Here is a 72089-nt window from a genome sequence, read left to right on the forward strand (position 1 = left end):
ACTGCCTCATCTAACAAGTGCCTCAGTAAGTTAAAATTCACCCTACCTGAGGTAGCTGCACAATTCTCACTACCCATGTGCAGAATGACTTTGTATCTCCCAAATCTGCCAGTGAAATCCACAAGCTATTTGTATCTCAAATCAAGTCAAGGAAGGGTACCAGGAGACCTGCATGGTTAAACAGGGAACTGCTGGGCAAACTCAAGTGGAAGAAGAGGGTGTACAGATCATGGAAGGAGGGGCTGGCCACTTGGGAGGAATATAAGTCTGTTGTCAGAGGATGTAGGGAGGCAACTAGGAAAGCTAAGGCCTCCTTGGAATTAAACCTTGCAAGAGAGGTCAAGAACAACAGAAAGGGCTTCTTCAAATACATTGCAGGTAAAGCCAACACTAGAGGCAATGTAGGCCCACTGATGAATGAGGTGGGGGCCCTGGAGACAGAGGATAAAAAGAAGGCGGAGTTACTGAATGCCTTCTTTGCCTCTGTCTATACTGCTGGAGGCTGTCCTGAGGAGCCCCGGACCCCTGTGGCCCCAGAAGAAGTCAGGATAGAGGAGGAATCTGTCTTGGTAGATGAGGGCTGGGTCAGAGACCAATTAAGCAACCTGGACGTCCATAAATCCATGGGCCCTGATGGGATGCACCCGCGGGTGCTGAGGGAGCTGGCGGAAGTCATTGCTAGGCCACTCTCCATCATCTTTGCTAAGTCGTGGGCAACGGGAGAGGTGCCTGAGGACTGGAGGAAAGCGAATGTCACTCCAGTCTTCAAAAAGGGCAAGAAGGAGGACCCGGGTAACTATAGACCAGTCAGCCTCACCTCCATCCCTGGAAAGGTGATGGAACAACTTGTTCTTGATGCTGTCTCTAGGCACATCAAGGATAGGGGGATCATTAGGGGCACTCAGCATGGCTTCACCAAGGGGAAGTCATGCTTAACCAACTTGATAGCCTTTTATGAGGACGTAACCCAGTGGATAGATGATGGTAAAGCTGTGGATGTGGTCTATCTCGATTTCAGTAAAGCGTTTGACACGGTCTCCCACAGCATCCTCGCAGCTAAACTGGGGAAGTGTGGTCTGGACGATCAGGTAGTGAGGTGGATTGTGAACTGGCTGAAGGAAAGAAGCCAGAGAGTGGTGGTCAATGGGACAGAGTCCAGTTGGAGGCCTGTGTCTAGCGGAGTCCCGCAAGGGTCGGTACTGGGACCAGTACTATTGAATATATTCATTAATGACTTGGATGAGGGATTAGAGTGCGCTGTCAGCAAGTTCGCTGATGACACATAACTGGGAGGAGTGGCTGATGTGCCGGAAGGCTGCTCAGCCATTCAGAGAGACCTGGACAGGCTGGAGAGTTGGGCAGGGAGAAATTTAATGAAATATAACAAGGGCAAGTGTAGAGTCCTGCATCTGGGCAAGAACAACCCCATGTATGAGTACAAGCTGGGGACAGAGCTGTTGGAGAGCAGTGCAGGGGAAAGGGACCTGGGGGTCCTAGTGGACAACAGGATGACCATGAGCCAGCAGTGTGCCCTTGTGGCCAAGAAGGCCAATGGCATCCTGGGGTGTATTAGAAGGGGTGTGGTCAGCAGGTCGAGAGAGGTTCTCCTCCCCCTCTACTCTGCCCTGGTGAGGCCGCATCTGGAGTATTGTGTCCAGTTCTGGGCCCCTCAGTTCAAGAAGGACAGGGAACTGCTAGAGAGAGTCCAGCGCAGAGCCACGAAGATGATTAAGGGAGTGGAACATCTCCCTTATGAGGAGAGGCTGAGGGAGCTGGGTCTCTTTAGCTTAGAGAAGAGGAGACTGAGGGGTGACCTCCTTAATGTTTATAAATATGTAAAGGGCAAGTGTCATGAGGATGGAGCCAGGCTCTTCTCAGTGACATCCCTTGACAGGACAAGGGGCAATGGGTGCAAGCTGGAACACAGGAGGTTCCACATAAATATGAGGAAAAACTTCTTTACAGTGAGGGTGACCGAACACTGGAACAGGCTGCCCAGAGAGGCTGTGGAGTCTCCTTCTCTGGAGACATTCAAAACCCGCCTGGACGCGTTCCTGTGTGATATGGTCTAGGCAATCCTGCTCCAGCAGGGGGATTGGACTAGATGATCTTTCAAGGTCCCTTCCAATCCCTAACATTCTGTGATTCTGTGATTCTGTGATTCTGTGATCTCATGAAAGGCTGTTCCTTTGCTGTGCTGGGCATGGATGTTGCTCTTCAGTGTTGCCCTGGAGCAGATTAGCAGAAACATTTAGTGTGTCTCTACTGTGCATCTTTCATTTCTTCAGTCTTTTTGTTGTAGCTGAGATGTCCTCAGCGATGCATGGATGGATCTGTGTTCTATGGGACAGAAGTTTTGCTCTTGCGATTTATCTATCCTAAACCAGTGCCAATCATTACAGTCTCAAGGCTACTTCTGCAAGGACTAATGACTTGGCCTTTGGTCTCATAAATACACTTGCTCACTGGAACTAAGTTATTATCCCATAAAACCTTTCATCCCATTAATGAAGAGAGCATGAAGCATGTCAAATAAACAGTAATTGGTATAAGAAAGCTGGATACTGCAGCCTGGCCTGATAGGAAATGTTCCAGCCTACTTTATTTTCATCAGAACTATCATCGTAACAAATATTTATGGATAGGTGGGATTTTCCTACTGTTTCTAAGGCTGAAGAGTAGGCAACTGTTTTCAAGTAGTTATTCAGCATGGGCAGTGGGATGGCTTTCTCAAAGGGGTATAGAAACATCCTTTGCTTGGGACTGAAGAGAAAGTCATGAAAACAACAGCATGTTTGTTTTTTTTCTGGCTCATTTATTCCTTACAGTTCTTCTGTGCTTTTATGAAGGCAAGGTGAATTTAAATGGAAAGCAGCAGAGAGATCCACTGAGAGAAAAATAAAAGAATCTGAATCCATTACAGGCAAGTGGAATAATTGATGATATGAATCTGAAGAGCAAGTGCATGTGAGGCTTAACGTCATCTTGTCTTATTTTTGGGATAGTCATTTTCAATTGCCAACACTTGAGTGTGGCTGGGAGAGGGTACAATAATGCAGCAATGGAGCCTGCTGCCTCTGCTTATCAGGAGAGACAGCTGCCAAAGGCTCAACATTGAGGAGTCCTTCAGAGGGCTGAAAGTGGACCCAGCTACCCCAGTGCTTGCTGCTCTGCTTCTGAACTTACAGGTTATTTTTCACTGAGGTCAAGTCTGTGGAGAAAGGCTTGGATCTTCTCAGGGTGGTGGGTGCTCATTTGAACTTCTTCCATGTACTGAAAACCAAAAGGAATGTTTCTTGACAAGAGGATGGGAAAAGCCAAATTATTCTCTTAAGTTTCTGATTTAGAGCCCTATGCCAGTACCAACTGCCAACATCCTAGTGCTCATCTTCCCTCGTACCCACAGCTGCTTCATGCATGTCAGTGACACCCTGTGCTTGCCTCTGCCTGCCGCTCTCCAGCACGCTGCCCATCAGTGTCCATCAGTAGCTATTTACATATAGCAGGAAAGTTACTCCTACAAGTATGACCATGGGATCAGATCTGTACACTGGATGTATTAAAATTTGTGTAATTATAGTACTTCTGCAGAAGGTCTGGTCCCCTGTCCTGAGCTGTTTAGATGCTTCAAGGGTAATGCCAGTGATTTCGCTGTAGTGGAAAAGTACAAGAGCAACAATATCAGAACTATTCCCAGTGACAAAGAAAGAGCTGTGTTTCATTGTGAAATTTTCTGTTGCAGATCATAAAACACAAGTGAAGAAATGCTTTCTGAAGTGATCATTCACTTTTTACTGCTTATTTTTAATATTAAGAATCTTTCTGGCCATGCTTAATAGTGGTGATTGATGTGCTATTCCATGCAATGGGATAAGCTGACAGCGGCGGCAGCAGCGAAAGCGGCAGCAGCGAAAGCGGCGGCAGCGACTTGAGGTTAGTGCGGGGGCGAGGGCGACATCGGGCTTAACCGGGCGGTTTTTCGTACTCGGGGCCCCCCCTGAGCCCCCCGCGAGCATCAGCCCCGAGCTGCTTCCCTCTGACCCCGGACCCGGACCCGGAGGTTCCCGGCAATGAATCAGGAGAGGAGGGGGCGTAGCCGGAGGCACCGCGGGCGATTTAAACGCTCCACCCCCTGTTATCGTTGATAAAGAGCCCCCTGGAGGGCAGGGACTAGTCCCAGTCTCCCAGAGGGGAGAGACTCAGCAGTGCCTGGGTGAGTCAGCAGTGACTGAGTGTGTCCCAGGGTAGGAGAGGCTGCAGTTGTTTGCAGCTCGTTGGGGAGGGCACTGAATCCCTCCCAGTGCACAAGGCGAGGAAGGTGCCAAGGAGCTGTGAACCAGGGGTGCCACCAACAGGTATTTCCCAGTTCAGTGGAAGAACAATGGTATCTACCCGGTGGAAGAAGACCAAAATGGATGTGGGAACCCAGACAGAGCTCCCACGGAAGGAGGCGATGGTGCAGGTTGCGGCCTGCAGGGAATGCTACAGCGTCTCTGTGGTGTCCGGGCGCTGTGTGCGCTGTGAGCAAGTAGAAGATCTGCTTGGCCGAGCGGCACAGCTGCAAAGCCAGGTTGAAAGGCTTCAAGCCGAAGTAGAAAGGCTTAGGAGCATTCGGGAGGCTGAAATGGAGATAGACTGGTGGAGCCAGGCTCTGCCCTCCCTGCAACAAAAATGGGAGCACCTGCCGGAGAGCTCCCAGGATCAAGGGACCCCTGTACTCTGCCCCTCTCAGGTGGAAAACAATAACCTAGAGGAGAAGAGTGAGTGGAGACAAGTCTATGGCCGTGGCAAAAGGCGAGTGCCCTCCTTGCCTACCTTGCCTCCACAGGTGCCTCTGAGCAATAGATATGAAGCCCTAGTGGAATACAGCCGGTCCAATGGGGATGTGGTGGAGAGGCAACCTATATCAGAGGTCCCACCACAGTCAGAAAAACCTGACGGGCGTATAGCTACCTCCTCCACAAGGAAGAAGAGAAGAGTTTTAGTGGTTGGAGACTCCTTTCTAAAGGGATCTGAGGGCCCAATATGCAGAGCTGACCCCCATCACAGGGAGGTCTGCAGCCTGCCTGGAGCCCGAATCAGGGATATCACCAGGAAACTCCCCAACCTGGTGAAGGCCACAGACTACTACCCCCTGCTGATCTTCCAGACAGGTGGGGAAGAAGCTGCATCCCGTAGTCTGAGGGGGATGAAGAAAGACTACAAGGCCCTAGGACGGTTGGTGAAAGAGTCTGGGGCACAAGTTGTTTTCTCCTCCCTCCTTCCATTTTCAGGTGATGACATGGGATGGAACAGTAGGATTCTCTCTATTAACGCCTGGCTACGAGACTGGTGCTACAGGCAGGGCTTTGGGTTCTTTGATAATGGCTGGTTTTATAAGACAACAGGCGTGACAGTGATACATGGGAAAGGTTTATGTCGTAGGGGCAAAAGGGTTCTGGGACAGGAATTAGCAGGGCTCATTCGGAGAGCTTTAAACTAGATTCGAAGGGGGATGGGGTGGTAGCTGGGCTTGCACCACTGGGGCAATGCTCTAGTGTTGAGGTAGACCAGGAGGCCCCCCATCCCCCTGGGGTGAAATCAGGGGGTGAATCTGGGATGAAATCGGTGTGCCCAGCTCGCTCCCTCAAATGCCTGTACACCAATGCACGCAGCATGGGGAATAAGCAGGAGGAGTTAGAAATCCGTGTTCGGTCGGGGGGCTGTGATCTAGTGGCAATTACAGAGACTTGGTGGGACGCCTCGCATGACTGGAATGTGGTCATGGATGGCTATGTCCTGTTCAGGAAAGACAGGCCGCTAAGGAGAGGTGGTGGAGTTGCTCTTTATGTGAGTGAGCTGCTAGAATGTATTGAGTTCTGTCCAGAGGCAGATCAGGAGCGAGTTGAGAGTTTGTGGGTGCGAATTAAGGGGCAGGCTGGCAGGAGTGATACTGTTGTGGGTGTCTATTACAGGCCACCGGATCAGGATGAGGACGGTGATGAGGCCTTCTACAGGCAGCTGAGAGCAGTCTCGCAATTACAGGGCCTGGTTGTTGTGGGGGATTTCAACTACCCTGATATTTGCTGGGAGGCCTACTCAGCCAGCCATCCCCAGTCCAGGAGGTTCCTCCAGTGCGTTGATGATAACTTTCTGATGCAAATGGTGGATGAGCCAACTAGGAGAGGAGCGCTGCTGGATCTGATCCTCACTAACAAGGAGGGTCTGGTTGAAGAGGTGAAGGTTGAGGGCAGCCTTGGTTGTAGCGACCATGAGATGGTAGAGTTCAGGATCTCATGTGGCAGGAACAGAATAGCTAGCAGAATCACAACCCTGGACTTCAGGAGGGCCAACTTTGGCCTTTTCAAGCAATTGCTAGGGGAAATCCCATGGGACAGGGTACTAGAAGGTAAGGGGGCCCAAGATAGTTGGTTAGCTTTCAAGGACTGCTTCTTCCGAGCTCAAGATCAGAGCATCCCAACAGGTAGGAAGTCAAGGAAAGGTACCAGGAGACCTGCATGGTTGAACAGGGAACTGCTGGGCAAACTCAAGTGGAAGAAGAAGGTGTACAGATCGTGGAAGGAGGGGCTGGCCACTTGGGAGGAGTATAAGTCTGTTGTCAGAGGATGTAGGGAGGCAACTAGGAAAGCTAAGGCCTCCTTGGAATTAAACCTTGCAAGAGAGGTCAAGGACAACAGAAAGGGCTTCTTCAAATACATTGCAGGTAAAGCCAACACTAGAGGCAATGTAGGCCCACTGATGAATGAGGTGGGGGTCCTGGAGACAGAGGATAAAAAGAAGGCGGAGTTACTGAATGCCTTCTTTACCTCTGTCTATACTGTTGGAGGCTGTCCTGAGGAGCCCCGGACCCCTGTGGCCCCAGAAGAAGTCAGGATAGAGGAGGAATCTGTCTTGGTAGATGAGGGCTGGGTCAGGGACCAATTAAGCAACCTGGACGTCCATAAATCCATGGGCCCTGATGGGATGCACCCGCGGGTGCTGAGGGAGCTGGCGGAAGTCATTGCTAGGCCACTCTCCATCATCTTTGCTAAGTCGTGGGCAACGGGAGAGGTGCCTGAGGACTGGAGGAAAGCGAATGTCACTCCAGTCTTCAAAAAGGGCAGGAAGGAGGACCCGGGTAACTATAGACCAGTCAGCCTCACCTCCATCCCTGGAAAGGTGATGGAGAAACTTGTTCTTGGTGCTGTCTCTAGGCACATCAAGGATAGGGGGATCATTAGAGGCACTCAGCATGGCTTCACCAACGGGAAGTCTTGCTCAACCAACTTGATAGCCTTTTATGAGGATGTTACCCGGTGGATAGATGATGGTAAAGCTGTGGATGTGGTCTATCTCGATTTCAGTAAAGCGTTTGACACGGTCTCCCACAGCATCCTCGCAGCTAAACTGGGGAAGTGTGGTCTGGATGATCGGGTAGTGAGGTGGATTGTGAACTGGCTGAAGGAAAGAAGCCAGAGAGTAGTGGTCAGCGGGACAGAGTCCAGTTGGAGGTCTGTGTCTAGCGGAGTCCCGCAAGGGTCGGTTCTGGGACCAGTTCTATTCAATATATTCATTAATGACTTGGATGAGGGATTAGAGTGCGCTGTCAGCAAGTTCGCTGATGACACCAAACTGGGAGGAGTGGCTGACACAACGGAAGGCTGCGCAGCCATTCAGAGAGACCTGGACAGGCTGGAGAGTTGGGTGGGGAGAAATTTAATGAAATATAACAAGGGCAAGTGTAGAGTCCTGCATCTGGGCAAGAACAACCCCATGTACCAGTACAAGTTGGGGACAGAGCTGTTGGAGACCAGCGTAGGGGAAAGGGACCTGGGGGTCCTAGTGGACAACAGGATGACCATGAGCCAGCAGTGTGCCCTTGTGGCCAAGAAGGCCAATGGCATCCTGGGGTGTATTAGAAGGGGTGTGGCCAGCAGGTCGAGAGAGGTTCTCCTCCCCCTCTACTCTGCCCTGGTGAGGCCGTATCTGGAGTATTGTGTCCAGTTCTGGGCCCCTCAGTTCAAGAAGGACAGGGAACTGCTAGAGAGAGTCCAGCGCAGAGCCACGAAGATGATTAAGGGAGTGGAACATCTCCCTTATGAGGAGAGGCTGAGGGAGCTGGGTCTCTTTAGCTTAGAGAAGAGGAGACTGAGGGGTGACCTCATTAATGTTTATAAATATGTAAAGGGCAAGTGTCAAGAGGATGGAGCCAGGCTCTTCTCAGTGACATCCCTTGACAGGACAAGGGGCAATGGGTGCAAGCTGGAGCACAGGAGGTTCCACTTAAATTTGAGGAAAAACTTCTTTCTGGTGAGGGTGACTGAACACTGGAACAGGCTGCCCAGAGAGGTTGTGGAGTCTCCTTCTCTGGAGACATTCAAAACCCGCCTGGACGCGTTCCTGTGTGATATGGTCTAGGCAATCCTGCCCTGGCAGGGGGATTGGACTAGATGATCTTTCGAGGTCCCTTCCAATCCCTAACATTCTGTGATTCTGTGTGATTCTGTGATTCTGTGAAGCTGCAACAGATTCGAGGACTTAGTGTGAGCTGAAAAATGAAGGAAAAGAGCTGAGCCAACCGGTACTTTTCAAATCCACCTTATGATAATACCTGGCTCTCTTACTTCTCAGAGGACTCAGTCCCATTTTTCTATCTTGAGGGACAAAGAAAACTCCAGTCCTATTGACTGTTAGTGTGGATCGGCCAAAACTGCAAAGAAAGAATAATTGTGTAAGTATCCACGGGAGAGCAAGAGCAGCTCTCATTCTGCATCTTAATGGCAGTGTAAAATGACCAGCACTTCTGCAGCAGATTACAGGGTCACATTTCCCACTACCGTGGAGAGTGCAGAAGGCAGAATGCATAACTGCAGATACCACAGTGCTGTCTTCTCTGCTTCTCAAAATACTTCTCCTGTGGTTAAATAAAACTCTAAGGTGCTTTGGTTGTGCTATTCCTATTTGCATTCATTGCCTTTTTTTTTTTTTTAATAGCAATGAAATACACTGAGCTGCAAATGCTGTTACTCGCTACATTCTTTCTCATTCCCAGAGTTATATGTTCATTTCCATCTTGTAAAAATAACCTGTTTATTCCATTTCTAAGTCCTGCATGAGATGGTTCTTATTTTCCCTGTGCTGGCTCCCTGTAGTTTTATCACATCTGACTGCCCACCTACGTGCTTTGTCTCAGCTATGGAGTTTTCCTTCTCCATAAAACTGCAGAGCAATTCTCTCCAGCAGCAGAGAAATGATGGTCAGTGCAAAAGCCTCTTTGTGTTGAATTAATTGCAAACCTCACTATTAATTTCAGAGAAAGCAATATAGTGCCCTAACTTGTCCTGGATGATTTGGGGGATCATTTCTTTCTCCGGTTGTCTCCAGTCAGCCAAAATAGACGATCATATGCTCTGTACTCACACCTCCACACACCTTATGCATCTCACTTCACCACTCTTGCTCCCCACACTCTCTGCAGGCTTCACCAGGCTGGCCCATCTGCTGAGGAGGCTGCAGGCTGCGTCTGCCACAGCAGAGCCCAGTTTAATTTCAGCACTAATCAGCGTGGTCACCGTTGCCATAGGGGACAGACAAAGAATGGTGGACTTCAGTTGTAACAAAGCAGACTGAGGATGGGTGTAAAGAAAAATACACCTTCCAGTAAAACAAGATAGTGAAACCCTGGGATATGTCGTTAAGGGTATGGTGGAATTTTTTATGGGTTGGACAAGTGTGCCTCAGGCCCGCTGTGGCCATAGGTGATGCTGTCTTGCAGCTGAAGGGTGGGCTGGCTGCCCCCACTTAGCCAGCTCCCTGCTTTTCCATAGCTGTACAATTGTTTGGTTTCCAAAGGAACTGTCATTATACCAATACCCTTATTATCATTACTTTATTATTTTCCATTCAGGGACTGCAAAATTGAATTACTAAGCATCCCCTAACTCCACCACTCTTCACACAGCTCTGCTCTCTTCTGAATCCATCCTGAACCATCTACTCTCAGACACGTGCAGATGGATCCCTGGAGCATCTGCAGGACACATTTATGACTAATTATCATCTGGAAGGTTACAAACAGAGCAGCAGCATAAATGTGACCTGCCTTCTGCATTTATAGCTAACACAAGACTAAGAAACATCTCTAGCAGACCGGAAGGCTTTCCAGCCCCACAAAGCTTCCCCAAGGTGGATTATTTACTATCTAGACCCTATCAGAGAAATGAGAGCTTATCCAACAGTCTTTCTTATGTCCACTTCTTATCCATTCTTCTTTAATCCATAAGAGTCTCAATTGGGATTGATCAAAATACTGAATGAGAAGCTAGCCAGCACAGAGGATTTATTTTTGACCTATTTTATGACCTATTTTTTTCATTCGTACACTGCTAGAAAATTGCATGCTTGGCTTTGACACCCTGTATGTGACACATGCAGAAATGTTTCCTGACCAGTGTGTGCCAAAACCTTTCAGTCCCTGGGCTGTCAGATACCATGTTCACTCTGGTTATTTGCTATTCACAGCGCAGGACTCACCCACACAAAGCAGACAAAGTGGCGCTGTTTCTCTATGACTTGCACGACAGTCTTGTGAAGATGAGGGTCCTTCCACAGGACCTGTGAGGACCCTCCCTACTAACCTCACCAGGAGCTGCACGAATAGAGGACTGTCACCCAGTCCCGCAGTGACTGCACAGCAGCCTTGGTTTGGACAGTTAGAGGCACCAAAGGGATTATGAGCCTCAGCCTGAATGAAGTCAGGAAAACCAGACGTGTAACTCTTAGGATTCCTTTGAAAACCTCATCTATTTTTAGTAAAATTTGTGGAAGTATTTCTGTTATTTGACTGAAGTATTTTAATTTCTATTCTGTTTGGAATAACAAGATATTTTTTTCCTAGCCCATCACTGAATGCAGCCTATTCAAGCTAGTGTGCAAGTCTCTTCACCTCATACTGGAGTTGGGGTCCACTGATGGAGTTGCACAACATACAGCTGAGAAAGCTGCAGAGGTATTGTGACCCTCTAATCTAGTTTTATATTTCAGCAATTTATGAATATATCTAGCAAAAGAAGCGCACCATTTCTACTGCTGTCCAGTTGCTACTGAAATACAGTTCTGAGGGCAATATTACTGGCAATCTATTCTGGGTGCATTCTAAGTTAAGTACAACAATTGTTAAGATAGCAGTTACATCCGCTTATTATAAACTGCGTATTTCTTCCTGAGCAATAAATAAAGAAAAAAAAATCTTTTAATTCTTTGGCAAGGAAAAGAAATTTATCTGTGAAAGCCAACCCATAAACAAAGCTTTGTCGTCATTGTCAAGGTCTCACACAGGATGAAGGCATAAAGTCCCAGCAATACATCTTCGCGGTGGGCAGCTGGCTGTTAATGCAACTCAACACATTTACTTTTCTATGATACACCTTTTTATGCTGCTCTGGCAGAGACTGAAAATACAAGCTTAATTTTGGCTTCAGGTGGATACAGAGATTCAACCTGGATGTTTAGCTGAAATGTCCTCTTTGGTCTGGAAACTGCTGCTATCGTGAGTAGAGACAATAATGTAACGAGATAAATGAATTTCTGTTGTTTCATGGGACTTCTCTAAACAGCAGAGGTGTCTGTGGTTCCTGGTGCAGGACGTACACATTGCTTACTACACGGTGCTTCGCCCTGTGCCTGCTTCAGTCGAGAGCTACACTTCTTGCTCGCTGTTTACTTCTCCCAATTGCAATGAAGTAATCCAGATGGAAATCACTTGTTTGGCTCTCTGGGAACAAAACTCAATCTTCTTGGGAAGTTTCCATCCATCAGTCTGTAGGCCTGGCACAAATTTAGAAGTATAGAGGAATTTCTTGCATTGTAACTTTCTAATAACCTTTTCCAAAACTCAGAGGTTGAATCTGGCCTGAGCTTTAGAAAATATCCAGGCTAGAGCTCATTATGTAAAAACTGTTTTGCTTCCCTCTAAAACAACATGAAAAAAAAGAAGAAAAAGCTGAAGTTTCTGTTCTACAAACAGCTCAGCACTTCTGAGCGCTAGCTCAGTGGCTTCGCTCCAAGACCTCTGTTGCCTCCTACCTTCCTACCTGGAAGGCCTTGAGACTGCACATCCAGAAACTGTTTGGGGCAATTTTATGAACAAAAATGTTATGGAAATCTTAGGTCATAATTTTTTTAAAAAAATAATTCAAACCGCAAACTGTGCAAGGATTTGCAACTGCAAAATGAAACACATTTTAGAGATGGCTGTATTCACGAGAAGCAAAACGTATAGGAAATATATGATCCCTCTTCAAAAGGAATCCTATTTTTTTCCCACATCTCATGAAGTCATTGATTCTTCAGGACTTCCCAAATGAATCCAGAGTAAAAACGGTGCGTCGCAATAGGGTTTGACACTATTTTTGCCACAGTCAAAGCGAAAGCTCCCATTTTAAGCAGTAAAACCCTGGAGGGAATGCACCAGCCAAGAGAGATTAAACATTCTTTGTATTGTGTAACAAAAAGCGTTGTAAGGTTGATTACAAGAAAAGCTTTCCAAAGTGACAGCATTGGGTCCCTTCTTCTTTTTTTCCCCCCTTAAGCTGTTACACAGTTATAAATAGAAATACCATTTCAGCAAAGTGCATGGTCATTCAGTGTTCCGAAGCTGGGGAAGACATACATTCATTTTTCATGGACAGAGAGCTTACCATTTCGGTCCCTGGGGGTGAGTTGTGGAGCTGAATCTCTCGCAGAAGGCTATGCTGCTGGATTGTAAATGGGAAAATTTATCTTTAAAATATTGTTTTGAGATTGGCCAGGTTTATGTCTAACTCTCTAGTCTCTCCAGGAGGCAGTTTCATTAATGTCACAGCAATTTGATAGGGGTTATGCGACTTGTGAAGAGTGTCTGTTTATTTGTGGCTTTTATTGGATTTTTTGCAACACGCCTAGTTTAAAGTCAGAACTTCCGCGCTATAATCCCAAATTTACTCACTGCAATGTGAGAATCTTTCAGACATCTCCTGGCAGATAGAGTTAGTCAAAGCTCTGCTAAGGTCTGATAAATCCTTCCGTCCAAGCAGACAGCTTGTCAGCGGGCACCACCTTGTTCACCTGGGACAGAGCAGAGAGATTGGATACTGTCCTCATGTTAGAACATTTAGCATGGTGGAAAAGTGTGGAGATGAACGGCACAGATTGCTCTTTCCTTTTCTCTTCATTCTACGTCAAGAAATTCAGTGAGATTTACTTTTGTTTATCTGGGGAATTCAAAGCAAAAGTCAGAAAATGTGAACTAAAACAGTAGTCTGCCCTTTTGAAATGAAATACGTGACCTACAATTCCCCTGCATCACCCGCACACCTCGGGTTAATGCAGTTCTGCATTTACCCAATTAGGAACAGAATGGGGCGACAAACAAGATCTCATCAAGCTGATCAAGAAGGAGATATTTGATCTGAATTTACTTAACGGAAAACCATTCTAAGTGATACCAAAACTTTCCTGCTTTTGTGATAACTCTGTTTTCTGTGAGCAAACCCATCCTGATTGATAGAAATTTCCCAGCTATCTTTTGCAGGAATAATTGAGTCATGATAATGCACTCCCTTGAAGAGAAACTCGGAAGATTAGGCATGCTTGCTATGGAAAGATCAACCATGCTTGTTTTGGAAAGGAAGGGTCATGATAAAAATGATGACTGCTTTATCTAAGGCATAACAGCAATCTTTAATTGTGTTTTTATACAAGAATGGGAAGGTATTTATTAAAAAAATAACAAGTTCAAATGCATAAAAGGGAAAGAAAATTTAGTAAGATTTGAGACTATTGTATGAATAACAAGAATAAACAGAAGTGACAAAGATGGCACTGAACATCCCCAAGTCTCAGACTAGAGTTCAAATGTTCTCAGATTGAAAGAAATGAAAAACAAACCTCTCTGTGTGCAAATGCCACAAAAACCATTCAATGCCCCAAACCTGTGGGCTTTTTGTACTCTTTTCTTTTTGGATGTGTTGAGCACTATCCAATAAATCCTTGTTTACTTGAGGAGCAAATGGTTTCAACTGAATTGAAACTGAATTTTCAAAAATCCCCACAACAATTTCAAGGAATCTAGCCTCATACCCGTCCATTAAAAAAAATCAAAGTAAGCTTCCCTTAAGTGTTTTTTTAATAAATGCTTTTGGTATTTCTGCTCTTCTTACTGGGAAGTTTGGAAAAGACATTTATTTGGGATTTTGATGAATAACTGCAGGTATGTGCTGCAAGTAATAGTCTTTTTGCTGTTTGAATGTTACTTCTCAGCAGTAAGGTGCCACGTAAGGGACAATCTTCCAGCAGGCTGTGTACGTACAACAACTCCTAGCTTCCTTGACACCTTAACTTTCTCTCCAGGAGCAGAATCTACCTATCTGCAAATGCACAGTATCTCAGTCCAGACCTTACATAAAACAACTACATTCACTGACAGAAAAGTGAAGAGGCCAACTGGTTCATCCTTCTGCTCCAAAGCAACCACTAGTGATCCTGAAGTTTCTTCAGCCTTTTTGTTAACAGGGCCAGCTAGTTTGAAATCGCACATCTAAGCACTGTACCTCTCCTATTTGAATCACCACCCTCTTTTTTCCTGATGTAACCAGAGTTTTAGTTGTTCTTACATTAGTACACAGACATCAAGGATGCTTGATGTTTTACACCCTTCTTGTTCCTATTAGGGACAAATCTATCCCACCAGTTTTTAGGTTCTTGCTGAGTCCACCATCATTTTTCGCTGCCTGTCGACTTTCTTGTGTTCCTTGTTATTGTACTTCATTATTGCTAACCCCTTCACTAGAGCAGCAATAGGCAAAGATTTCTTCCACTTGTTTATGAAGTGCACTTCAGCTTCAATCATCAGCTCAGGATACCTCACCTTATGATCAAGGAGTTCAAAGTTACCCTCTGCAGCCATGCGCTTATCAAGGGTGCGTCTATCTGTGCCTGAATCTTGTCTCTTGCCAGGAAAGAGCATGAGAACATCGCCTGAATCCCCAGCCTGGTTGCATGTGAAGGTGTCCCCTGACAGTACCCGTGGCGTTGATGCTGATGAAGAGCTCGAGGCAGTGTTAGTTTCTGGACTAAACACAGCAGCTGTTCATTGCAGTGTCGGAGCGGGGTCCTGGGAGGGAGCACATCTCTTGGAGTGTAGAGTCCAACAGGCAGATATGTCACTCTTGTCCTTGCAAGGAGTTTCTGTTCCCTCCCTGGAAACCATCCCAGGGATTGGGAATTGCAGTCTTTGGGCTACAAAACCTTTCCTTCAATGCCCATAGCACAGAAAGTGCATGGGAGTCTTTGAGAAACTCTTTCTTTGGGCTTGTTTGTATCTGGGCCAAAGCTGAGCAAAGCTCCAAAGCAAATTCCAAAACAATGTATGAGATTTTAATTAATGTGTCAGCCCTTGCATCTCCTCAGGAACAACTGGGCAGACACAGTTGAAACACAGTTTTATGTCTCTTGCTCATTCTATTTAAATTTAGTGTAATTTCAATTTTGATTGTGGTTGGGAGCAGTTATTTCCCCAAATCATACTGTTGCATCACAATGATTTTTAAGGCTGAGTCTCTGACCTAATTCTTCATGCAGGGCAGCTGGTACAAAGACTTCTATTGATTTCAGTTGTGTAAGGTCAGGCTCTTCCCTCAGTCTATCTTGACTCCTGTGAAAAAACACTTAAATATCCTCCTTGAGAGTAGGAGATGTGTTTCAGTTCGGTCTCTTCCTGGCTGCGGTGCTGTGTTTCTTGGGTGAGGTAGGGGCAAGCACAGCTGAACCCACTCAGGGCCAAACCCTGCCTTGCTGGAAGGGAAGGGAGGGAGCACAAGAGCAATATTGAACTCATGTGGGGCTTATAAAGAAGGAAGTCAAGTCAGTCAGCTGTTGTAGTGATCTCATAAAGGGTTCTTATCAAGAGGTAGTAGGTAAACTTATTATTTAAGGTTATATAGGTGTACTTTAAGGAAGGAAAGTGGATAGAAGGTTAGCTCATTGCCATGTGCCCTGCTATGAGCACTCTGACAAGTTGGCTGTGATGGCTGGGTGAAGCAAACCAGCCCCTACAATGTGCTATGAAGCTTTTTTTCTGACCTATTACCTTCATGTTGTTAACCTTTGCTGCTAGTGACTGCCTGTATGCTTCTGAGAGCTGCTATGTGGGCTTGGCAGGTACAGCAGACTGAATGCTTGTGCATTGCGGTTTGTGTTGTCCCATCCGTGCTATGGCAAACTGTGTTTACAGAAGAAAACTTTTTGATTTTTTTTTTTCATAAATATCACTTTCCTGGCTTACTACTAATTGAAAAAGGGATTTGTGCTTGAAGATTTCTATCATCGGTTCTCTGCAGAGGAATCCAAGCTGCATGCTCGCTGGATAACTGCCAAGGTATTTATCTGTTTCTCATTGGAGCTTTGGCAGGGTTTCCTTTTTGATATTCCAGTGGGGCAAATAACACCTGTAATTCTCTTTCAGCCCAGCACAGTCTATCAGTAGCATATTTTTGCAGGTTTTCCTTACTGGTGCAAACAATACCGGATACCCTGTGGAGCTGGTGTGGGTCCAGGATAGGATCCCTGGGGTGCTTTTAAAATGCCCCACTGAGAATCTTTACTTTATGTGATTGCAACACCCTGCTGGGTCTCTGTTGCAGTGTAATTCTGCAAGCTTCTGCTTTGAAGGCTGTGGTAGTTCACGGAGTACTCCTTCCCATGCACTTGTTCTTAACCATGTGGCACACCTCTGGCCGTGAGCTGTGCTTGGAGTTCATCGGGCTGAAAAATAAGCTGCCAGAAGTCACGATCACTTTTAAATCCCCGTGTTTAATCTGTTGCCCTGCTCAGCTCAGCACACAACTAAAGAAACAGCCAGAGAGCAGAGTGCGGGTGTCTGGGGGCGTGCGGCAGGAGAGGGTGTAGAGGGAGGAGCTGTTTCAAAGCCAGGCTGCCAGCGAAAGAAAGTCTCAGAAAATTGTAGCTTAGCTGAAGTGGATTTAGCTCTAAGTAAATGGAAAGCAAAGTAGGGTTTTGTTTTTTTTTTTTTAAGTTCTGCTCTGAACCTTTGGAGAGTGTAGGCACTTGACACATAATAGCGAGGGAGCAAGAGGAGGCTCTAGGCTTGCAGGAAGGTTGGCAGCCATCTCTCCTATGACACAGGTGTTAGCGATGTGCTTGTACTGGTGCAGGTTGGCCAGCCTTCCTCCTGCACAGCCCTTAGTACTTGCCATTATTTGTCTTAGAGCACACAATGTATTGTGGTGCACTGAGGGGCTGGTGTCCCCATGTTGCAATTTAGTGTTTCTTTTAGATAGATGAAGATTTTAGCTGTGAATACATATATAGGGTATAGTTGTGAAAAATTAAATACTGAATGTTCAATTTCAGGCACAGGTGTGCTGGATTTTTCTGAAGACCCTTAGAGATTTAACCTATAGCTACCCTATTAAACTGTTTAAAATTTTTTGACTCAGATTGCCCCTCTTTTCTCTTATGGCAGAGTCATGAACTCGTATGGTTGTGGTTTTTATGTTGTCCCAGTGTTTGGGTGCAGGCTGTGTCCAGAGGATGGAAAATCTGTGAGTAGGCGAGAGCTTTGTGTAAAACTGCCTTCAGTGAGGTCTGGGCTATTTGTCTAACTGTGTAGCACCTCCTCACCTTTGTCAGGGGCCAAATGCAGGAGGGCTTTCCGTGGAGGAAGGGATACCCTGTGCTGTTGCTCCCTATGGGGAGAACATGGAGAGAACATGGAGAATTACTGTCCAGATTTGGGAGGTCTGGATGTGTCTCCAGATGCACCAACCTTTCCAGCTTCTCTGGTCACAAACTCGCTTTGACAGCCTCTATTGCCGCCCAAATCATGCAATGATTCAGCATTTGCTTTCTCTGGTATTTTCCTGGGGAAACACATTTTCTTTAGCAGTGCTGGTTATGATGGGAGGAGGCATAAATGTAATGGTCTGTGTATGCTGACACTTAATGACAGCTCAGTCGAGCAAAACTACCAAACAGGCCGTTGTTCACGTAAGCATAATCCAATCGTGCTGTCAGATAACGTGTCCTCAAGATCACCCAAATACCTGTCGCCTTGAAAGTGACTTTACTGAGGCTCAGATCCCTCATCCTCACTGTTTCTAAAGTTAGCTTGATAGATTTTTATCACACTTGCCTGTGAGTGAGGATTTCCATAAATTTGCCTGGAGGATTGTTTGGTCTTATTTGTCATGAGACATGTTATCATCGTCTTCTTGGTGAAATCCTAGATAGCAACAGTATGACAAGAAATGAAGCACTTCTGATGGAAAACTGTTTGAACGGTCTTGTATTGTTATTGAATCTTTAAACAGAATAAGGTTTTTCTTTTAATGACTGCATAAAAAGAAGTGTAGATAAACATGTTTGTTTTGGGGTCAGCTTGAGTTGATTGAGCTGGAATATTTGGGTTGTTCTGTCATGAGTGCTGTGTGACTGCTCTGAACATCTGGAGTTGCTGTTATCAGAGACTGGCCAATGTATAGAAACTAAAATTAAGGCACTGCTCTGTTGTACCTGTACAGAGTCATTACTGTGTGTTAATCTTCCAAAGAGCTTTTCAGTGGAAAAGCCAGATTCAGCTCCCTGTTCTGCTTGATTCATACATGCCCATACCCTGCGAGCTGGAGACGTGCATGTCTGCAGCCGCAGCATGGGAGCTGTGCAGCACGCAGCCCTGCCTGTGGCTACGGGGCCTGGTGTCAGTTCCCAGCCTCACATTAAATGTGCTTTGTCCCCTGGGGCTGTGAGTGCTAGAGGGAAGTGTGTCATCTTGTACATAATTAAGATAAGGTTGAAAGTATTTTAATATAGGTTTAATGAGGAAAAAAAATCCATTTATTTAAATACCTAAGGTTTTTTTTTTTTTCCTCCAAATATTTAGGGACTGTAGATGATGTGTTTCGATTTTCATAAGACTGGATAACTCAGGGGGCCTTCAGAGAGCAGTTAGGTTTTAGATGTAACTTCTCCCCTATGGTGCAAGCAGTGATAGCAAGCTTTTAACATGACAGTGGTTCCTCAAGGGCTCAGGGTCTTTAAATAAGAGTATTGATAAACTTTATCAATAAAGAGCAAGCATGTCTAGGAAGAGCTTAGGGTAGAACAGTTTCATGTTCTTCGCTCTGTGTCTCTAATTTACTTTGAATCTGGCCTCAGCTGATGTGTGTTCTGTACACTAAATAAAACAATCTAAATGGTTATATGTGCGATGAATGTACAAAGACTCACTGCTATATGTAAAACAGGATGGTACTAATACTGTGCTGAGATATAGACTTTGGAATGTAGGTGCTATACCTACAATTGTGTACAAGAAAACTATAACACAAGATGCCTGACATGAGATAAAGTGCAGGACACTATATCTTATCTTTGAATTCTCATACTTACTGAACATATTTCAGACAAGTCAGTTCTCAATTTTTTTATTCAATATGGAAAATTTCCCTCACTGATTTTTCTTAAATTATTCAGTTGATGTGGACATCCAAGATAGCCTCAGCATATACCAGCTATGTTTCATGTAGGGAATACACTTTGGCTAGGATTAGTCCATTTCTCAGCAAAACATTTGTGGTACCAAATCCTATATGTACCCATTTTCTTTGTGTTTTTGACCTCTATAAGTTTTCCTGTATGTCTGCAGCCTCGGTCCATACTGACAGAAAACCCTAGAGAATTCAGATAAGCTGATCTCTGTAAGGGTCTGAGGCGTAGCAGAATGCTAGAAGGATTTATGGCACACAGAGCTATTACATGTCCTGCTGAATTCAGAGCTTGCTCTTGGGAATCTAGCTAGGAGATAGGCTGTAAATTAATTCCAGCCATGACATATAATAAACCTATGCAGAGTGCCAGGGCTTTACCTTCCCTGAGTGGCCTACCTTAGTTGCTTTTGAGAGAGACCATGTATAAGAGAAAGCATTGCCTCCTCCCCTGCAGTGCAACCCGACCCTGAGCCTTTCTACTAGACTGTGCGCTCTGGAGTCCTGTGGCTCTGCAAGAAAGGAAGAATAAGCTATTAGCTTATTTATTAAATATGCTTTAATCCATTTTACCTTAAACATAAACCACTATTTTAATGTTCAGGTAACAGTTATTGAAAATGTTGTTTCCATTCCAATGCTTTTAGTAAACATGGATAAAGAAAATGAGATAGAGAATGAGTACGGTTACAGAATCACAGAATCACAGAATGTTAGGGATTGGAAGGGACCTCGAAAGATCATCTAGTCCAATCCCCCTGCCGGGGCAGGATTGCCTAGACCATATCACACAGGAACGCGTCCAGGCGGGTTTTGAGTGTTTCCAGAGAAGGAGACTCCACAGCCTCTCTGGGCAGCCTGTTCCAGTGTTCGGTCACCCTCACCGTAAAGAAGTTTTTCCTCATATTTAAGTGGAACCTCCTGTGTTCCAGCTTGCACCCATTGCCCCTTGTCCTGTCAAGGGATGTCACTGAGAAGAGCCTGGCTCCATCCTCTTGACACTTGCCCTTTACATATTTATAAACATTAATGAGGTCACCCCTCAGTCTCCTCTAAGCTAAAGAGACCCAGCTCCCTCAGCCTCTCCCCATAAGGGAGATGTTCCACCCCCTTAATCATCTTCGTGGCTCTGCGCTGGACTCTCTCTAGCAGTTCCCTGTCCTTCTTGAACTGAGGGGCCCAGAACTGGACACAATATTCCAGATGTGGCCTCACCAGGGCAGAGTAGAGGGGGAGGAGAACCTCTCTTGGTTATTTGCAAGCAGAACTCTCCCTGCTTCAGTTGTACTTAAAGATTGAGCTCTTATTTCAGATGGCTTTTGTCTTATTCTGCAAGAAAGAACTCTTAAATTATTACAATCCTTGTCATCACAGTTGAAGGATCTCTGAGCTAGGAATGGCAATATAAAATGAGGTGAAATATGCTACATACTATGAAAATGTGCGTGTTGTATGTTTTTAATTAAAGTGGGTGACATTCATTATTTGCAGATGTGGTGAAAGCATTTCATATTGCTAAGTGCTGAGATGGGAGGATTTTTTATTTTTAACTTCTGTTTTGTAACCTGTTTTTTCTTTTTTTCCGTATTATTTGCAGTAGAAATAGGCCAGCTGCACAGCAAACACACAGCTCTCTAACAAACCAGTACAGAACAAGCACAGGGGTTGTAGTTCTGACCGCAGGTGCAGATGAAATCAGAGTAACCGAAGTGTCACTGCCAAGGTAGAATTAACATTCCAGTTAACTGCAAGATGAGAAAACCCGTCTCCAAAGTCACTGCAGCAGTAAACCCGGACACCTGCGGGTGGCATTATTGGCCTTCTCTTCCCTTTGCTGTGCTGGGCAAGAAAGCAATTATCAAACCGCAGAAGCAAGTATTGGGACAAATGGAAATGAGTGATGCATAGAAGTTCAGTTTCTGACAAGTTTCTTTCTTCCCAACATGAGGATTTGGCAGAGAAAAAGACTGCTTATGACTACTCTCTACTTCAGCTTCTGCCTGGTTATTAATGGCTGCATGAGCTGGCATGGCGGGCTGGAAGGTGCTCGTGTAAGCTACTTGCACTAGCAAAAAGCAGTGAAATACCCATATTAATAAAGAATACACCCAGGTGTCTACCTCTCTCTCTGGCCTCCTTAATTCCCTGCTCTTTTGGGTGCCTGTTAGCAGGACTCCTCTCGCCCCCTTCCACCACTGTGAGGGGGTCCCCCAGGACTCTCTTCCACCTACTCCTCTCTTTGACTCAGACCTTAAGTCTGGGTAACACCATTTGCAAGCATAAATTCTGCTCCATCTCTCAGCTGATGTCTCCCACTATCTGACCCATGTTCAAGAGAACATCCAGGTTTCTCTGACACCTTTTCACAGCTGTCTAGCTGCTGGCTGTAGCTCCATGTAGCTACTGACAGATTAATCTCTACTCCCGTCCTGCTGTTTCTTTACTAGATGAGTATGGACAAAGTCTGATCTATTAGGTTGAAGGATTGTTCCTGACTGAGACTTTTCTGCAGATGCTTTTATTTATTTGATCAATGTATAAATCTTACAGATTCCTGCTGCAAAACACTTTTTTTTTTTTCCACATTAATATATATAAACAAGGCCTGAAATGCAAACTTCAGTTGTGTCCACTTTCAATTCCTGCAGCAACCGTTTTTCTCGTCTTGGTCTTCCTTCATCGTAGCCATTGGGAAGCCTCTAGAAAGGCATTTTCCTTAGCCTGTCCCCTCAACCATGTCGCCAGCTCTCTTTATATCCCTCCACTGCTTCCCCCTTCCAAGTCACACCAGGAATAAGCAGGCTGTTCTCATTTACAGGACTGCTCATGGCCTCTTCTATCTTACTTTCCTACCCGCTACCCTTTTTACTGCTCTTGAATCACCAGCTCTCACCTGGGCCCTGCTAAAACTCATAATAGCGCAGCTACTAAACACTGAGAGAGGTACTGTGAAGGTTTTCCTACACTCAGTGGGAGCTCTCTATAACCAAAGCCACCTCCCAACCTTTTCTCTAGCTCCTACATAAAAGTTTTCTTACTGCAACGGGTGGGCAGCTGACGTGCTGAGGGTTCCCTGTCCCACAGATCTGCACGGACATCCTTCCCCCGTCTGTCTGCGTTATGGGCCCTGTCTGTTCCACAATAGGGTTTAGTACTTGTCTCGCCACACTATTTTTATGTCCTCTCTTTATTTGTCACTTTGAAGAATGGGGTTCTGGTTCAGATATAAGGTTTTCAGGCACTGCAGTAATACAGATAATTAACTGTAGCTGTGTATGTCTGATACCATGTGTAGATGGTAGCTTTCGTTTTACCGATGTGTTCCTTAACACACTGCTGTGGCCAGAGTCTGCTCTTTGCTTTGTGTATGTGACCTACCAATTTTGGCGATAGCAAGGGATTGTTAGAAGAATATTGCAGTCTTGTTGCTGTTATTTTGCTATCAAGGCAACTTATGGTGTGGTGAGATAATAAAAGTAGATGGGTTTTAGCTCTGTTTACGACAACTGCATTTAAGAGTAACTCAAAAAGTTGGCACTGCTGACAAAAGGCATTAAAAAAGAAAGAAATCATGTTTGATTGTTTGTGAAGGGGAATGTGATTTCATCTCTTTTGTTGACATTAAACTTGGAAAAAAGTATAGGGTCTTTTGCCAGTGACTAAAACTACCATGTAATTATTTTTTTTTGGCAGACTATTTTTTTTTTAAGTTGATCTTCAGATCTTAGATTGGTATTTAAGAGGGAGAAGGGAGAATTCTGAAAACAGCATTATATGCCCTACCAGGGGGATATTGCAAGGTTTCGCTTTGATAAACCAAAAGAGATAGCAATCTCAGCAAAAATTTCTCAGCTGTGTAATAAATTCCCTCTTTTTTTTTTCCTTAAATGCTTAAGGCTGAATTCGACTTTATTACCAAAATAGGATGAAGTTAAATCCTCACCCAGAGCCCATTGACATCTATGGATATTTCCAGAGGCCACAAGGGTCTTTGAAAGACTCTTACGCGAGGATTTGTTCCATCAAAGCTTGAGACACTTAACTGAGGTGCTTGAACTTGTGGCGTACTTAACCTGTGCTCCATATAGATAATGAGATGTTGGTTTCAGCAGGCAATTGATGTCCTGCGTGGGCTGAATTGTCCTCTGGAGATGCCTGTCACTGTTCATCGATTCACTCTCTTTGGTGATTATGCTCTTTTGGTCCCTGAAGTTAGGTGGGATGAATGTGAAATACCCAGACTGATAGCACTGGGTACCAGTGGGGTACTGCTTCAGAGTAGTGGCCTGATTTCGGCTGGGATGGAGCTGATTTTTCTTCTTAGTATCTAGAACAGTGCTGTGTTTTGGATTCAGTATGGGATTTGGTGTAAGAATGTTGATAAAATACTGATGTTTTTAGTTATTGCTAAGAAATCAAGGACTTTTCAGCTTCCCATGTTTTGCTAGCGTGCAGGTGCACAAGAAGTTGGGAGGGAGCACAGCCAGAGCAACGGCCAATGGAATATTCCATATCATGCAACGTCATGCTCAGTGTATAGATGAGGGTTGGCCAGGAAGCTCGCTGTCTTCTGGGGTTGTGGTTTCAGGATTTTCTCTCCTCTGGGATCATTAGCTGGGAACAGCTGGGCATTGGTCAGTGAGTGGTGAGCAGTTGCACTGTGCATCACTTGTTTGTGTACTCTATTACTATTATTATCATTATTACTTTTATTTTATTTCAGTTATTAAATTGTTTTTATCTCAACCTATGAGTCTCCTTTCCTTTACCCCTCCAATTCCCTCCCCCATCCCCCAGGGCAGGGGACGGTGAGCAAGCAGCTGTGTGGGGTTTGGCAGCCGGCTGGTGAAAACCACGACAAGTAGTTGGACATTTAACCCATAAAGGCTTTTAAAGCAATGAAGCTTCTGCTAATGTGGACACTACAAACTAGGTTTGGTGTGGGCATGGATGTTGCAGGCTTCCTTGTATCTTCTTGCCTACATGTTTGAGTCAGCATTTGAAAAGAAACTCTTGGGAAGTCTCTCCATCCACTCATATGTCTCAGTTCAGACCCTTCCTTTTAACACCCACACCCCCTACAACTGGCACATGCCTTGTGATTATCTTGAGGGAAGAACAGAATTGGGTTGTATCAATACGTTAACTTCCCTTTTATTTTTTTGGCACCTGAACACACAGTTTTGAGTTCCTGTGATAACTCTGTGTAGGCTTTCCAATACCATACCATTACCACTTTCTCCACTATCCAGCAAAGAGCAATGTCTCACACCAACTAGAAGCATTGCATCTCAATGGCTGGGGGAAATCAGTCTTGAACATCTCATATACGTGTTGCCTTCTGAGCTTGAAATACCTCCTGCTTTGGAGCAGGTAAGCAAAGGCTGCATTACTGCTTCCCTGCAGTTGCTTTGACAAACCTTTACATTTTCTTTCCTATGTTTCAAGGTTGGAAAAAATCAGCTCTGAAGTATAAATCAAAGCCTTAAGCTCACAGCCTTAGGAAAGAAAGACGCTATAATAAACAAAGTTGTGTGAAATGAAGGATTGTGAGAGACTCAGAGGTCTGTCTTTCCTGCTATAGAACCTTCTTTACTCCTGTGACTCTTACATGGATTCTCTACTCCTCCATTTTTCCTCATTGCTTCAATGCTTCATATCTTTCCTTAAGTCTCTTCCTCTCAGGCTTGGGCTCAATTCATCATTGTCCTTGTGTTGTCTTCACAGCAATGATTTCTCATTTTGATTTATTTAGTACTTTGCAAACCTTTGCATTAGAACAAAATAACGAAGTAACTGCAAGGTGATGATAAATGGGGTTATTTTTCTTCAGGGGCCTGATTCTCATCTTGGTAAACTGACATTGCTTTATGGCAATGAATGCTGTCATTGCTGTCTTCCATTTTCCAAATCCACAAGTAGCAGCGCTTGGGGGATGCTAGATGGAGTAAATCTGCTGGACAACAGCTCTGTGCTTTGCATGAACCCTGGTTCCAGAGCACAGAGGCAAACTTATCAAGCTGTTAGGAGAAATATGAAGTCATGTTGTACTATGAAGATATTGCACAAGCCTCTTCTGGAACCTACGGTCTGGGGCGTGGACTTTCCTAAAATGATGCAGAAACAGCCAGTGGTGCTGGTAGCAAAATAATAATGTGATTTCATGTCCTAGATAAACCCTGCAGCAAATCCCTGCAATTGACGTAAATCTTGCCTGCACAGGTGCCAAGGCCCTGAGACAGAATCCACGAGGCTGTCAGGTCTCTGCCCATGTCTGGAAGGTGCTCGCTGTAAACGCTCTGCTGTCCATTTTGTGGGTGAGATTTAATGGCTGAGTGTCTGTGGTGTTACATAAATGTAGTCTTGTAAGACTAAATCTCTTAATTTCCTTTACCAGAGGCTTGCCATCTCCTGTTTTGGAGTCCTATATTCTTTGGAAGATAAAATTTATCAGGAAGATAGAATCCACAAAATACTGTGTGGTCCTAATTCCCAGAGATAGAAGTTATAACTGGAATGTCAGCTTCTTGTTACATCAGCTCAGTTCATAAGTGAACAAGGTGAGGAAAATGTGTGTCTCGGAAACCCCAAGACTGTCTTTATTTGTGCAGTGTCTGTTCAGTATTACAGATATAGGTGGTGCTTCACTCCAGTTTTGTGACAAGGTAATTTGAGTACAAAGAAGTAAAAAGTGAGCATTAGGCTGCTCCAAAGATAACCAAGCAATATACTGTTTCATCCGAAAAGAATATATGCATTTTCCAGCAGATAGAACTCTGTCTCTCCAAGGAGATGAAAATATTATTCCCTAAAAAAAAAAAAAAAAAAAAGTTGTTTGCACTGCCAACTACGCCAGCTAGCTTCTATGCAGCTAAACTTCAAATCAAACAAAACTGTAGGACAACATACAGATTGATGACAGGATGTGGAAGATTAAATTAATATCTGATAGCCAGTTATCTTTTCTTCTGCAGCTATTTCTTGTGCAAATAAGTTTCCCAGGTCTCTGTATTAGCAAAGGTCTGAAGGCTAGTTCTGATGTACTTTTGAGCAACCTTGATCTTGGCTTTATTCACAAACAAATGTCTACTTTTGTGTACAGTTTGGCCCATCATGTATCTCTTCCTCAGAAAAGCTACTGCATGTTTAATTTCTCTTTACATTAAGGGAAACAAAGATAATCACAAGCCATTTAGTAGAGTTGCCCAAGATGTACATAATGCCTGTCTTCATGATGTGAGGATGTAGCTGTAGTGATATACTTTGATCTTTCTGAAGAAGAATAGCTTACATGGGGCCAGTGTATTCTTCAGTGTCATCTTTAAATAATAAACCCTAGATGGTTTCAGCAAAAGAACAAAATGAAACATTGTCTTTTATTTCCAGGTTAGAGCGGAATCGATTCTCAAGTGAAGGATTCAACCTGCACATTAAAACCAGTTTACCGCACAGATCAGTAAATTTAGCACACCGTGACAGCGATAACCATCAAAGCTGTTAGCTCAGAAGCTAAATGACCATCTCATTTCAGTTCTTGTGGCCAGACTGGCAACATACCAACAGCCATGGGCTGACTGTGCACATTTTCCCCTAATATTTCTAGCATGGAACTGAGTATTACCATGTCAGTGCTTTATAAATGAACCTGTTTACGCTGTGTTGGGGTCTGTAAAGGTGATCTCAGTGCTGTTTCATAAATAATTTTAGCTTCTCCTAGAGACAGTAAAATGCTGAGGGCAAGAATTTTCCCTCTTCAGAAAGTGAACACAAAACACTCTTCAACTTGTTTAATGCTTTCAAGAAAGGCTTAAAAGCTAACATATCCTATATTTTCACCTTAAGGAAATAAAATGATTTAATCTTTTATTTATTTTCAAGGATTGTTCCCTGTAAATGATGAGTAATAGTAAATCTCAATTTATCTTTCTACCCTAAAATGAGAACAGCAGAAAAAACTTGCAAATACCTGGCTATGAAGAATTTTAGATATGTAAACTGGTAGTACATTTGTTGGCTGGGAGCTCTATCTATTATTTGATGAATAAAGAATATCACTCCAATGACTAGATACTTTTGTCTGAGACCTCAGTGTTTACAGATAATGCATGTTCACACCAGTAACAGCTGGGCCTGTAAGAGCAGGGCAGGTGGGTGTATCATGGCTATTACCTTGGCCATGGCCATTGACTGAGCTGGAGGTTAGAAGAGGTAAGGGTAAAGATACTGCGTTAAACAGCTGATTGCGTTAGTGGAGGGGTGAGGGGGTATGTGTAGCAAGAACCGAATGCTGATATTAGGAATTTGGAATCCCGTTCCTGGGTTGATCCTTCTTCCTTTGCTTGAGTGTTGGGTTTAACTAATGCATATAGTTCAGAATTGTGTCAGAAAGGTTCTGTGGACAATTCTTGAGGGAGGAGAATAATTTAGGTTTTAGAATAATTGATGATTTCTTTTGTTTTTTCTGTATAATCAAATCAAAATAATTCCAGGTATCTTTACTAATCTGAGGAATATAAGCACTAATGCACCTTGAACTTGGTCTGTATAGTCTGCGTTATTACAGTATTACACCTGCAGCTGCTATTGGAGTTGGGATGGGCTGGCTGCACAAACATTTGTCATACCTTTCACTCGATCTTCTGGATGTATAATACTTTGAGGCTTACTAACGCAAGTCAAATCATTCAGTCTGAAGGGAGCAGTTCTGTTTCCTACAGAAACTAAAAAATTCTGGTTTTGATAGAATTGCCTATGGCAGTTGTTTTCAGAAGCAGTGGAGAACGTCAAAAAGCTGATTGCATGATCCTTCTTCCCAAGAGTTCTTATGATAAATAAAAAGAACACGCCATTTTTATCAAGCCAGGATTTTCCAACTCCCACTGGGAGCAGTTACATAGATAAAAATCCCAACCCAACAAAAAACAACTTCTATAAAAATCAATGGGATTTAATCTGTACCTTATTATTGTTATTTTTTACATCTAGCATTTCTAGAGTGTTAGATTTTTGTCTCGCTTTCTGCAATAAGATCTGATAGGACTGTAGCATCCCCATTTTTAACTTGAAAAGAATATATCTAGATAAAAACTTAAAAATGCGATTTATATTTCATATTTCATTTACTCAGAGCATTTACAACATTAGGAGGTTAGTGTCACCTGTCCATCTATAAAAGCAGATGGAATTGCTATTAGGCATTTGGTGTGTCTATTAACAGATTTAATTTGAGGTATACATCTGGGTAGAAATTCAAATTATGAAATCTTAAATTCAGATGATCATGCAAAATCATAGTGTTGCCAGCCACCCTCTGATGAGCAATAATTGCAGATTTTTTTTTAATTTTTCAAAGAAGTCAAAAGCTGTTACATTTGTTTGGAAGTTGGAAAAATAATGGGAGCTCAGCTCTTAAAGGCCTCTAGACTTTTTTTTTTTTAATATCAGATCAAGCCTCTGCATTCTTAACATAATCATGCCAAAGTAAGCCTGTGCTCAACTTTTTTTTTTTTTTAATTGGGAATTCCAGAATCAACATTATTCACATTTATCTTCATAAGAAAAACATATGGCCAAGACGGCCCACACCTGCCTGCTGAAAATGATGGCAACAGACTGTGTGGGGAAGAAAGTTCATTTCTGGCTGTTGACTTACTGCAGGAGATGCAGATCTTCAGGTTCTTCGAGCAGGGTTAGTGGAAGAGTGCCATTCCAGCCCTTGCAGAGGGCTCAGGCTTATTGCACTCTGCATACCATGTGTTTAGTTGGGCTATGTACTTAGTAGGTGACAATCTCTGTAGCAGGGCATCCAACTGACTGATACTCACAAATTAAGCACTGTATATAATATAGGTGCCATAACATGCAGAAGTGTATTAAACGTAGCATACCTGATACTAGTTGTTGTTTTTTCCTAACTTGCAATAATGGGGAGGGAGTGGAGGAAAAAAACACTTTCAAATTACTGAATAAGACATACAGCAGAGATAAGGAAGTTCTGATAACCTTTCACTGTAGCACTTTTTTTTTTTTTATTTTGACACAAGTAATGTAAGCTATTTGCAATAACTATTTTTTTTTGACACAAGTAACATAAGCTATTTGCAATAATCATTTCCTGCTCCAAGTTTAGGAGTTATGTAGTTTGCCTTTTACAATGCAGTAAGTAAATGCACCAGCCAATATGTAAATGCTGCAGTAAGAACCTGTTTTTCGTCCTTGAATCCCATGCATACAGAGTTGTGAAAATCAAATCCAGGCTTCAGTTTCAGAAGTTAATATGTCACATGTGAGTGACCTTGAAAGCAGAGCTGGCATAGGTGTCTACGTACTCTGGTCTATCATGAAGATCCAGGTTACCATGAAATCTCAGCAAAGGTCCACACAAAAAAGGTTAAGAGTGTTTTAAATTGAACTTAAAATCCTCTAATTGAAGGGAACCACTGGTAACTTCAGCTGGAAGGCTATACTAGGATTGGCATTGAATTGTTTTAGTTTCCTCATGTTCCCATGCTCTGCTTCTGCTGTTGAGAAGCTGACCTGTGTCCGGGCAATCCTGCCATCCTCACAGGCAGGGCAGGGATGGTGGCCTGGGACAGGGCAACTGTATGAAGAGTAAGGATGGGAAGTTTGTCTACAAATGGTGGTGTTAAAAGCACTGAGGAGGTGTTGCAGAGAAGGACAGTGGCAATAACATTTCCTGGGTTGCTGGTAGCTCCTGTAGGCAGAGGGCCACCGCAATGTGCACAGTCAATACTTGAAGCACAATAGCAGTCAGAGAAGCGATCAGGCTGGCACTTAAAGATCAGCATTTTCCTCTTCATATTTGGTGGTATGTAAGGCTAGTGAGAGCTCTTCACAAACCTTGTAAGTAATATAGTTGAAACTGGATAACAGATGTATGTATTTGCTGTTTTATGACTTTCTTTTCCATATGATGCCAGTGCATGAGCACAGCAGGTAATGGGCTGCCTCTTCCTCACTTGCTCCTGGCTGCAGGGCAGTCAGAGGCAATGGGACAGCTTCCAGGATGGGGAAAGGAAGAAGCCTCTCTTCTACAGTTTCAGCTTTCAAAAAGTGCTTGTTCAGAAACAGGACTATAGATATTTGCCAAAAAAGAAGTTAATTTTTGCAAAGCTGCCTATGATGTGGAAAGCAGAGCCAGGAAATCTGGCTCAGTGTCAGCAAATCATGCAGAACATTTGGTTGGATGCAGCACAGAGATGCTGAGGTGACAACTGCTTTGCAGACTGACTGCACTAATATGTTTTGGAAGAGGTATGTGCAATATAAAGTGAATTTGAACATCAAATAAGCCAAAGTTTATAGAAGTGTCTGCAACTCTGGAAATGAGCAGTGCTAAAACTCGAGAAACAGGCAATATGTTATAGAAGTGTATAAACTGTGGAAAAACACAGAGCAGCAATTTTTATTTACTTGCACTTTATATAATTGACCCTTCGATACCTGGGGTTTCTGTTCCTTACGCATCCTCTGCCTCCCAGTTAAACATTGCCACCCAGGTGAACCAGTGGCTCAGTTGTGGACTAATTATTATGAATGCCATGGGACTTCAACTGCTTCGTATATTGTTGTTTTGAACTTTAAATGGTAAATAACTGCGATAATAAAGACTGCAAAAAGCCTTATAAAAAGCACAGCTTTCAATTATTTACCATACTAGTAAAAAGTCTTTTAAAATGTTACTGGAACCAGATATAAAATTTTGTGGTACTACTTTAAGGATGTGATAAAATCTGTAATATATATTTTGGGTTGTAGAGGAAGAATTGAATACGGACATATTTTATGCAAAATATTTTTTTAACATCTGCCGGTCTTGGACCGGTAAATCTTGTACTGAATTCTAAAAATCAGGACTTCAGCACAGTGCTAACATTTATACGTTTTTATGTGGCAAAGGCAATACAGTAGATACTGCGTCACTGTGAATGTGGAGTTACGCTTTCACTGCGAAAGAAACTTTCTGCATCTTAAATAGAAAAAAAAAATCTTGAAAGTTAGCACTAGTTCCTGGGCTTGATTATCTCTACTTACATTAGAGACAATGTGGTTGCTCTTGGTGGTTGCTGTGGTGGTGAGGCAAACCTCCTTTTGTCCAATGACTTGGTAATGACATTGGGCTTTCATCCAATGACTTGGAACTGAGTAAATATATCATAGTGACTACAGATTGTCCCCTCCTGTCTTCCAGAGCCCATTATGAAATTCTGCGAAAAGCTGGCACTGGGTCATATCTCCTGAAATGACAGCTACTGGTTCCAGTATCTCTTTCTACCAGTGACCCCTTAGCTAGAACATGGGCATCGTGGTCTCCTGCGTTTCCCTTGGAGAATTTTTTTTTAAAAAATCAAGTAATTGAGTGATGACATAGTCCATTGACTTCTGATGAAGCTTGTGCTCTGAGTCAGCTGGAAAGGGATTTGTCTCAGTTAATTTTCTCTAAGCTAGATACCCTTTTTAACTGAGGAAGAAGTAGGCAGTTCCAGGGTGCTAGTCATTTCCTTAGGTAGGCATTTGACCCAGATCGGATAGTGTTGGAAATGTGCCAGTTTCATTCAATTGGCCATAAAGACAGTCAGTAGACAAGTGGGTGAGGAAGTCTAAAATAAATCCCACTGGTATAATCCTACTAGATCCTTCAATATGTCAATATACATTGCTATATGTTTTGAAGACGAATGGGCTACAACTGGGAGTACAAATTATACGAACCCTTGAAGTACAGTGAACTTTACTCGTGTGAGCAATTCTGCAAGAGTGAATATACTTCTTTACCACCTTATTTATTTGTCTTTTGTACACATGAGCTGCTTGGCATTGTTTGATTTGTTCCAAACCCATCTTTCATGTGGTTTGGGATAAAAGGCAGAAGCATTTCATTGCACAGACCAGCATTCATTCATTGAGAACAGGAACGGATACTCAAGAGCTATAGTCCCCTTGTGTTTTTGGTAACAGAAGGCCTCTCTTATTTTCATATACTGACAGTGACTGTGACTTGGTCTATAACTGTACAGTTCCCAGACAGATATGTGTTTATACTTAGCTGTATTTCTTATACCACATTCATTCTTCTATGTCAAGGTCAGCCTTTTGGGACACAGAAAAATATTATTTTTTTCTCATCCAGTTCCCATATAGAAAATGAGAGAACCTATGAGTTGCACTTTACCATGCCACTGTGTCTCGTGAACGGTAGAAAACATACAGGCAAATCACATGGATCTGGAGTTTTAGCTGGTGTCTGAACACTGCACGCAGGGTGAGAGCTAGAGGCAGGATTTTATTCCTGACTGTATTTGACATATAGAGCTGGCTGTCCTCCACAGCTACTGCTCCTCACATTGTGCCTGTTTCTTGGAAACGTTTCTGTTCAGACTTGTTCTGAGTGACTGAGGAGATGAACTGCAAAGTAGATTTTTATTTCAAACATTTGAAGTGTTTATCCTTGGTCACATTTCAGAGCAGACAACAAGTGTAATGGAATTTCAGAGCGTGATGCCAATAAAATAGGCAGTGGAGCAGCAGATGAAAGCAAAGCTTTAGGTTGTATATGGGTCTTCAAGTTATTTCTCAACAGCTGGCGTGAGGGAGCCCTCTCTGCCCCTTGGCAGTCAGCCGTTTCATTAGTGGTATTTAAAGGCCTACTAAGTGCTCTAGCCTTATCTGTGCAAGATACTGCTTTGAAGGCCTTGCTTCCTACATGATGAATTCTACAATTAATTTCTAATGTATTTATCGGTTAGTTTGCTTGTCTGTCCTGAAAAGGGGAAAATGCTGCTAAGAGCTCTTGTGTTTCTCACTGGTGCAAGAGCAGCTGCTCCTTGCTAATTTCTTTGATACACTTAGACCTTTTAAGGTGGTGGAACACTTAAACTATGAGATATTTATTAAAAACTTCCACTTTTTTATTTATAGATCTACAAAACAAGAAAAAATGGATTTTCGAGGACAGGCTGGAGATACTGAAGGCTTCTGGACTCTGGAGATTCCAGGCAGCATTAATCAAGGTTAGCACTTTTTTTTCCTGCTTCTGTGACACTATCTAAGATGCATTTGTCAGTATAGCTCCACTGAAATCAGTGTAAGCCTGTTAATTTGCACCAAGAAGTCCAAGTTACTCCACCAAACAAGTTACCCTGATTTCAGTGTAGCCAAAATATGAAGTTATGATACCTGCAATACTAGCAGTGAGCATAGATGTCAAAAGCATCTAGTTCCTTTTAGAAGAGTTATTACAGTATTGATAGTGATTCCTACTTCACATACAGTAATTTCTTTTAAATAACCCTTTGTCCTGCTTAGAAATAACTTTGATTTTTGCCAGACTTTTTTTGCCAGAATCTTTCTCAGAAAAATCAAAACAAAACAATAAACACCACCCACTCAAATACCCCCTGGATTAAGTATTGACAAGGGTAACCAAACTGTATCAGAAATAAAATGTTTAAGTTTCCACTTTTACTAGTGAGCACTCCTGGAGAAAGATCTAAAAGGGCTTAAAGGAGGCCCCTTTGTTTTAAAAGTTGCAAATATGTCTAAATGCACACAGCATTATTGGTATATAGACACTCCCCATCTTCCCTCTTTTCCCCACACCTTGATTGTAGCTTTTTATTTACATTACCCAATAAAATGCCTGCACAAAGCTGGGCAAGAAGTTATCACGTAGCACCAGCCCCTGAGCAAAGCACGCTTCGTTCAATGCTAACAGCAACAACAGAAGGGTGGGTGCTTGACTGGGTCCCAAGTGAAGTGATATACTTACTATGGGAAAAGCCTTATGGAGGACCCACCTGCTGCACTGCAGAGGATGCTCAGGACAGGACATTATTCTGGAGATCACATTGCTTTTATTTTTCTGGCTGGCCACTGGCAAGTTTTCTTTGCTAAGAAAAGTTGGACCAGATGATCCTTGATGTCCCTTCCAACCTGGTATTCTATAATTCTTTGAAGTTTTCCCTTTCGTTTGTTTTTATTTTTCCCCAAAGTAACTTTTACTGACAGAGTTGATGTATGCTATGAGTTATAGACTGTGCAAATAATTCTTTGTGCATGTCAACCTGTCTCAACATCTTTTATGCAAAGGGTATTACTGCATAGATTACAGTTCACATCAAGAACTGGTGTGTGAGGCTTTATACAGAGAAATAAATGTCAACCACAGCTCTCAATTCTCCTTCTCCAGCTCTTTGACGATGTTACTTGTCAAGAGTTAGAGAATCAGTTTTTATTATTCAATAAACCCCAATTTAAACTAGGTCTTTGCTCTACTGCTACGCATTTCTGTAAGCTAGGGAAACCCTCTACCAGAGATAGAACAAGATTCTAGGGAAGCAACAGCCAGACAAAGGCTGCATCTGAGTGGCATCACAAAATTTGAAGAGGTTTTCATGTTGGAAACTCTGTGGTGCAATTGTCTTTTGCAACAAATTATAATAACCTCCTTCTTTGCTCATCACAAGCAAGAATGGATTTGCTCTTGGCCATAAGTAAGTCTTGGTTCGGGCAGTGACCTCCTTAATTTATTCATCATGAAGTATGCAAGATACATACCATATGAGATAAAATGGACAAAAGAAATCCTCCCCCTGCCAGTAGAAGAAATGTGTGTGATACCATATTGCAGAAAGATTATGTAGACACATTTCTGCAATATACATAGCCTTAAAGTACAGATGGCTTATATTATTTAAAAAAGTGCTCAATTAACTGAGTTTTCTATTTAAATAGACAATTGAAGGCAACACTAATATTATATACACTACTTCTCTCTTTCATGTCTCTGTTACCTAAACAGTGGTTTAAACAGTGTAGCTATTACAGATTACAAAGCCTGAGTTTTATATAAGAATGCAGCACGTACTTTGCTATACAGTGGGGAACTACAGCAAATCAGTCACGCAAAAAAGGCCTCTGAAGGTGAAAATACAATGCAGTTGTTTTCACTTTTCATCTTTAACCTTGGCAGGAGCTATTGGCTTTGGAATCTTTTGAAGCACTGTGGGACAGTCCTTGTTAATTCTAGCCCCTACATTTTCAGAATACTGGGGAAGTAGAATGAAAAAGGAAAATGAACACAAAAGAACCCTAAAAGGGATTATAAACAGATCACAGGCCAATTCCATCTTCAGAAGAGCACCTCTAATAATGTGTCTAAACTGGAAGCTGAATAGGTTGATTAATGAATGTAGAACCATTTCTTACTAAATCTGTGTCTGGATGAGCATTTATTTTAAACACTCTAGGCTTAATTCTTACTTATATAAAGCCAATTTAGGACACTTTGGTCCTACTGCAGGTCATTTACGTACGTCCAATTTAAGTCTTAGACTAGAGCAAGCCTAAGACAAAAGTCTTTCAATAGGGAATAAAAAGAACTATATTTTAAATTATAAAATGGCTCTATTTCTGAAGTGCACTATATGTCAAAAAGAAATTGCATGTGTGACAAAAACTGAGCTGTAATTTGAAGGAACTAGTAGAAAAAGCAAAGAGTTAGGAAAATTTGTTCTTTCAGAAGTAAGTGGTTGGGAATGATATCCATTTGGGTGCTTTGCCTGTCTCTGTTCATGTGTTGGTTTGAGCTCTATTTAGATGATATTGATGTTAGAATTTAGCCTGGAATGTGAGTAGAGCTAGCTTTATACTGCATGGCCTGGTGTATATTGTGTAGAGGAATTCTTCCATCAGAAATGGTATAAATCAGATGAGGACCATCTCTTCTCACAAGAGTATTCCTATTTGGGGCTGGAATCTCTCCAGCTATTAACTCTTCAGTGCTGATTTGAGCGAAGAGAACAGGAGGAAACAGGTGAGGAGGAAGGCAAATGTGCGGGTATATTATAGGACAAAGGAATACTTGCCAACTTTATTGACTGTTTTCAAGAGGAAGAAAGGTTAATATTCCCTTAGCTCTTTTTATGTAGACTCACAGTACCTGAAGTAAGCCTTTTTCAGGCAGATCAAGGATAAAGGATGGATACTGAAGTTCAAATGCAATTTCTCACTGCGAATCTGGGAACATTTTAAATACACAGTTCTAATTTTTATCTGGCTACTTGTGGAACATGGTTATTCCTGTCCATGTGCTATAGCATTCCTAAGCAGTCAAAAACAAACAACCCAAATAAATATAACTACCTCCTCCACTGTAAACATGCAAAACTGCACATGCCAGCTGGTACAATGTGGCCAGAAGCTACAGGCTTTCATTTACTCTCATCACAATTATATGCTACTGACTTTCACTCTTCAGATTCTCGTGAAGGTCGAAGATGTGAAATCTGAGCACACGTGAAATCTGAGATGTTGTTGGTAGTAACGTTAAACATATTCTGAAGTAGGACATGTACTATCTATTTTTAGCTGTAATCTTGGATGAGTGGCAGAGTTAATGCACTAGTTGGAATTTGAATAATACATGAGACTTGAACTATGAGAACAATAATTTAGCTATAATCTGATGCATAAAGTAGTGAGTGGTAATTTTCTCTTGAGATGTAGTAAGTCACTATGTACCTTAGTAAACAAGTGTAAATGGTTTGGCAAGCATATGGTATTCATAATGGGCTCATTTAGCCTCTTGTTGAAATCACAAGAGTGATGGTAGGGCTACACTTGTCCCAGTGTCTTGCAGAAGATTTGCAGCTGGAAAGAGGAATGAAGCATCCACCAGTAAATAAAATGTGCCTATTTCAGAAAAGTAATTGAGAATACTTATTTCTGTACTTTATGGAAAAATAGTTCTCTAGAGACAAAAACTGTTGTGTTTGCAACAGATTCAGGTTTTACGAAAAGTTGCTTGATTGCCTAAATTTCGCTTGTTTTCCCTGGATATCGACCTTTCCCTCAGCAAAAATAATGCCTTGCCCTTATTAATTTCTGATGGGTTTTCCTGACAAAAGAAAACTTAAAGCAAAATATAATTTTACAATGGTATACCTGCAAGATAGGTATTTAAAGGAGAACAGTGACAAACATGCCCTGTTTTACTGGCTAAACTCTAGTCTTGGGATAAGGGGTGGGTTCACCCCAAATTCACAATCTGCTCATTTTCTGTGGTGATCCCATCTGTGGAATGTGAATGAGGTCTGTGTACCTTAAGCGTCCTCTGATCTTCCAATACCCTAACACTTCTCATGCTTAGTGAAGGAATTAACAGCCAGAATTTTGTGGGTGATGTATCACATATCCATATAGAATCATAAATAATAATACACGAGTCTTACAGCTCACCATATCTGCATGATAGTTGCTTTGTATACCTCTGGCATAAGCTTTTCTCTAAACCAGCATTTCAGAGAAATTCAGCACGTGATGGGTTTACTTTAAAGTGTAATCTGAACCCTCTTGAAACTCTAACCTCATATTCTTCATTACTGCCAAATTCCTGACACATTCGGAGGTCTTACACTTCGGCCACAACAACCCCATGCAGCGCTACAGGCTGGGGGAAGAGTGGTTAGAAAGCGGCCCAGCAGAAAGAGACCTGGGGGTGCTGATCGACAGCCGGCTAAACATGAGCCAGCAGTGTGCCCAGGTGGCCAAGAAGGCCAATGGCATCCTGGCCTCTATTAGGAATAGCGTAGCCAGCCGGTCTAGGGAAGAGATCGTCCCTCTCTACTTGGCACTGGTGAGGCCGCATCTTGAATCCTGTGTCCAGTTCTGGGCCCCGCACTTCAAGAAAGATGTTGAGGTGTTGGAGCGAGTCCAGAGGAGGGCGACCAAGCTGGTGAAGGGTCTGGAGGGTATGACCTATGAGGAATGGCTGAGGGAGCTGGGGTTGTTTAGCCTGGAGAAGAGGAGGCTCAGAGGTGACCTTATTGCAGTCTACAACTACCTGAAGGGAGGTTGTAGTGAAGTGGAAGTTGGCCTCTTCTCCCGGGCAACTAGCAATAGGACAAGAGGACACAGCCTCAAGCTTCGCCAGGGGAGGTTCAGGTTGGACATCAGGAAGAATTTCTTTTCAGAAAGGGTTATTAGACATTGGAATGGGCTGCCCAGGGAGGTGGTGGAGTCACCATCTCTGGATGCGTTTAAGAAAAGACTGGACATGGCACTTAGTGCCATGGTCTAGTTGACATGGTGGTGTCAGGGCAATGGTTGGACTCGATGATCCCTGAGGTCTCTTCCAACCTGGTTGATTCTGTGATTCTGTCTTGCTTTCTGTTTTCCATGCTTTAGACATCAGTGTGCAAGGCACCGGTGGAAGACTCAGCCAGTGCTGAATCGTCCCAAAGTGAGAGAGAAAGCAGAGCCTAAAGATTTGTAGAGAAATAAATCTGTACAGTTAGGTCAATAGATGCAGTTATTGCTAAAATCCTCCTGAGGTGTAAGCATTTAGCTCAGCTTTTTTCATGGCTCATTTAATGTCGCAATTATTGAGTAAAGGTGAAGTGAAAACATTCTTTGCTGGGAGTGGAGAAAACGAGATACCACTCCACTCATCTTAAGTTTTGGGTAAGAGAGAAAGTCTAGATTTCTCCATAATTGTAAAAAATAATGTAACTGCAACTGAAGTGTTCAATTCAGTCAGATTTATTGCTTCTGTCACTATACTGCTGACTGACATTACTCTTACCACCTCTTCTTTATGGCAGATTGTCAAATATTTTTATTATATACACGTTGTTGCTCTCAGACTAGTTATAAGGTGATATAAATGTGACAGTGTTAAATCTGAGTTTGACTGAAATACAACTTCAAAATGTTAGATCAAGTTAAATAAATAGAAAAATGCGAACTAACATGAAATTTTTATTTGATCCCTGAAAAAAAGGATCTGTTTTTGTTTTGCTCTTCAATGGAACAGTATAAAAGAGGGACAGTTCTAAATTTGTGGTAGAACACAGTCACAGCAGAAGTTAGAAGTTAATTGCTTTCAGCATCCTTTTAGTGAACAGTCTTTTGTCAATGGCAAAGGGATAGTGTGATACGTGATAAAGAACAGTCGATACTGAATTTGATTAACCGGGCTGGTTAACGTTACAGAACCTGCAGTCGGTCATGTACATGAACCTGTAATTGTGGCTTTCCTTGCTTATCTTACCCTATTTTCCTTACTGGTGGATTTTCTACAATGGTTCTCTATGGCAGTGCCATAAGGCCACTAGGAAGTATTGCAGATCACAAAAAGCAAGTAGGAAATTCAAGCAGTGAAGGAAACACTGTCAACTCAGTTTTATTCATCATCTAAAGAAACTTAGACTGAAATTTGGTAAAGGCAGACTTATTCGAAGATCTAGTTCTCTTCCCTTGTAGCAGTAAAAGTGCAAACCGAAGTCTAAGCTCATGTAAAACAAGACAATTCCATTGCTGTCAACAGAACAGTCCTAGCTGAGAAGTTATCCCTGCTGATATGTGTGTGTGTATATATATGTGTGTGTGTGCACATATATATATCTGAGTGACTTTAACGAGTGCACTCAGGCATGGTTTTCTGAGACACTCCTGAGGTTGTATTTGGAGCCCAGGTTAGTGACCCTGGGAGTTTCAACTAAGATGCGAGTTTCATCTCATGAAGTCCATGCCCATCTCCAAGACAGGGATGGACTTCCCCATGGGCCTGCCATGGTCTTAGCATGTCGTTTGAGGTGACGTCGATATTTCAGGTCACTCTGCTAGATGTTTTAGCCATTCCTCATTCCACTTAGGGGTGCAGGCTTGGGTCCATACATCTATCAGGACTGGAGCCGAATTACTTAATTATTAGTTAAGAGAAGTATGAATCTCATGGGTTTGAGTAGTCTCATTACTAGAGTATAGACAAGTCTGATCTTGGCTAGAGAGCTGGGCACTGCTGCATGAGGGGATGCATTACTGTATTTATTCTAACAGTAGGCTTTTTAGTATTCTAATAGAATAGCACTTCCACAGGTAAGCAAATTATTTTAGACCTCTCTTTCTGAGCTCTCCTCCTCAAAACATAGCAAAAATTATATCTTCCTTTCTTCTTTTTTTTCTTTTTTCTTTGCTTCCCCCCCCCCCCCACACCCCTCCAGGGTGGAGAAAAAAGGCATTTTACAATATAACACCCTCATGTTTTCACCAAAATCAAAATTAAGGGAAAAATTTGAGTGAAAGATTTTTGCTCAGTTCAAAGTGGGATGGAAAATGCCAAGGGCTGCCTGGAGCAGGAGCAGAGTAGATTTTTATGCATGTGAAAAGGTGAAGCCAAAGTTTGTTACTTTCTGCTCTCCAGAGCTATGATGAGAGAAACCTCATATTGAGGCTTCAAATGAAGAAGCTGATTACTTCCAAAGCCTTGGCTCCTCTTTGAACTCATTAAGTGATACTTTCACAATTTGAAAAGTTCAGGAAAAATTACTACTAATCAATAAATTCATTTACTATGAATTATTCTGTTAGCTCTAGTGATGAGGACAGTGTTCCCCATGTGCTGGAAGGGACCCCCTGGGGAGTGGGGCAAAGCCCACAAAAGCCAGAAGACAGGAAGAGCTGTTTCCTGCTTGGCTTAAACTCTGAAACGAGATCTGTCCTTGGCAAAGCAAGCAGCTGTCCAAATGTCAATTTGGGAATGAGACTTGAAAACAAAATAAAGCTCACTGCTGATTTGGTCTGCATCCAGTGAAAGTTACAAAGCTCTAGTTATCTTGGGTTTTATTCCTTTGAAGTTGCCTTTACCTTCTTTTTTCTTTTATTTATTTTTTAAGTGCCAAAGCTCAAGAACTTCCTCCTGAATGATATCTGGACAAGAGTTTTGCAGTGTTGGTGTAACCACATTTATACCTATACTGCATCGACTCTGTTCCTGTTTGCTACAAGACAGCAACGATGGACATTAAACCATTTTTAATCACTCCACAGCAATAAAGTTTTGTTTGACCATGCAAAGGTAGTTAAGTATAATTTATCCCTAGTGCAACTATATGTATTTACTGGACTTACACAAAGGAGAAGCTGGTGTGCAGTATTTATGGAAGCAATTAGCACTGAAGCACAAATATTTATAGCAGACTTCATTGTGGCTCATTTTTAATTATTTTACAACTTATGTACTAGTTTAATTATATAGCAGAGATTAAGCTGTATAAAAGTGACATTGTTATGATACAGTCACTTGAGATTCTGGCTTTTATAGCTTACAGGACCGAACATCATGCTTCAGAGAGCTCCCGTTGTCATAGCATCTTCTAGGGGCATCTCAGCTTCTTATAGGATTTGCCCAGTACTGGTTGTCATCAAAAACAACATGAAGATGACATAATGATAAAACCTGATGTAACATGTTATTCGAATCTGTCTAGTTCTATATAAGTTTCAAGCAAACAAGTTGACGTGGGTTTTCTTTTTCCCTCTAATTGCATACTGCAACCTAAACACAAGCTTTTGGGATTATCCATTAACCCCCCACTACCTACTGCATCCAGATGCTCTTTGCACCAGTTAAGAATATGTAAATCTGAATGGAGGTCAAGAGTTGAAAGATTAAAGAATGAATCCATTAAGCTAAGAAAAAAGCTATTTTTCTAGAACAGATTCATTGGAAAAGATACCTTAGCTTTATCATGTCTACATGAACTGTTCCTAGAAAGAGTAAGGAAGAACTGAAGAAATTAATGTCTCTGTATCTTTCTGATGTACAGTTCACTGCAGGGCCATTTCAGTGGTCAGTATGTCTTTCATATGAGAGGGACTTTGAACACTTAAGATACAGTTAATAGGTAATACACTAGATTTAAGTAGTGTCCTACTTGAATGAGGAGTATTACTGAGCAGATTTAGAAAAGTTGAGTTTTTATCATGGGTTTTCTAGACTGGCATGGAGCAAGATTTCCTCTGGGACTGAGTAAAGTAGCAATGCTAATCAAAGCTTATGGGGCTGAGCCAATCTACTGCAGCTGAGCTTTCTGTGGACCACTCCATCTGAACTTCTGAGCTAAACAAGGGTGTTACTGGTAACTTCTCCTTGTTCTATCCAAGGCAAGACTGCATCTACTGGTTTGTGTTTTAAGACCTGTTTCTATCTGCCTTGGTGCTGAATGAATAGCAGCCCTGTTGGAATGAATATCAACACAACATTCTTGAGCCCCCTGTCCCACTGAAGGGGCCTGTTGGGACCTATTGCAGCTTACACTGGGGTGGGAGCGGTGACCTGGACTGAGCAGCATGACACTTGCACGGGCACACCAGGTCAGCCAGTACAGCATCTGCATAGCACTGCTCGTTCCTGGAGCGTATTCCAAGGCAGGTGATCCTCTTAGTGGGAGTTAGGTGAAGCTGGCTGGACAGTCATTGATGCTCAGTGAGTCATGGCCAGGAGATATTCCTTTCTCTCCTGGAAAGAGAGCCACGAGTGCTGAAGGGAAGTACCTACATACAGGTGACCGCTTCTCTGGTGCTGCATATCAAGGACACAGGCTTGTGAGAGGTGAAGGGAATGAGACTCTCCAAATGTACTTGCTTTTGCGCTTCCATTGGAACAAAGAATTAGGTCAATAAAGTACCATTAAGAAGAGCTTGTGCCCTGCATCCAAACAGCAGCACCCGCTCATCTCATTTATAAAAACATGGAGACTTTCAAGAGGATTCCAACCATGTAAGTTACTTATCCTATTTCTCTACATGGGACAGAACTTCTTGTCTTTTTACCTTTGCCTTTTCTGTAGTCTATTGCCAGTGAGGTTTATTTAACAAAACTATTGACAAATATGCATATCTATTAACTGCCACATCATGTTAAGTCTCAGTTGGTCTGTTTTCCTCTGTCAAACTTAATTACAGTCCAAGAGACAATATAACAGGATACAAGTGAAAAAAAATGACAGGACGTGTTGCAACAAAATGTGTCAGCCTGTAATTTCCAGAAGGCAGTTCCCCAAGAAAAGAAGTGATCCCAGCTGTCCCCCAGCTCCTCTCTCAGCTTCCTCTCCTACACAGATGAATTCACAGTTCTCAGCTTGACTCGCAACATGTCTAAAAAATTAAAGTGTTTTCTTTCCTGATTGCCTGTCAAATCAGAAGTCATGTCCTGTATATCATTTAGTAAATGTCTTTTTGTGTATTATTGTTCTATAGGGCAATTCCTGCAGCCTTGTTTACATCTGGCCTTATTTCTAACTCCTCCTAGTTTCTGTCTAGCTTACAGCTCCCTATATCAAACCATCTTCTTCAGTCAGATATAATATCTGCTCTCCTTGCTCTTGATCAGCATTAATGAAACATCCACCACTATTACATTCCTTTGGGCTTTGTTCTTCTTGTCCATGTAGTAAATAATTTCAATTTTAAAGAGATAACAGAATTAGTTGCTTGATTTTGGTTGATATACTGCAAAAGCTACTGTCTTCAGCTGAAGGTTACAGCCACGTCCTTACTAAGTAGTAGTAAGATGTTGGGACTAGTATGAGAAATTATCTGCTAAATATATTTGAGAAAGATTTTCTTTAATCATGTTAATGACGTCCTCATTATCAAGAAATATGTGAAACAGGCAGTTTCCCCAATAATGATTCTCTCCCTGAGATAAGTCACTTCTAGACCTATTTTCAAAACTCACAGTGAACATCAATTCAATTTTTTATAGCCTCCACTGAAATTTTGTTTTGGTTATGAGATGACCGTATTTCAGAATGACTTCAGGAATTTGCATTTGTTTGTCTAAGTGTCATGGATAGGTAACAGCTGAAGAATTGTGATATGGAAGGGACATGACATATGTGAGTGACCATACTTATGATTTAACCCCTTTTTCCTGTTAAGAGAAAATTCATTAATCAAAATTAATTGACTCCTCATGTTTTGGCGTGTTTCCCCGCCCCACACACACTATATAGAAGAGGAGAATTTGGCTTTGTGAAGTGATTACTTTTTTGATTTACTACTGAAGCTGCTGAATCAGCTATCTTGTTAGTGTTGCTTTTTATGCAGCAAAAATAAAGAGCTATAATTAAATTCAGATAATGCATTGCCAACCTCATGCAGGTGTTGAGCCTGGCTATATCGATACACTACCTCTGTATAACATACTGTTTTGGCTTTGGAAAGACAGAAGGCTGGGTTGTTGCATTACTTTGCTCTTCTGAATGATTGATTCAAGTGATACAGTGGGAAATACAGCTAATGTATTTGCCTTAAAATTATTGAACTGAACTGGATGATCTTGATTTTCTTTAATTTAAAACTGAACTTCAGAAATTCTCAGGTAAGAATTTTTAAAGTTATAAGATGGAGATGTGGAAAAATGCAGATAAGAAAAGGTAATTGTGAATAACAGTAGATAACAGACTATTGTCTTGATCTGGACATTATAAAAAAAAAATGAAACCATCTGGAGTGGGCTCAGTGGACCCCGAGTGCATTTCAGTCTGAAAGGCTGGAGTGTGTGTCTCTGCATAACTCACAAGCACACTTCAATGGAGCATTTTGAGAACAGAACTGCAGTTAATAGTTTTGACTGCTGGAGCTTGTAAGTCAAGGTAAGAGAAATAAGAAACAAATAAGAGAAAAACGAGCACACACATTAATAAAGCTAAAACAATAATCTGAACTTTAAAAAAACAAACAAACAAGAACTTAAGCTCCATCATGACTTTTCCAAGCTTCTAGGGTGAAAGGAGTAAGGCCTATCTGTGTTTTAGCACTTAGGTTCTGGTAGAAAGTGAAGTTGTGCTTCAGATCTGCTTGATTTACTCCAATATTTCATTTCCAGTGTCCACAGCTGGGCCACAATTGCCACAAAGAACTTTCTGTTCTGTTTCAAGTAGTGTCTCCTCTTCTGGAAGAATATAGAAATTCTTCAAGAGGGAAAATTTTTTGTCTCACAGGGCTTCCACTACATCCCACAGAGCTCCTTTTTCCTTTTGAATCTTCCGGTCATTCTCCTTGAAAGCTATAGATTCTTCCCAGAGAATCAATTTGCTGCTTGAGGTAGCCAACTCTTCCTCACAGAAGATTTTGTTCTTCTTCCAGAAAGCCATACAGTCCTTCCAGAAAGTCTTGTTCTTTCCCTGCAGAGCTTTATTCTTTCCCTGCAGGATTTTGTTCTTTTCATACATGTCTTTATTATTTTCTTGGATATCTTGATTCTGTTTTAGGAAAGCCCTGACTGCTTCCTGACCAGCCTTATTCCTTTCTTGAAGAACCTTGATCTCCTCCTTGGCAGCCCTCATTTTCTTCCAGAATTCTTCAAGCTTTTCCTGAGTGCTACCAACTTGTTTCTGGAAAACTTTTTTTTTCATCTGGAAGTCCCTAGTCTTCTGTAGGAAGCTATTGCTCTCTTCTAAAATGTTCTTGATCTCTTCCATGCAAGCTTTGTTCTTTTCCTAAAGGATCTTTATTTCCTTGGATAAGGCTTTGGTCTCCTCCTGAAAGGCTTTGATGTCTTCATGAAACTCTTATTTGCTTTGCAGGTGGCTTTAATTTCCTTCTTGAAGTCTCCTTCCTCTTCTTTCAAAATCCTGCAAAGCTGCTGCTTCTGGAAGTTGGTCACGTTTGCGTGGAAGTTCTTGTTCTGTGTCTTTGAATAGTAGAAAGCAGATATTTCACTACTGTGTTTTATTTGCTCCATCCTTTAGGTTTTTGATTTCTTTCATTTGGATTACAACTGACACTATACAAACTGGATGCTTGGATCTGACAGGGTGAAGCAGCAAACTCTTCAAGTACAAATCTGCTGTTATGCAGGATGCTGGCTGCTTCTCCCAGTGAAACAGGGAAGGCGTTTGTGCAAAGACACTGTTAGGATCCCTAAAACAAACTCAAAGAATACAAAAGCATGTGGCATTAGCTATAAATTCCATGAACTATAATTAAGCTATGTTACATTAAGAAATTCTCAGATAAAACTAATCAGGTCATTCCATAAATGCAGTATGAGTCAGGTTATCAAAAATTAATGGTGGATGATTTTCTGAAGTGACAAATGATTTGGGTACCTCTATTTTCAGAACTGAATGGGACGTACTTAAAAGGAGCTCATCTTACAGCGTGGCGTTCATAATCGCTAGTCACAATCATTTTGGGATTTTTGTACTGTCACCAATTCTTTACCAGATAGCTTGAAACCGTTCTGCTGTTTGTATCACCAAATTTGTTCAGTGGTTACTGGCCAGTGTATGCCTTAATTTTAAAGAAAATTGTAACTAACACAAATACTTGTCCTCTACACCTCTATTTCTAGCTTAGTAGTACCTTGAGTGTAATATGAGAGGAAGAACGGTCTTTGTCCTGTGAATTGTGCTCTGTGAGAAGATATGAATTTTTTGCACAGGTGTTTAAATGTTCTTTGTCATTTTTGATCGTTCTTTCAGGAACAATTTTGTATCTTTTCTGCTTTAGACTTTATTTCGTAAGGTTTATGAATTAATGATTCCATGAAATACACTGAACTCTTGCAGCTAATCACCTTTTTTCACTCCATAGACTACTTCTGTTAACATATGTGAGTGCATATGTTTGTGGTTATACAAGGCAAGTTTTGTTTGTTGTAATAGTATGGTAAAGTAATGGTAATATAGAGGTGCAATCCCGTGTAATTTACACTTCAGCTGCTTTTTTTTACACTGTGGTGTTTGGAAAACAAAGTTTACAGATCCAGTAACATTATATTGTTTGCAAGGAATAAGAAAACACAACTCATTACTGTAAGTAATGTACAACATAATGGCTCTGAGGAAAACTTGGCTTTGTTAATGAGCACTGAACATCTTGGGTACATCTATGGACTCTGCTTCTGGGAAGAGAGAGTGAACACCAGGCAGATTCACTGTCTATTCAAATCTTCAGTATTAAATGATGAGTAAATATTTTCTGTATTGTAAACCTGCTGCTTTCTGTCACACTGAAGACTCTTGCGCTGTCTGTGTTAGCAGAGCTCGCATCCTACAGGTGAGGAGCTCAGAAACCATCACAGACAGTTCTAGAACACAGAGTAGCTTGCTAGTAATTCCTAGTTGTGAGGTCACACCATATGGGTTTTACTTCTCGCTTGTTGGCCCTAACTACCTCTCAGGACTGGATCCAATGTGTCTGGAGGCAAACACGTCACAAAGTAGGAGTAGTCGAACGTAAAGACAGAATTTGGAAGTTTACCAACCGATATTCCTTGGGCTGTATTATGCAGGAGGAAAAGCTCTTGCTACGTGATTACATCATGTCTGACTATAAAATTTCTTATGTTGGTTGTTCTCAGTTCTTGTTGTTGTCTTTTCGTTTTCCTTTGTCATTTTGATTGTCTGCAGTGCTAAGTGAGGATTTTTTTTTTAATATTTTTTGGCCTAGAAGTGGACAAAACTGTCCTTTCCTTCCATTGCAATAAATTAATTCCCCGTATTTTATATTCTAGCTCTCTTAAGCAGTTTTTAAGTCTTAACATTTTCTGTGGTTATGTACTATTGACCCATTCTTTGATATTACTTCATAATCTTTATTTCTTCTTAATATTTAGATAAATTTACTGTTCAGAAACTTTGAACCAGAAATGCATAGAGGGACAAAACTAATCAGACAAATTGATAAGTGGACTAAAACTGGAATTAAAACCAGAAAAACATGGATATCCAGTCAGAGGTTTGAGTTCAAGCTCCCTCCTGAGTAGGCACTATTTTGTGTGAAGTACTTTGTATTTCAAGATTATTATTAAAGAACAATCCCGCAGAACAGCTGCCAGTGAACGTAAGTCTATATACCATTGTACATAGTCTTCTGTGCATGTAGAGACGATCTTTTTCTTCCATTAAATCTATTTTCCTTCTCCCTTATAACTTGCCAACATTTGATCAAACATCATAATTTTTTCTATGTGAACCTTCAGGAACTCATTTCTCTGTCCCTCTCCCAGAAGCTTGAAGAAATCCATCAAGGTCTTGAAGTCAATGTAAGTCACTTCTATTTTCTTGAATAATAGGGAGAAAGACTGTGAGGGAAATAAACTAGTGCATTCACATTTTTTTGCAGTGCATGCACATGGGGTGAGTTTCAGCATAATCAAAACCTGATTAACTGCACATCATGATCTTGGAGAATCTTCTTCTTAGTACTTCTTTGAAATCTCCCCTGAGGTGCTGTAACTCTAACACTAGTGTAAATCTAATTTTGAAGTTGACCCTGCTTTAGGCATGGGATTGGGACTGATGACCTCCGAAGGTCCCAACCTAAATTGTTTAATGATTCTAATGTTGGTTTTAAAATATTCTACAACGTGTTACTGCAAAATATTTTTGTGCCTGTCAAAGACCTGCTGATCCTAAAAATGTTGCTGCTTTGGCAGCTGATCAGCACAGAGGTTTCAGAGCATCTTTTGGATTAAGTCATTATGCTTGACATCTGCATTGCCTCAGGCTAACATGAATGAATAAACACTAAAAAAGCAATGGTTTACTTTCTCACTGAAATCAACAGTTCATGGAATTATCCCAAAGAGAGAGACAGTATATACATGAGAGAAAATGGGTGGTGGTTGTATCTGTGAAGATTACTCTGGAAACTTCAGTATTAGGGCTTCATTATCTGAGCTCATTTTGGGTACAAGAAAGGGAGAATTAGACAGCTGTATTCCTTTCTTCAAAGAATAGATATAATTTCAAGGGAATATGCAGTGCAGTTGTATGGAGCTGTGAGCATCCAGACACTGCAGAGGTCAAAACACCCTCTGCAGTCAGCTCAGCTCTACCATAGAAATGTTTCTGCCTGTCATTTATGTGTTTATCAGACTGGCTTGCCTTCTTTCTCCACTGCCCTATCACTCCTCTCCCCTTTTCACTTATTTCAAAACACTTTCTTCTACTGACAGTTCCTAGGTATGACATAGTGGGAATGTGGATTCATATGCCTGATTTCTGCAACTTCGTTGAAAAGGGATGAATTATAACGTATAAATGAGTATTTTGATCACTTCTAGAGGATGAATGTTGTTATGGGACTCAGAGTAGTGAAACGATTATTATTTCTATGCAGTATCTTCCTTTTCAGCCTTATAAAATAGACGTAGGCAAGCTTAGCACAATCTGTTTCATTTGAAAGTGCTCACAAGAAGTATGGCACTAGGACTCACATGGGATATACTAAGGAAGCAAAACTGTCAGAGGTTATTTTTTCAGACAGAAACAGCCTGAGAGGCAGAGAGAGCTCAGGAGCTGGAAACAGTGGAGCTAACACTGTCCTCCGTGTGCGACTATGTCCCCTTCTCCTCTAACGCTGTGCCATACAGGCATTGTCTCTTGGCACTGCCTTTCAAGAAGATCATAGGCCTCAGGTCTGTGCTTTCCCTGACTGACTCAGCTTCTGACCTCAGAGCGAGCAGGGACCTGTCCATTCAACTCGACTTGTTTTCCTGACAGCAACCTCAGTAGCAACACAGATGTTCCCTGATGCCTTTTGAATGCTCTGGAGGTGGGGAAGGTTGGTGTGCTCCCCTCCTTGTGCCATAGAAATGAACATCAGCAGCCCCCAAAATATGGATATATATTTTACTTGGGAATTTCTGCTCTTGTGTTGTGATGGGGAAATAGGGGTAATTACAGGCTTGTTACATTGTTTTTATAGATGAAAATTTAATCCAGGGATGTCTTTGATGTATGAGCTTGGTTTGGCCACCAGCATATGGATTTTCCCCTGAATTAAGTGCTTTATAGTGCAGTGTGCTAACGCAGTGCTATGCCACTCTGAGGAACAGCAGCCTGAATCACTGAAAGAACCAAATCACTCTCTACAGTCATCTCAAATTGCATTGTAAAAATGGCATTACTTGCTCTCCAGGTATTTCTCTAAGTCACCATCTGTTTTGTTATTTTTCCCCATAGGGTCATTATCGGCTTTCTTAAAATACATAAAAGCCATCAAGAAAACAGTGTTTGTACGACTACATTAAGGGCTTTAGATTAATGGACAGTTTTACTCAGTATCCTTCAGAAAAGAATGAATTAAAATGTGTCCTTGCATAAGATCATCTGCACCTCTCCCACTGCTGATGGGCAGCTCCCACACAGGTTCTCCCTGCTCAGATCTCAGGACATCTCCCCCCATAACCTGTGTAGTTATTTATAGCTGTGCAAATGAATACAGAAGTATAATGCAGGTTCAAAAGTTTTGTATAAGGAGTTAAGGTCAATTATCAAGGTAGGCTTTCTGTCATGTAGGTATTGGAGCAATTTATTGTCACAGACTAACTGTATTTCAAATTTGACAACAAAGAGCTCTCAGCTGACGTTTTTTTCCTCCCCTCCCTCTTTTCTCCCACATGTTCTTTCTTGGTGCAAGAATGTGCAGAATGGGCTTTTCACTGCTGGTGGGCAAAGCTTTTGATGGTCAGATGCTATTCTAGTCCTCCGAGTCATGTTGTTAGCAGATTTAAGCAGAGAGACTGATTTCTCAGGGCAGTGTTTAAACCCTGGGGCTACACAGCAGTCTTCCCTTCTTTGCTGTTGAAGATCTTCTGTTTTCTCTTCTCCTCCCCCTTTGTTTCCTCTGTTCAGGCTGTTCTTTGCTCTTACAGCCTTCCTTTATTAATTCTCAGCCCTGTACCTGGTTATCAGTCCAGTCCCCAAAGTACCTCCCTCACAGTGGTCTGCATACGGTCCTCCTGTCACCTGTGCCTGTGAAAAGGGTCTCTGCCGAAAGAGACGGGAGAGGTTCAGCTGGGAAATGGAAATGCTGTTCTGGAATGAGTGTGGGAGACTGCATCTCTGTGGGTGTACTCCATGTATTGTTTTTACAGTGTCTATCCCAAACACCTAGTTATCAGACAGTACTTCAACAGCTAGTAAAACATCTGCAGTAAAATCTATTAAAAGTTATCAAAATCCCTAATATGAACTTGACAAGTAAATTAAAATGTGTGGGCTGACATGTACCCCCAAACTAATCCTTAAACGCTGACAAACCTGAACAGTTCACATACTATTGCTTCTTAGCACTTTTTCTCAGTGAAGATGCAAGTAAGATACAAAAGGTGAACATGTTAAGGTCTGACTAATTCACTAATATTTTAAGTTGCTGGAAACAAAAATAGACAACATAGAAATTGTACAAAAACTTACAACTCTGTTCCACACACCTCCTACATGATGTAATGTCACCTGCAATAAGAAAGGGCATCAGCTGCCTTTACAGACAGGCAATGTCTTAGGAAATGGCCCAACTGCCTATTTAGGCAGAAAGGACCAGACCAATAAAAATCCCCCCACTACCTCCCCTCCCTAGCCCCCCCTCCTGGCTGGATGCTGGAGTGCTTTGCTTTCTTCTCTGGGCACTGCCTCCCTGGAGCTGTACTTCTGCCCAAGCCTGTGACTGCCCAGCTATGTTTAGGCAGTTGGGCACCTCATTTGGCTACTGTGAGTCCCTGTGGTGCTACAAAACCCCTTCTAATCCATTATAGGTTCTGCCCTGAGTTCCTAGCCCCACACTATCCTTTCCTCTCCTTTTCTTCTCCTTATAGGACCATTTCTAATTCTCTTTTGCTATCTCCGTCCTATCGAGAGTAAGAATTTTTTGGGTGGTTGTTTCTTCCATCTTCCAGCAAGATCCCTGATCATAAAGTGATACACGTTAGCCAGATAAACATTGAGTTCTAATGATCCCTTGTGCTCTGTGCTGTGACCAAGCTGTAATCAGGCAGGCCAGCCCCTCCTGCATATGGGTGGGCTGCATATGCAGAGGAACCTAGTGATGTGGTGATTCCTATGGAGGCAAATTTATAGCATCATTCAGAATTTATAAGTTTTATGCATAGATCCTTCCAGTGACTCATACGTACGCTGCCTGAAACCAAAGATGTGCTTTGAAAGCTTCTCTGTTGCTAGCAGTGACTTTGGTTCATCAAGGCACTGACACAGCATTTAACTAAGGTGCCATTGCACTGGCTGCTGTGCTGGTTTCCGTACTGCATGTTTTCCATCTCAGAGAAGGAATAATGCTGCCTCAGAGCCCTGCAGTCCACCACAAACATTTCATGATAAAATACTTCTTCTAGGGCTTCTCAGCATAGCAACATTATGTTCCAAAAGGCTTGGTCATAGTCATATTTTATCAGCCAGCATTATACAACGCTATGTTAAATATTTCAGAAGAAGTTAGAAGTTAATTCAGTGGCACCGATCATCTCCTTGTTCTGGTATGTGATTAAAGAGGTGCTGTCAAAGTGGGTAGGACAGAAATTAACTTAGTTTGACAAGTGTCTCATTTAGTAGCTCTTTTCTTGAATATTCTGCTCCTGCTTCCTTGACTTTTAATTCAATGTTAAGCTAAAATACAATAGCAACTGACAACAGCTTTCTTCTTGGTCTTGTTTCAAACAGACCTTCACAAAGATGCAAGCTGCCTGATGGTGATGCATCAGGAAACAGCGTTCGCAGGCAGTTGTTTGCTTCTTAATTTTCCTTGACTGGTATGTAGACTGCGGCCACTTCTTCTCAGCCAGAGGTTGATGGCAGCAGGGCCAGCTTGGAAGTCTGCTTTTGCATTCAGCTCACAGAGCTGGACCCTTTGCACTGACATCCTCTCAGGTCCTGTGTCCCATCTGAGCTGGCAGCAAGTGACTCTCCTGTTGCGGAGGCTGGCCCAGCACACAGAAGCAGAGTGGGTGAAAATTCAGTGAGTGGCACTAGGTGTAGATGTTATTTCTGCTTCTTTTAATTCCTCAGTGTCCCCACCTCTGGAGGAAAGTGAACAATTACATCACTGCTGGAAAGAGAGTGACTTGGCCAAAGCTTAATAGGAGAAACCACACTGCCCAGGAGAAGAAATTGCTCTGCTTATAACAAAAGCTGCTAAAACTAGCTAACCTTTTCATACTGTCTCCTAAAATACAGCCATCACCGTCCATGATGGGAAGAGATGAGAAAGGAAAGGTGGCTCAAATAGAAAATGCTGAAAGGTCAAAATAAGGTGTTCACGTGGAGGGTACATGACACCTTCAGTCAGACACCTAAAGCTCACACTCGCTGGAGGCAGGGCATAAAAGCTGAGTGGTATTTGTTATTCCCTCTCTTGCTGGCAGTAATTGTGATGGGAATCATTAGTGACACTGAGCTAAAACTCTCTTCCTGCAGTCCCATGGTAGACTGTAATCTTCCTCTCTTCTTTGAATGCAGTAGGGGTTGATGCACATGTGGGAGCAGGGCAAGGAGGAGATCTTTGCTCTGAGAGGGAAACTCAGAGCACCAAAGCCAGCACGGCCAGTGCAGACTTCATTTTCTTGTCTGGAAATGCAGCAAAGCTTAGTTCGAGGCTTCTTGTGATAACCTGTCTGAACTGCAGTTGTGTTATAAAGCAAATAAAAGTTGTGGTAATCATACAAACTCACTGCTAGATAACCCAGGCTCCATCTTCTCCTAGAAACAGCCACTAATAGCAGTTCAAATGTGGTCATGGCTGTACTTTTTCCCCCTCTGTACGCTGTTGATAATATAGCTTTTTGCTTCCTACTATTTTTCATACTGGCAGTGATTACTACATAGCCAGCCAACACCATTTTCCCCCTAAGTATAAAAGATCCTTTTTTTCCAAGATGATAAGCTTGAGAGGTGTCCTATAAAGAAAACTAACACTTTGTTAACTATGCAATTTACGTGCACAGCTAGGTTGGTATTTTCAGTGTCAAGCTAATATTGGATGGTATTAAACAGAGGTAGAGAGGATAAGAACTTCTCTTCTGGACTCACAATAAACGTTCTGCGTTTCTTGTACTGTGCTTAAAATAAAAAACATGAAATCCACTAAGCATTAGGTTAAGACAACTATTCTTGCGGTTTTGTACTCTGGCTTATTTGCCTATAAAAATGGTTTTGCTTCTTGCGTCATATTGTGTCACTTGCTCAGATCTGAAAAGCAAGATGAAGTGCTTGTTTCTCCTGTCCATTATGGATATCACTGCATTAATGAATTTCTTAATGGGATTGCTGGGGAATTTTTTAAGGGTAGGTGTGTTGTTTGATTGATTTTTCTAAAGGGGACAAGGCACTTCCCAGGGGTGAGAGCTGAATTCCAACACATCAGAGTGTGTTCTCCCATGTTCCTATAGCTGTTTCTCTGTTTGTCTCTGACTTCTATTTTTTCCCATCCATGTACATTACTTTTCAATTCTTTCATGCTCAACATGAAGACAAGAATATAACTGAGCAAGTCTGAGGCTGGACAATTGAACATTTCTATATCTCTTGGGTATAAAACAGGTGTAGTAACACTTAGTTTTCTAATTCCTTTGAAGCTTTGCTATTCATTTGTCCTTTACAAATAAATTGGAGTAGGATAATACTCTCTATTTTTGAGGTTACATGGTACTTTCAGTGTTTAAATATAATTAATTTACACTAAGATTTCTTATCCTAGATGTCTGCCTCTGTCTTTTTTTGCGTGCTGTGTTTTCGAACACTTTAGTTGAAATGATCAAACGGATTTTAGAAGAAATGCTAGGAAAAATGTTGCATGCATTTGCAGGGATTTGTTATTACATTTCCTTTGACTATTTTGCTTGCAAAAACCTGCACCCCACTCCACTAGCCCACTGTACATTGCCCACATCGCTGTTCCTGTGTCTGCTCAAAACCCAGACATTGTTCTGTTCTTAAAAACTTGCTTGGCAGAGTGAACATATATTGTACCTACTTTAGTCTAAAGCAAAGCCATTTTTTATGAAAAACTACTTAGGAGTTACTGCCCATCACAATGTTTTTTATAGCTGGTTAAATGCCCCCCAGCTGTTCAAGCAAAATCACTGTATTTATATTTGTAATAGTTTTTAAGTAGTTTATGACAATATACATACAGTACATATGACCTTTTCTGCTTTCTTTTTTTACTTGGCAGGTGTAATTTCCTTGGAATGTAATTACTAGCATAGATGTTTTCTTCTCCATTGCCACGTTGCTACAACTATGCTCACAAGTCTTTCTAGTCCATAGATGGGGATAAGAATATTTGTAATCTTTTGGGTATAATTCGTAAAATGCTAAGTCTAGTTCTAAGTATTCAAAAATTCTGCCCTGAAATAATAGGTTAATTTTAAGTATGGAGAAAGAGATCCTGATCAACCTGATGTAATTGCACCTGCTTTGAGTGGAGTGTTGGAGTAGAAACTTCCAGAGGTCCCATCCTGCCAAAATTATCCTATGATATTATGATTGTGACCTTTACCTTTGGAATGTCTGCCACTGTTCCAAAAAATGTCTTTGCTGGGCCAAAGTGTCTGTCTGGAAAAACTGTATGAATAAAATCATCATGAGACTGTCAAAACTTTCAGTGAGAGATTCCAACCTGCACTGAGGTCCGTATAGACTTTTTAAATGCAAACTGCTCCGATTTCTGCCTTGCTGGTTATGAATTCTGCACTGCAAGACAGTCATAAGGCATTAACGAAAGAGGAAAAACTAGATGGAAGAACAGATTTATTTGGTGTAAACTGCTACTGCATCTCTGTCCAGTCATCTCTTCTGTAGTGTCATGCTCTAGTTTGACACCCACCCCTCAGGATCTGGGGAGCATGACTTTATCAGGCTGCACATAAACAGTGTGGATATTTTGTAAATCATGGTCCTGGAAATACAACATTTGCAGGATTGCGGAGCAGTGGTGGGCGGGAGGGACCTCGGAGGGTCACCTGCTCCAGCCCCGCAGCCGTACTGGGGCTTGAGGAATGCAGCACGGCTTGTGGGGCATCTTGGTGCGATTTCTTGCTGCATCATTTCTGTGTCCAGGTTTCACCTGTAGAAAGAGATTCAAAACCCTGCCTTGTCTTGCTGCGGCAGATTGTGAGGAACGCCTTTGTGTTGGGTACAAACCGCGAGGAGCCGGCAGGGCCTGCGGGGGCCGCTGTGAGAGGAGCCCGGGGCTGCCCCGTGCCGGACACAGCCGGTTCCCGCCGGTTCCCTGACGGCCCCACCTGGGCACAGCTGAGCCCCTCAGCCAGGCTGGGGGGGACACTGGGAAACCGGGTTTATAAAAGGGCAAAACCTCTGCCCAGCTGTGGGGGAAAACGTGTGAGAACCATCCCTGAGAGCTCCCAGGTGAGAGCAGGAGGAGGGGCAGGAGGTGCTGCAGGCACCGGGGCAGAGATTCCCCGGCAGCCCCTGGGGAGACCATGGCGGAGCACGGGAAGTGTGAGGAGGAAGGAGCGGCAGAGGAGCTGCTATGGCTGACCACAGCCCCCGTTGCCCATCCCTCTGCACTGCTTGGGGTGGAGGAGAAGGTAGAGAAGTTGGGAATGAAGGAGGTGGAGAGCCTGGGAAAGGGGAGAAAAGGTATTGTTTTAAAGTTTGTCTTTTTGTTTCTTGCTACCTGAATCTATTTTAACTGGAAGTAAATTAAGTTAGTTTTACCCAAGTAGAGTCTGTTTTACCCATGACAGTATTTCCTGTCTTTACCTCCAACCATGAACTCTCGTTCTATTTTCTCCCACTGTCCCGCTGGGTTGGGGAGAGCCAGGTTGAGCTGATTGTTTCACATCACTGCCACACTGCAGTTCCAAAGTCATGTCAAACATCCATTCAAAGTAGCCTGATAATGTCAAGAGCTACAGATCAATCAGAGCAAGAAGTTTTAAATAATTGCACCTTAGACTGGAAAGCAATATTAGTATGGGCTGTGTGGAGAGAGGGGAATGTGTGAACAGGGAAAAGAAAGAAACCAGGAAGAAACTGTTGAGTTTTATTTGTTGTGCCTTCCACTTGTCTTGTGTATTACTGTGAAGAAACGGGAACTAACTGTCTGCTAAAATATCAGTGAGTTGCATTCCGCTGTTTTCAAAACCAGCAACTCTTTTGCCCATGTCTTTTCAAAATTGTATGCAACATCTTGAGAAAGATAAAATAAGAGCTATATGGCATTGCTAATGTCAAGATTAATGATGATTGAACTACCTTCAGTGGAGAGTCATTTGCTGGACTGGACATTACACCACTGCTGTGCTTATATCAGTGAGTTCCCACCAGAAGCTGCTATCTGGGGAACAGAGGGCTGTGCGCTTGTATCCTCCAAACCCCCAATGACAGCATAGTTACAGTACTTTATGGGAAAACTTTAAGTGAAAAACTCTAATTTTCTATTTTTCAATTCTTTATTGCTACCACTGCATTTTTACTTCGCTTATAAATTATGCACTGTTTGCCCTCTTGAAATTGTCTGGTTGCTGAGTTTTGTACTTTTCAAATGTGTTTTATTTCTGCACTGCTTTAGGTCACTTTGTATGGTACGGAACTCTGGGTTCTACTGATGAGGATTTGATTTATTGCCTTATTCTCTCAAATCTAGCCAGTGTATTTATGTATTTTGTTTTGCTCAAAGCCACGTTTTCCCCATAAACTAGCCCAACTTGGTTTTGAAAGTAAGTCCTTTCAGAAAAAGGGATCTACCTCACATATAGTCCTCAGTACTTTTTCAAAAGAGAAAACCAATTCAGCCAAACTGATCTTTCTTACACAGATTTTCTCCTTTCTCTATTTCAAATAACATTAGAAGACTGCGCCATTCTTGTTTCAAGATTTATTTTCCCAAGTTCTAAAATATATGTTGTGCAGCAATAGATCCTCTCAATTTTTGTACAACAGATGGCCAACTGCTTAGATGGGAAAGATCGTCACAACTGGTCAAGAAATGTGGGATTTAGCTGCCTACAGGAAGGTGAATAATGGGGCTGGCTAATACAACACAGGACTTTTTAGAAACAACCCCAGCTTATTGCAGGTTTTCTGACATGGTATTAGACACTTAGGTTTAAGCAACTGAATATCCCAGTTGTATTGTGTCAGTCTCACTCTCTGAACTACTTACATAGGTAGAGATCCAGATGTGACTGTCCAAGGAGAAAGGGACCCCAATGTATTCCTTTTCTGTATCTGCAACCAAGGCATTTCCTACCAGCAGCGGTGCATGTGTCTTGTGCTGCTGTTCTGCTGCGTGGAGCCCATGTCCATAGCTGGATGAAAGTGTGACAGCAGCTTAGTGAGCCTTTGTGAAGCTCAGGAAATGAAAAGTGCAGAGGTAAAATGGAATGATTTTTCTTGCCATCCTCAGCTCCTGACCCAAATGCACTTCAAAGCTGAGATTTGAGGACAACATCACCCATGTCTTAAGTGGATCCGAGTCCACAGATTCTAAGAGAGTTGTTTTCGTACAAAATAGACTTGAACTTAACCCAGAGGTATCACAACCCTTTGGAAGTAAAACTAGTGACTGTTTTAAAAACATTATAAAAATACCCACTACATACTTTTTATGTCTGCTTTGTAATCAACACTGAGCAGCTGCTTTTACAGTCTAAGATTAAAGTAGAAGGAGTTATGAGCACTGTGTAAGATAATGAACTTCTGTATAAACTACCTGCCTAAGACAATACGTGTCTACATGTTAATAAGGCCAATATGCAGAGACAAACCATATTGAGTGCTTTGTTTCATTTTTTTGCTATGCCTCTTTTGGGCTCTGTGAATGCTCTTATAAGATCTTACCTATGTTTTGGCTGTGTGGGAGTCAATTCTTCCTCCAAATTGTCTGTTGTTATCCTAGCAGGAGGTTTGCCCAGTAGGCTGATGTAAATTGATGATTAGACAAGAGTTCCATATAATTTCTGCTTTGGATCATAGCTACGTGGTTTCACAGTTCTTTGAGATTAGCTTTGTACCAGCGTAACTACATCAAATTTAGAGTTTTTCTTGATTTACAGTGAAAAGAAGATGAGAAACAAGACATAAGTCCTTTGTCATTTAAATGAGCTGGAGAAACATGGCATTTCCATTCGAATGTAATTTCCTCCAGGCATACAGTAAGTGCTGTGCCTGCCCTGCCTGCCTTGGTGTTAACGATGGGGAGCAGCAGGATGTTGAAGAAAGGGCAGGGGACAAGGCACAGCCGACCTGAACTCTGAGTGCTGCTACTGAGGGCAACTTAATCTCTCTGCCTCTGTATCTCCTCTTGTCCTGTGTTCAGATGATGAACTTCAAGACAGGACTGCCTATTGCTATGGAAAGGCAAAGTGCATAGCTCAGAGGGGCCCTTGACTAAGTCTGAGACGGTGGTTGTGCTGTAGTACAAAATACAGTTGTGGTACAAACACTGCTGGTTTTAGTGTTCTGGCATCGCTCAGTTTGAAGGTTGCCATCTCCTAAGTGCATGGAGAAGGAGTGTGTACAAACCGGGGATGACAGCTCAGAGTGTGGGTTATGCTGGGTAACACTGACTTTTTCTGTGCCTGGCAAAAATATTTAAATCTTAGTGCCACATTGTTGTTCTGTGGGCAGTTGTTCATGTAGGAGTTTCATTATCCAGCAGTGGAAACAGCCAACCGAGCATAGAATTTGTTTCCAAGGGAATTGTTTCCTGGCCTCTAATGAAATGGATGTTTTTTAATGCTATAATATCAGATTATTTAGTGTTGTCATAAGGGTACTCTGCAATGTTTTTCTATTGTTACAATATCAACATTTCGTTAAGCTGAATGTTATTATACAGTTTCAATTATCAGAGTCTTGCTTCTGCAGACATTTCTAACACCTCCATGTTAAAGCTAAATGTTTAATTTATATGTTTATCTGCTTTATATGAAAGAGAGGAAAGCTCCTCTCTGTGGAGAGGCAGTGGAGAACTGTCCCCAAAATATGCCAGGAAGATTACCCTAAACTATGCATATAAATTCCCTAGTAGAACTGCTGATTTATGATACTTTGCATTTGAAGATATGATTTGAGATTCAGGTAAAACTAGTAGTAAACTTAGCAACTTGAAAAAGTAATATAGCCTGATGACTCACAGAATACCTCTGGGCAAAGCAACCTGCCTAAGACATAGAAAAAAAAGATTGAATAGTCTTTTTTCATGATCTAAAAATTACTGGCTTGAGTTTAGATCGGATGAACTCTTATTGGTATTTGACACAACTACCACAGACACTGCAGCAATCAGGAAAAGAAAGCAGGCAGCAAAGACTATCCACTTTCATGTAGATGTTTGTATGCATGCTGCCGTCTTGTTTCATTGGGACAGTGCCTGTGTCTTAAGATAAACCATACCTAAATGCTAGATCAGGATAGGGATCAACAGAGGAACATATGGATTTATTAGATACCTTATCACCCTCTACTAGAAAGACAGATGCATAGCAAGTGGAGAGGGCGGATAAAGATCATGATTAGTACTGGCAGCGACCTCCTGCAGGAAGGGTGTTTGGGAAGCAGTTTGTTGTGAGGTTCCTTGCACATCAGTGGAGAGGCTGCTGGAGACCTGGCTGTGTGGGCTCAGCACTGGGCAGCTGATTACCTCTGCTGACCACTGCCTTTCATGGCAGAATTTGTACCATGCAGATGGACAACTTAGTCTTGCTTGTTCCAGGATAAAACCAAGGAAGAAGCTGGGGCTTTGGGGCCTTGGAGAGGAGGGACAAACAGTCTGATAGCTATGGCAAGTCAGAGAGGGGCTTTATTCCTGTCCTGTTACCACTGTTTGCATTTCCAACACGTAAAAGCATTTATATGAAAAATCCAAACTAATTTTATAACCCAAAGCAAACATAGGAGATAGGCTAACTCTGAATTTCCCTTTATCGGTTAATAACCGATTCAGACTTCCTCCTGTTTTCTGACTGGTGCTCAGACACATATTTCCTGGTCCACTGAGAATCCCTTTCCAAATCTCACTCAGATATAGCTTTTGTCTTCTGGCCAGTGATGTCTCTGTAAGTCTTGCCTGAACTGGTATCTTGTGCAGCCTAACTGTCTGCACTGAAGGAATGTTTCTCACTGGGAGATGGCCTTGATTTTCATTGTAATTTATATTTGGGTAGTGTGGGGCATTGTGCTGGGTACCAAGGGCACGAGCATCTTTAGATGTTTAGAATATTTTGCAAAATATCATATCGTTTTATACTGCTTTGAAATAATGCATGTAGCTTAAATATTAAATAATAGTTGTGAACTCGGTGATAAAATTTCAGATTGTTTACATAATTGGCAAGCAGATCAACGTACATGAAAGCAGAGCTTTCAGTGGTGCCCAGGGGATTTAGGCACACAGGTTCCACATTTTTTAAAGAGGATTGGTGATACAAACTGTGTAGCTGGCATTAAAAAATTCAAACACTGGTTGTGGGTACATTATATCAAATACTATGACTTTCATATGCTTCAATATCATAAACACTCTTTATGGCTATGCTTTACCTCAGCTCCTATGCATCTATATGACTTCAACCCTGCTTTCAGCTGCTGTAACGTTGTGATCTATGTAGGTTTTTACTCTGAAACTAGTAAGTTAAACTTTCACAATAAGGAAGTTAAATCTCCAACAGGTCCTGACAGCTCTATTGATCATATAAAAGCTATGACTTTTCTTATGTGTCTTCACAGAGAATTTTATGCATAAAGAATTGCCTGTTTTAATCTGAATAGTCTTCCCAGAGGAAAAACAGGTCTCTGAGAATAACAGCCGTGAGAATACAGTGGAGCTGTGCTGATGGACTAGAGCAGCCAGGCCACTGACAATCAAGGAAAGCAGCAGCAAGGTGATCAGAATATTCCCAGATAATTTACTACACCACAGGCATTGTAATGGGTTCTTCAGCAGAAATGGGATGAGCTGCTAAAGAGGCACGCCACTAAAAACGCAAAACTGGTTCTGAGGTCAAGTAGATATTGTCATGTAAGTAGAAATCTGCTGCTTCTCCCTGTACAGATTTCAAAATGAATAAAAGACAAAAAAGAAAAGCTAAAGGAAATAATGTGGCACAGTGTTTCTTTGATCTGTGTCTTAAAGGGAGAACTGATTGACACAAGGCCTGCACCTTCCACCCAGGCTGTGGAAAAGATACTTGCATAAGTGAAGTGCAGCTGTCATGTTATCTGCTGTCACCTCGTGATCCTCCTTCATTTCTCACCAGACAAACATATCTTATCTGGTAGACAGTGCACAACCTGCAGAAATAGTTTATCATATTATGGACAAAATGACCCACTCAGAGATGCTTAATGAATTTAGCATTATGGGAAGAGCGTGGAGCTTGGCTCAAGCTATGTTAAAATTGTGTTGATGTTATTGAGAACATACATATGTTGAAAAACTTGTGTATTTAAAGTGAATATTTTGCTAGTGTCCCAGGAACTGTGAAGTTAGTAGCAGCCAAGAATAGATAATACTATGACTAATTTCCAGGTTTTCCCTAACTACACTATAAATGCAAGATTTTCTCCTCCATTTTGGGGACTGTTTTGACCAACCTATGAACTTTCCTTACTGTAATCTCTGGAAGCTTAGAATGCCTTCCACAGAAACAGCTCTAGAAAACAGAGTGTGCATGTAATCCTCTGATTTACACAGCAGGGCAGCACTTCAGTGAACTCGGTATCTGAGAATTTTTTTTCTTTCCCTAAAGAAATTCGGTATCTTCCAGAGAAAAATCCTCCAGTATCCTCTTTGTAGAATGCTTATGTACTAAATACACATAACTATGTCATGGTTTATCTTATGTCATGTTACTAAATAATCCTGTCAGAGAAAGTCTTCCAGGCATGTTACAGTTTTAGCAGCACTGCGGTAACAATGTTCTGTTAGGCAGAATGTAACACAAAGCAAGAGATAACCCTTGGGGGTTTACAGTGGGCAAAGCAAGGTGAGAAAGGATACAGAGGTGAAATGGAGTTGGGGCTATGTTCACACCGTAGGATGGGGTTAGGGCCAAGAAGAGAATTCAGGAATTTTGTTTTCTAGAGTTGTTGTATTTGGTCTAGACTGTATTATTTCCCTAATCAAAGACTACCTTCCCCTTAACTCTGCTTATTGCTCTTATCTTCTGTGCTTGGGTTTTCTTCCTTGGCTGTATACTAGAGAAATACATCCACAACCAAAAGGATATTTTCAGGAAACTGCTATGACTATTAAATGTTTATCTGGGGAAATAACGGCCATTTCAGGTAGCTAGCTTGTATAAGAACAGCTTTCTAGGTTATAATGAGAATGAGATACTTATCCAAGACTTTGGTGTAGGTCTATATTTATTAGATATCATCCTCTGATGTAAGCAGCAACATGTTATGGACTAGTGTTTGGACTGGTAGAGGCAAAGCTGAGGCTGTCAAAGGGAGTATCTGCATAAATAAGAAAAGCACTTTTTACCAGAAAAGTCATCCTTATACAATGTAAATATTGCAGATTTTTGAAAAGTAAGAAAAATTTTTCAGCTAAACTTAATTAACTAATTAATGTAATTGTTCTAGCAAAATTAATCTTTAATAATATTTACCCACAGAAAAAGCTGATGGTGTGGACACAGGAGGAGACCACTATGCTGAATTCATTTAGACTGTTGTATGCTTGTGCTACTCAAGACAGAAGAGAGAAAGGGGGAGTCCTTATTTCTCTGCATTGGTATGCAGAATGTGTATAGGCAACTTGATTTTATGCTTGAGAAACAAGCTTTGCATTAGATGAGGGGACAAGCTGGAAGGATCTGCAGAGATGAGAAGGATCAGTGCAAGAGGAAAGAGCAGGCTGACTTCAGACACAGGGATCTGAAATACAGAGCAGGGCAGAGAATGGAGAGTTCAACATTTTGATCAATTTTTATATTTTGAGTTATATTTTAATTGAAATTCCACTCTGTGGCTGTGCCAGATTTTGAGTGGCTCATCTTCCAGGATATGCTACAGATACTATGATACTGAATTCTTATTCAAGAGGAAAAGAAACATTTGAGGGCTTCCTGGCATCCACATAAAAATACAGCCTTGTGTAGGTAAAGCATTTTGTTTGGTTCATTGATGGAAAGAGTCTCCATTCTTGGTAACTCAGCTACTGTTATTGTTTAAGTATAAGTCACAGTCTGGCGGGAAATGAAACACTATTGTTTGTATGTTATAGTTTCTTGTCTTTGAATATAATTGCAATTATGTTCTGTAGTTATAACAAATACTGTGAATGTGTTATAAGAAGGCAGGAGGGAAGGAAAAACCTGCTGCATTGCAGTCCACAGCCTATTCCCAATTCCTAATATAATTTACTGACAATGAATTCTGCAAATTATTCATAAAACAGCAGTGGGCCTCATTTAACAACATGACAGGGTGGCATGTAATTAGAACTATTTTAAAGTGTTTTATTCCCCTATAGATCAATTATTCCTGCTATAAATGTTGCTAAAACAACACATACATTTTTTTCACTGTAAAGTGCAGTGCAGCCATCTGAAGTATCTGGCTCTTAGTCTGGGAGTACCTGGTGAATGCTCTAGGTGACTCAGTCTCCAGTGACCTGCTTTGAATATGGCTTATCTATTTCTTCTCAAGATTTAGCAAATTTATATAGCTTTGCAGAGACACACCTGGAGCCATGTTCTACCCAAGTTTAATCTAAAGACTGGGCAGAACCATTGTAGGACACACATTTAATCCAAAAGAGAGTCAACAATAACAAACTTTTATTTACTCATCCCAGTATGATGGGAATTGTAATTCCGCCAAATCAGCCCATTTCTCTGACATGCCAAAGTAGAAAGCATGCTTTTCTGGTATGTGCCTAGAAAAGTCTCTCTGCTATCACTTCAATTACTACACTTTGGGTTTTACACGAAATCTTAATTTTGTGACAGTTTTCTGAGGTATTGGAACCCAATGACACTGAGATGATAGTCACGTACAGTCAAATTTGTCTGAAGAAACTGGTAAATATCAGTTGCCTTTCTGAAGGCAACTACTTCGTTAAGTCTGCTTTAAGCTACTTGGTAAAGTGACTAGATCACAGAACCTGGTTCTTTTTGAAGACTGTAACTCTCCTAAGTATTACCAGAGTCCCAGAGTCAGGCAATGCTGATGAAGGCTGAGGAAAGAAATGACAGGGAAGAGGAGCTGCTACTTCATGACCTTTCTTTTTCAGAGTTTTGAGTGTGAAATGCTTAAAAAAACCCCCACTCTCTAACATTCCTGTTCCTAATGTTTAAAAGCTTAATTCAGAACTCACTAAAGTCAAGGGGGATCTTTCCATTAACTTCAGTGGGGTTTAGATCAAGCTGTGAATGTTTAACAAATGACTTTTATGTTCCATATAGATAATTAGCTCTTTCTTTCTCCCTTTTCAGATTGTTCAAGTTTGCTTTGCCCACAGCGTTATTTCGCATGTCATTTGCCTCTCTCTACCTTTTCTATGCCAGTGGCCTAACTATAAATGAGACTTAGATTGGCTATATAATTATGTTTTTCTGAGTCTATGTTGAACACTAATTCATGTTTACAAATCATAAAGATGGCATATATGCATTTAAGTCAGATAATGCCATACAGACTTAGGTCAGTCCTGTATGAGAGAAATTACAAGTTAGAAGAGTGGGACATTGCTGATATTTTATGCCCAGTTCAACATTTCCTTTCTCAATCCCTACCTTGTCAAGCCTTTTCAAAAGTTACTTGCTCAATCACCTTATTTTTCAAGATATGAGGAGTAAGACTAGTGTATCAGATGGAAGGAGTATATCTAATCATAAGCACAGTAGATGCTGAGAGCCAGATTCTCAGGTGAGGTTAAACCTTAACTTCTGCAGGCTGTGGTGATTTATTTCCCCTGGTGGCCAGGTCCAGGCAGTCTCCAAAATAGAAAGGACTATTTATAAAAAGAGATGAGACTGCCAAGGGATAGGTCCTTCATGACTTCTGTTTCACAATTTGTGCACAAATATGCTGTTCCATTCTACATTTAAAATAACACCTGGACCATACAAGACTCCATTTCCATCCTTCAGATGCTGCAGAGAGTAAACCGCATGATTAAAAATTTAAAAATTCAGTTTCTGACACAGTTTTCTCATAAATGAATCATATTTGATGAAAGGGGAAGAAAAAACAAGAACTTTCATCAGCAGTGCGAGTGTTTTCAGTTCATTAAGTCCTTAGAGTGAAGCCTGGAGGTTGACGAAGTCCCTAGTGTTTCCTCAGGATCTCAACAGGTGCTTCTGAAGCCCATTTGGAACCTTATGAGCTTCCTGGGGACTAACAAATTAGTACAAAGAGACATTTATGGGGGTCGGATTCTGTCCTGCACCTCAGTTCAGCACTCCATTCTCCTAATCATGGCACTTAAACACATGCTTTAATAAGCTATTGCTTGTGCATACGTTTAAGTGCTTTGATGAAATGGTGCAGATGGGAGGAGAGGAAGATACGAAATTACAGCACAGGTAGAAAGAGTAAAGCAGATAAACAGAAACATGGTTGTTTGTAGAAAGAGGCAGTGCAATATAAGGGAGATTTGTTAATTGGAAAACACCTTGCAAAAATTCCAAGGAGGCAGAGGCTTTAACCAGGCAGTTTTTTCCAGCATGGTGAAATTTTTATGAGAGGGGCACAGAGCTCCACTGAAGTCATTTCTCCTGAATGATAATGTCCACTGGAATAAGAAAATCTTACTTTCTCTCAAGCTGAGATGTCTGATTTTAGGACTGGCAAGAATTTTATAAGAAATCTTCATGATGGTAAAGTGTGTCCAAAAAAAAAAAAAAAAAAAAAAGATTTGAAAGTAAATTTTCAATCTGTGAAAATGAAACATGTCTAGAACTTCCAGAACTGTTATAAACAGCCAAGACAAACCTTCATAAAACAGCCACCGGTTGGCAGATCTTACTTGGCCTGCTAAGACCTTGGCTCACACAAAGATCTTTGACTTGGATTTTAAAGCACTCATGACAGATGGGTACCCTGAATACCAGGCATAGATGGACCACAGTTTCTGGGCTAATGAACATTTAAAACAGGACAGCTTAACAAGAGAAACTGAAGCTGTAGGTCAGGCAAGGGCAGGTGCATGAGATTCCTCCTTGTTTTTGAGTAGGTATGTATTGCCTCTTTTCCCCTTACTGTGATCAAAAAATCTGCTCTGGACCATAAGAGATGCTTGCACAAAAATACAATAACTTTTATCTCTGCTTTTGTAAAGAACCCCTTCTATAGGAAAAAAAAAGCATTAAAACAAATTCAGAAGTAAATTTTCTCCCTGTCCATTTATATGCATAACTAGTGTCTCATTGAGTAGTCTGTCAACAAACATGCAGTAGCACAAAGACTTGGTAAGGAAACTCATTGAAAAAGAAGACACATTTGTGTTTCTTTACAGCCCTGGCATTCAGTTATATGCAGCATTCAGCTGTTGTCTTTTTCAACGGAAGGTCTTTCAGGCTGTTGAAAGGGAAACTGTGAGACAGTAAATACTAACAAAGAACTATCTGACAGTTTCCCGTATTGATAAGGATATGTGACTGATTTCTGTAAACAAGTCTTTTTCTTTCCAGAAATCTGCCAGCATCAGGGCTTTGGAACTATGCTATAGTAACCATTGCTGCAGGAATCCAGCTGGCCTTTAAAGAGGGATTTTAACCTGTAATTTCACCTCATCTGTGGTGTTGCATGAGTGTGTGAAGGCAAAAAGGCAAGGTGAGCATTCCCATCCTATGCTAATGAGACTGCTCCAGCTGGCATATTAGATGAGCAGAACCAGGGCTTTGGTCCTGTGTCTTTGTGCAACCACTTCCAGCCCAGGCAGATCCTGTCCTTCTGCAGGCTGTGAATGTGACCCCAAGGAGGATGTTCTCAAGGTGAGAACTCAAGGGCTAAGCCATAAGGCTATTGGTAGGAGCAGTAATGTAAATAAGAATCCTGGTGCTGTTGGCATTAAACAACACTAATACTTTTATCCTGGCATTTGATGATAGGCAAAACTTCTATTCAGAGACATACACACCGAATTCTTTCAACAAAACCTTGCTAATAGAGTACCGAGATATCTCCCTGGCCCTGCCTGTCATCTCTAAGGTGCCTTAAATGACTCATCTCACATCTCTGTTACTCAGCTTTCTTACATCTAAAATAAGATTAAATGCACCCATTTCCTTTGTGAAAGAGTAGCTAAGAGCTACCAGCAACAAGCACTATGTGAAAGTCACAGATTTCTGTTACCTTTGAGGGGAGGAAATGGCATTTGCAGGAGAAGGTTGGAATGCAGCCAGATAGCCTGGGATACAAAGTTGTCCTGATGAAGCAGGTCACTGGCCCATTGCAGCACGGGATGAAGATGTGCTAGCCAGAGGAGCCTCTCCAAGCCTTCCTTCCAGTGGAAGGAAGTGTCTCTATTTCCTCATTCCTTGGACAAACAGAGGTACAGTTTCAAGCCTGTGAGCCTCTGACATACAACTTGACCCTAAACATACGTGAAAGGACTGACAATCAGTTGTTCTGTTACGAATGAGCCATGTGAAGTATCAGTGTGATCAAAGCCTCCTCCGTACCAATAGAGGTGCTGATGTTTCAGTAAGACTGACAATGTTCTCTTGTACTTGTGTGACCAAGGAGGAGGAGGGAATAAGACCCTGCAAAGTATTGGAGGGAGAGTGACAACATGGTGTCTGGCTTTGAGAAAGTGCAGTTCCCATGGACAATACAGACTGGCATCTTAGAAACTTTCAACTTTCTCTTTCCATAGTTCTCTGTTCAGTAAAGACAAAAACACACCTTATTTACAGTCAAATCCCTGTAAACACATGTTGGTAATGCTGCTTTACAGTTGTGTTTATGTGTTTTGTGGAAGAAGGCTGATGAGTTCAAAGCAAGCAGACACACAGGTCTCCCTTCTGGTAGCTGGGAGGTGGTAGAAGAGCTCAGTGACAGATAAGTCTCTGCCATTTCACTTGCAATAATGGCTGAGATTCCTTTCATACCACATATTTCCCAAAGATGTAATTTATTACACAGAGTTTCTAGGACAAAACTATGGCCCATAAAGAGAAAGGAAGTTTAATTTTGCTTTCAGGTAGGCATCTGTTTTGTCAAGGTTCTTTTTAATTTCCTTTCTTTAACTGCTTTCTTTGGAACTCAATAATCTTTCTTCTTTGGGACTATAGTCAGACACTTAACACCATATCAACATCATATTTCTACAGTGTAATATAACCAGGCTCAAAAATCCCTGGCAGGCCTGAATCTTCTGGGCTCAATTAGTGTGAAGTGTAGAACTCAAAAGTTTAGATGGATGCTCAAATAGAAAGCTCCATGTGACCTTAAGATACTCTCTCTAGCAGTTCTGGTTCCTCAGCATCAATCACAGATGCTTTCTTTTCTTTTATTTTTTTCCATTATTTTATTGAGGAAAGAAGCAGTCCTCTGAGATGAGCAGAGTACTTCTCATTCTAAAAACTAAGCTCAGTCTCTTTCTGTACATTGTACAATGCCAGAGCATTACACACTGGTGCAGTTAGTTACCTGCTGTAATGTTAGTAAAATATTTGATGCAGTAAGTTCTCCTTACCTGTCTGAAGGAGAGTAGGAGAGAGACAAGATGGTAAAAAGCTTTATTTGTCTGATGTGCCCACTTCAAGCCCTCTTGTGATGGGCCACAGTTTCTATGTTGGGCAACTCCAGAGCTCCTTAAGACCTGAACAGGAGCTACAGGGCTGCAACAAAAGAGTGTGGGAACCCAGAACAGTGGTAGGCATGTTTCCTTCACCTTGTTGCTGCTGTGCCTGCTCTGTTCTGCTCTCACAGGTAACAAATCAGAATAAAGGAGAAGACAGAATTGTGGCTCTCTTTCTTCTGTGCATTCACCTGGAGAATTTATTGGGCATTGAAAGGCATTTTGGCTTCAGTGCTTAAGAGGTGACATTAGAAATGACATTTCCCTGGGCATGCAGAAGGATTATGTCTCCACTCAGGCTATGGCTAAGGGATAACCAGGAGGTAAGTCAGCCAGAAACTGTGTTCCAAATTACTGCATTGGGATATTCATAGCAGCTTCTTTCTCAGCTGTATCTCACTACAGCATAGACTGTGAACCATATACTGTAGAATGGAGAAAAATACATAAGGCTGGTGGTGGCCACAAGGCACACAGACACAGGGCAGTGTAATCAATCTTTAAAAGCAGTTTTTATTTCTTCAAGTTCTGGGGCTTTTCTAGATTCATTTCTTCTGCTAAGTTTTCTGGGAATTTTGGTTATTTTGCATTTGTTGCTGAAAAGGAACTGTGTAACTGCTGTAACTTTCCCTGCTACCAATGCATTCCTGTATTAAAAATAAATAAATAAAAATTCCAGGTATTTTATCTTAAAACTTTGACTTTTCAATTCCAAATCAACATATGGCAATAGGAATTTATGACCAGTGTACTCTTGTATGGCCTCTGTCCAAAAAAGCACTTAAGCACATGCTTAATTTTAATTTTGAACTAAATGGGGCAGTGAATCACATGCTTCAGTCTCAAATGAGGTTAAAATTAAAATTAACCATATCTCTGCTTTCCTGGATGAGGGCTGTATATGCTATTTCTACTTCTTGCCGGCATTTCCATTACTGAGAAATACTCATTCTTCTCACTTTTTACCATTTATTTCTTCATTGTTCTTGAATAGTTTTCTTTGCCTTTTCATCAGAGGGATCTTATATCTGTGAAAACCTTTTATATCAATTTGGCATATGTAAACCGATCATGATAGAATTCCAAGGCAGTTGCCCAGTGGAATTTTTTTCTGGGCCCTGTTTTCAGCTTCTTGTAATTAGCCTAGAGCTTTGGGCCTGTAGATATCTGAGGAATTGAATGCACGTGGATTGTGGCAGTACTTAGAAAGGAGCAAGGCAAAACAAGTTGTCAGAAAAAAATAGGCACCTTTATGGTTGATACTCTTCATCTGCTGGTTTCTATTTCTTCCTCCCTTTGACTGCCTGTTATAAACTCAATGAAGTCCTGACTCTAATAATTCATTTTGTGTCCATTTATTTGCTGTATATTTCCCTTGGCATTTAAATCTTCCACTTAGCTAAATTGACATTACTCAAGCATTAGGTAAGGACTGCTTAGAAGTAAGTTTAATTTATGGATGTTTCTGAAGAGCCACCAGTAGTATGTGAATTGAACTGTAGGTGGGAATTCTTCTCTCTCATTATGTTATCCAATGTACACAGTTGTGTGTCTCTCCTACATGCACAGCATTTTGGGCAAATAATCACTACCCTGATGAAGTTTAGGCACAGTAAATATGCAAAGAGGAGGGAGATATCTCAATGCTCAAGCTGGATTTGCAAAGACCCATAAGAGTTTAATGGAACTTGTGTTAATTTAGAAGTCCAAGGGAACTGAGGACTATAAGCAAGTGCATCCAATCCCAAGTGAACCATGCTTGGTTGGTTTTTAGTGCACTGGCCTGATTAAGCAGAGAAATTACCTCAATTTATCATCAGGGATAATTGACTCTGCTGGCCAATGTGAACAGAAAGGGGACAGGCATGAGGACAGAGGGAGGTTCATTTTAACTTTATTGCTCTTGTTATGTGTACTATTGCAGGATTGGCTTTGAATACAATGGAACCATAGAATGGTTTGGGTTGGAAGGGACCTTAAAGATCATCTAGTTCCATCCCCTCTGCCACAGGCAGGGACACCTTTTCACTAGACCAGGTTAAATCCCTGAATCCTTGCTCTAAATTAAAGCTGGGATTAGCTTCTAATGATAAAATATCTTTTTTAATTTCTATGACATGATTATCACCATAGACTTTTAATTAAGATTTCTTATCTTGTCCATTATTTTATTTTTCTCTTTTTTTTTTTTTTTTTCTTAAAGCTGGCGGCCTTCTGCTGGCTTCCCCT

At 41.7% G+C, this 72089-nt stretch overlaps 1 protein-coding gene across 1 annotated transcript; it reads right to left on the reverse strand.

The window, feature by feature from the left end:
* Nucleotides 1-45322: 45322 nt before the first annotated feature.
* Nucleotides 45323-45808, reverse strand: LOC137676267 (coiled-coil domain-containing protein 70-like). The gene has a single exon (XM_068422965.1). It carries the CDS (start codon nt 45806-45808, stop codon nt 45323-45325), a length of 486 nt encoding a protein of 161 aa, XP_068279066.1.
* Between the last annotated feature and the right edge of the window lie 26281 nt (nt 45809-72089).

Source organism: Nyctibius grandis, chromosome Z, assembly GCF_013368605.1.
Source record: "Nyctibius grandis isolate bNycGra1 chromosome Z, bNycGra1.pri, whole genome shotgun sequence".
NCBI classification, from domain to species: domain Eukaryota; kingdom Metazoa; phylum Chordata; class Aves; order Nyctibiiformes; family Nyctibiidae; genus Nyctibius; species Nyctibius grandis.

Bases quoted from the DNA above. Each gene is read 5' to 3' on its own strand.
- LOC137676267 (XM_068422965.1), bottom strand. From the start codon at position 45,808: ATGGAAGAGATCAAGAACATTTTAGAAGAGAGCAATAGCTTCCTACAG.